Raw genomic sequence first — 72,089 nt, 5'->3', positions numbered from 1 at the left:
CGCATTTTTATTACCTTTGTTATAAGTAAACAAAAATGTATGAGCTTTCTTATTGTTAAATCTGTATGATATTTGTAATATTTTACGAACTATTTGATACAATAAAATAGCGATTGGTTAAAATCATATTAGAGAAGTGTTATAGTTCATAATTTAGATATAAGAAAAGGTTATGCACCATAAATTTGGAAACGAATACTTACGGAGCTAATTATTTTCAATTCAATAACACAGTGATAATTTTCCAGGCAGCTGGAACATTCATCTTTTCTTAGAAAAATTCAAATTGACCTCTTTTTCCTCAATAAAGGCCTCCGCTCATCGTGTTATTAAGTTAAGAACGCGATTTAATATACTCGTTAGTAGTTTTCTTTATTTACTATTACAAATAACAAACACACACACACACACACACACACACACACACTAAAATCGCGCGCGCGCGTGTATTTGGTTGACTATATCTGATGCCTAACAATTGGCATTTGAATATAAATTGGAACATGGCTTGAATACGATTTTTATCTCTGATTTAGCTAATCGTCTTTCGTTTCTGTTACTCAATACCAGTGAAGTGTGAATTTACGTTAAACCTAGTGCATGTTTGGTCACTTATTACACAAAAGTCCCTAACTAGTGCTAAAACATCGAATACAGTAATTTCTGTCTCGTAGCTGGAACATTCTTCGCGTAACTTCCGAAAATATTTCTGCAAACAAATATTCTGCGTCAGCAGTCAGGCATGATTGATAGTTGTAGCTACACAGTTATTTTCCTTATTGAATTTCTCTGTACAAATAACAGGTGATTGAACATTGCTAAAGTTTTTTTAAACATTGACCAGAATATTTTTATGAAACAAATTATCCCATCGCACTCCCGATGGATGCTGGTCGCTAAAACTGCAAATAGACCACAAAAAGGAAAGGCATTCTCTATAACAACGGAACTTTTATAGATTGTTATTAAAGTTGTTTATTGAACAATAAAAAGACGTTTCATACAGAACTGGGGATTGAGTAAAACAGTTATGGTTGTTAATAAAATAAACACTCGTTGAATATTTTTTAGTGTATTCTTGTTGCTGAACTACTGTACAAGAATAACCACTATTTATATTGTAGTAAGAGCCAGAAGCCTGTATGCCCTGTATAAACGCCTAAAACTGGTTATTCTTAAGATCGATAGAGATTTTGCTAGAGACTAGCTTTAAATGGGCCAAGCAAAAAATATTTTTCTTTTATATTTTTAATACTTTTAAATTTTTCGACATCCACTAAAACAAGCGTGGCTCTTGACAGTTTTCTTTCTTAGGCACAGCACCATTGCCTGATTAGTACCTTAAACAGTACTTTATATTTAGTTCTGCCTAGTATCCTCGCCCTTGGAACCCTTTATCACCCTTAGATTTCCGTCGTTATCTTCAGTTTCGACCGACCCTGACGTGGAACCTGGTAGTATCAAAATCTCTACCACATGTCACCACAAGGAATTTTCTTTACTGATGTACAAGATTATGAAGAAGATTGTCAAAGACCCCCAAGCTCAACAGTACGTCTAAATTCCCCCTTCCTCATTCGTATGTATGTAGGGTGGATATCCATTACCATCAGGATTCATCCCAGTACTGGAACTCCATTTGAGGGGTTGCGGGGGTGCAGGATTACTGACAGTCCTGTAGCTTCAGTCTTTCCCGTAAGGAAGAACCTCCGAGTTGTCGAAGGACTCGTTCCTTTTAAGGAGCCGATACCACCCGAGGACTCCTAAGGACAGAATAATCTTCTCATTCAGGACTAATGGAACCAGGAACATATCTAGAGCTGGAAGACAAAAACCCCAAAATTGCTACATTCTGAATCATCCATTGTAAAGCACTTTGATTGTGTCTACTTACAAACTTTACTCTCATGCCTTAAAGAAAATACTATAGGCAATATAGGGAGAGAAAAGTCTGAGAGGAAAAGGTGACCGATGCCTTCCAAAGTCACTATACATCTGAATGTTTGAATTTTATACAGTATTTATCCGAGAGCTAGTTAAAAGTGTACGTTAAACCTTCCTATTTCATCATAAAAAATTACTAAGGAATTCCCTTTAATATAGGAATCTATCAGTGCAAGGTTTGTTAGGGTAAAAATTTAAATAGAACTCTCTCAGCCATCCCTTTCAATGCTCTTAAAAACTACGGCGGTTGACGATTAGTTGTATTCTTAGGAGAAATCCCTCTATATATGTGCTTGAAAACTAATTTGTGACTGAATTTTGGGTTTAGCTCGAGTTCACCTTCCTTTTATTGCAGAGTCTGTTCGTATTTTCGTCTGAATAAACCCAAAGAACCTCTGCCGTGTCTATTACATCGTAGTGCACTCAATTGTGTACCTAATAGGACAATGAGACTACAACTTCACCTATTTATAGGTGTCTCTGATGTCGAAACGATGTAAATATTTCGTTTTGAGCTGCTTCGTTGTCGACTTTCTTTGGATATACTCAAACGAATATGACTCTAAATTCCAGGAGTCAAGTATGAGACAACGTTAGATACCAGACGCTGCAATAAAAGGAGGGTAAACTGGAGCTAAACTCAAAATTCAATTGAATCAATCCTTTTCACTATAGCTACGTTACTTGTATGTTGTGATGTTATAGAGAAAAGATTTCCTGGGCTGTTACGTGTTGAATTCCAAATTAAAATTAATATCCATAGTTATGAATACTGGAATTTTGGATACCTTATTTTTCTTGCTTAAGATTTATAAATGTTCTGATTTTTACTATGATATTGAGTTATTTAAAAAAGGTTTATTTTCCTTCATGCTTGTAAAACAGTGCATAATATTTTTGGTGACGTATTAAAATTTATGTAAGTATTAAGAAAGTAATGAGGTAATTTGTATAATTCCCTTTGCAAAGATGAATGGTCTGAAAATGTATTAAATATGCAATAAGATATTAGTTAAAGTGTGCAGTAAATGATGAGAAAAGTAATGTAATAAGAATTTGCGTTGCATCTCCTTGTAATGCAGTAAGCTAAATAACTTCCATAATATTTGAAATAACGGAAGTTTAAAACTACATTTTTGAAATTTAGAAACCAGAATATATCATATTGTTATAAAACGGAGACACATTAAAAAATTATTTTTATCATCCAAGCATATAGAGTATGGCGACATTATACGAGCAGCTTTCAATGCAAATAGAGTTCCAGCTCACATTATAATAAGGATTTGCATTTACTACTCAGCAACGTCATAAGGAAAGCAAAGTAAACTAACGTGACAAAGACATTATTTTTAATATCTTCTCTTAATAATGAACAGTAGAAGGGCTATGTCAATTGTTTTTTGTTTCTTGTTCAAAATATGAATCTTCAAAATTACATCAGAGAAATATTTTTAGAGTATACAGCCTTTGAAGTAACTTGATTAACCGGCTAAAGCAACGCTATTTATTTACATACGAACTATGATGTACTAGCACTGTAAAGCATTGGAAATAAAATTCTGTTTCGAAACTATTTCAATACATAATTCACAGAAAAAGACATTCCAAATCAATCATGCAAGCAATAGTTATATCCGTCCTGATAGTTTTGAGTTCAAAGGTAAACTAGTTTAGTGATTGGATTAATTTGAAGTTTCTTGGCTGGGTAAAAGTTAATCTCAGTTTAAAACTCGTTAGGTCAGACCGATATAGGTTTGCAATATCAGTGGAAACCTTAAACGCGTTTTATAGATTTCTGCAAGTATAATTTCATTAACCCTTAAACCGAAATAGGACACTTTTGACTCGCCAGGGAAATAGCGGTATGTCAGACCGCCCCGATGTTTTCGCCAGAGAAATACCGGTCTGTCAGACCGCTAGTATTTGTTTTTTTTTTTACATTGGAAAAGCCTTTAAAGTTAAATCTTATCATTAAAATGCAAAGCTTAGATAATTAAAGAATGTTATAACTTATTATCATCAAGGGTATTTTTGTTGGATTTGAACAAAGGAATAATGAAAAATGACACTTTTTCACATTAAGTTTGGTTTATTGAACATGGTATACGTAATAAAAAGTAGCTTAAATAAGAGTAATCAGCACGAAAAACTTAATATTCCTGGATGAATGATGAACACATCATTTCTACCTTGCACAATTTAGGCACACTTTGCGGGAGCATTCCAAACAAATGGCGTTCTCACATTCAATGCATTTGTATTGGGTTTTTCCTCTTCTTTTCATAAGGGCATATGCTGCAGGTTTTCCTCTTTTGTAGGCGATCGTCACGCACTTCTCCTCGCTCCTGTTCTTGTCCAAGAACAGAAAGAATGGTCTTTTTCAGGTCTGCTCTCAAGTTAGGCATTTCTAGTCGTCTTCTAATATGAGGCTCTACTAGTTCAAAAGCCAGCTGCTTTATAAACTGAAATCTTGTCAAAACTGGACTTCCCCGATAGCAAAGAAACAATATGAACGCGTTAACACTGGCAATATTAATTATGGCATAAAATACTGCCATTGGCCAACGACGAGTCTTTTCGATTACTCCCATAGATAGATGTCTTCATATCTAGGGTATCAACGCCACCCTTAGTCTTATTGTAGTATCCTACAATTTCAGGCTTATTTATTTCAGAATTTGTCTCAATATCGTGGTGCATCGAGGAAATAAGAAGTACGGCCTTATTTTTCCTTCGGCACAACAGAAAGTAACGTTGTGTTATTGTGGAAAGCATACAGCGAAGATCCCACACGTCTTTGCCTGTGAGGTAAAAATTCTGGAGGAATCTCTTTTTTGTTTTTTTTAATAGTGCCAACAAATGTTAATCCCCTTAGTTTCAATTGGTCAACTAGCTCGATGGAAGTGAACCAATTGTCAGCAGTAACATTACGACGATTGGTTCTTTCTATATGCTTTGTTAATTTTATGACAGTCTGCGTACTCTTCAGTAGTTGTTGTTCATCTCTGGTGATACCAACACTGTAACAGTTTTTATACCAGTGTAAATAAAAGCATTACAGAGATACGAACTACCTGAATCGGCCATACAAAAGATTTTTATGCCATATTTTTGCTGGTTTTTTTGGCATATACTGTTTTGAAACGGCATTTGCCCCTAAAAAGGCACAAGCATCTCATCCACAGTTACATTTGCTTTTGGACAAAACAACCCCCTGCCATTTGAGATTAGTTGATTGAATAAATCAGATATTGCTGCTGCCTTATCTTCTGCCTTGCGCTGTTCTCTTGTCGTGGAGTCGTCAAATCGTAGACAAGATATTAAAATCTCAAACCTTTTACAACGACATTGTAGCTAAAAATATTGGGTCGCCCAGTAGGATCTTTGTTGAACAGAGATCTCATATCTTCATGTCCCAGATTTAAATAATTGAGGTATAAAGAAACAACCCTAAAAGAGCTCTTACCTCTACTTGATCACACGGATTGTAATTATACTTTGATGTGTGGTCACTTATTCTTCCTCTAAGCTCCGTCAGCTTTCTATTGGTTTCCTTCACTATAGTATCTATCATACTATCTGTGAAGATCAATTTCCAAACGTCCTTTTTGGTTGGATTTTCGCCCACAGCTTTAGCCTCAGCAGTAAAGACCAGACAGCCCCCTAATAATATTGTGAGCTGGCGTTCGCCGATTTCTTGGAGGCTCAACAGTGCTCCACTCATATCCGTTTTTTTCCATGTAAAACTTGTGGCTGCGAATCTAGGTAGTTATCTACAGTGACAACACCTACCGCATCCTCCAGCATTATATCTTCATCATCACTGGAGTCATTGTAGTCACAATTGGAGCTGTCGCTGTCTGATGGAACATAGTTGGGATCTTGATCCGAATCGTCAGCTTCTGAACTAACATCAGAAAGGTTATCATCATCGTTCAAGAGTCTCTGATCCTGGTATCGAAGTCCACATCACTTGCTAAAATCCTTTGGTCACAACTTGATGAAGGTTGTTGATCCATATTGAATGAACCAGACCTTTTTCCACTACTTCCACTATTTCACTATTTCCACACCCACTATACAAGTCAATTTACAAGTATTTACAAATGTTCACTCTATTAATACATGTCAAGTAAAGATAAACAAAGAAATAAGAAAAGTTCAAAATGTATTTTGAGCTCATTCCAGAAATATCAGTATGTAAGACCGCTAAAAACGGGCAGCGCGTAAGAGAAATACCGGTATAAGAGACCGCCAGACTTTTAAAAGACACAACTAACTGGCTTCACAACTGGACTGGAACTGAGCGGGGAAGAGTGTTGATCGACCGAAAAAAGAGTGGGGGGAAGGTAACACAGGCGCGTACGCCTCAAGGTCAAGTAGTACTACCAACATTCACAAGTCAAAATACCCTAGCGGTCTCCAAGACCGGTATTTCGATTTAAGGGTTTAAAACCATCAGTCAGTTTAATTTCACTTTTGATAAACGTATTAATATTATAAATGAGAACGTTTTTGAGGAATGATATTTAGGACTCCACGATGTATCAGATTCGATGACACAACATCTATTAATTGGACAGATTTATACGAGATTTGACATGTGTTTTGCTTATATATACGAATTATACATACAAATATTATCTTAATACTAATTCTAAAATACTTAATCCAGAATCTTGTATTTTGCACGAACAAAATACAAGATTCGGGATTAAATATTTTACAAGTAGTATCAAGAATATATTTGTATGGTATTATCTACTAACTTAATTAATGATGAGTTCTAATGATGAGTTCAATGATGAGATGCAACTTTAACAAGGAAATCACACCATTATTTTCCATAATCAAAATTAGTTTTCTTTGATATTATGGGACAGCATACTTACAGCAGCAGCAGGATCAAAAAAGGAGAAATTTGGCAACATCTATGTGATCACAATTTAAGGGATCAAATAACTATATATACATATATATACTATATATATATATATATATATATATATATATATATATATATATATATATATGTGATTTGAAAGAAGGTGAAGCTATTAAAAGTAATTACTTTCATAAAAAATTGTTTTAATATAAAAAAAATTATCACTTATATAACATATATTATATATATGTATAATACATATTATATTACATATATATATATATCCCACGAGAACTGAGCGGGATGGACTTTTTCCATTTTATTTTATTAATTCTAATCGTTAATGATAATTTTTTTGATATTAAAACTATTTTTTATGAAAGTAATTACTTTTAATAGCTTCATCTTCTTTCAAATCACAGTATATTGCAAACACATCTTTTATTGAAAAAATAAACAACAAATTACTTATCATGTACAAATAATGATTTAATATATCCTCTTTTTATTACCTGTGTTTTATTCAAATGTATTGATATGTATTTGTAATCAATTCGAATTATTTTTTTAATTCTGATAAAAATTTATAAATAAGAATATTTAGGTGGCGATAAGAAAACGTTACTTTTATTTCAACGTAAGATTAAGAGAACACGAATTGTTTATGTTACATGTTATATGTTATATGCGTTGAATGCTTTAGTACCACGGTGAATGGATTGGTCGCACATGTCTTGTCTCTCAGTACGTAACAGACCTCCACAGTTTTGTAAATGTTATTTAACAGCAGTAAATATTAAAATTTACATAAACAAAAAAAACTGTTATAAAGATGTAGAGGTTTTATTTTCCAAATCTCCAGAATAAATATGAACTTTATTGGTTGTTTAGAATATAAAGTCCAAAACAAATCCAAAGCTAGTAGCGAAGAATCTAACTTAAATAGATGGTCAAATATAGATTTTATAAACAAATACGATTTCGTAATGATGGGAAGGTGTTTGAATCGTAAACTAATCTAATCTATTTCGTGTTTTATTCACAGTAAGTATTGTATATATAATAAGTTTAATACACAAATTAAAATATTATTATTCTAATAAAGTGAGATTGAATTCCCAAGACGAAGTTAAACTTAAAACCCTTTAAGCTCAAAATGTATTGACAGAACGTAACCAGATAACATGAGACCAAACATCGAGACTGATTTGTGTTTGCCAATGTTCATCTCCACAACGCGTATGCCAATAAATCTCAAGTACTTCTCAATACGAATCAAACACATGTCACAAATGGGTACATCAGGTCTGTTATAACATCTCTCGAATAACTTAGTAATATCATGTCCAAACCATCTTCTCTATTTACTGAGTTGATATCACTTTGACATAAATCGTACATTTCACACTACACATAAGATAAAAACAAATTTAATTGATAATTGAATTATTAAACTGATTGCAATGTATTAAATAATACTAATATTATTTTAGCAAACATGGTTTATTTTTCATTAATGTGGTAGTCTTTCATTAATGGTTCAAACGACCTTAATATAGTTTAAATTAAGCGCTTTATAATGATCTGTTTCGTTTTGTTACTTTCTGTACCTAATAGGTGACAAATAACCCCATATAACAAATATTCTCTTCTCTAGTTGGTATCCTAAGATTCTCATAATACGAAAAAGGTTCGTACCAAAAATACTATAATATATATTTCATTCAAATATACAGTACCAAATGTATATGTCATAAAAAAAAAAAAAAAATGTTAAATGTTATGTGTAAATGTATGTTGTGTAATTCATAAAAAAGTGTTTTCCCTTTCCATAACAATAAATTGCTTTGTAAATCGATTGTGAAATTTAATTAAATCAGAGAATCTTGATTTTGTAATAATATCATAAAACAGTTTGGAATGCTGATCAGCATCCACTCGACATTCGTCTTTATTACAAATATTTTAAGAATATCATAAAATAGTACAAAACACAAAATGAAATAATAATATACTTTCTATTCAATGTAGTTAAGTACGGTATTAAGCTGTATCTGCTAAGTTAGTTCTGGAAGAGCTAGCGTCTGTGGTATTTGATAAATGGTCCTGAAAATTTTACCCTCAGAAAGTTTTATAAAACCTAATTATAGAACTTGAATGAAAAATAACTTCATTTCAATTCCTTCAAAGAATAGAATTATTAAAATAAACAGCTAAGATCCAAAAGTATAGTTTAAAGTTTTTAATGTATAACATACTTTAAAATACTCGTGTTGCCATCTGTGAATGCTTTGATAGCCAGTTTAATCAAAAATCACTAGTATAATACAGTTTAGCATATTCATTTTTGAATATTCAATTTCATGCAAACTGGATAATTTGTTTCAATATTCATGATCCACCAGACACAATATTTTATGTGAGACACTTCACCTTTCTTTTACGTTAAGAATGGGTGCATTCCACATTGACATTAATAGCAACTTATGTGAACATCGAATATCTATTTTAGGGTTTTTAACTAATTGAATAAAATGTCCTTAATTAATGTATGTTATAAAAAACTGGCCAGAGAATTTAAAAAAATTGTACAAGTTGACGATATTTGAGGCATTCATATTATCGTTAGTCTATTTAATACTGCAATGGTATAATTATTACCCATTGATGTGTTGGAATGTCTAGAATTGTTTTTATGAAACGAAGATGAAAATTAAGTTTTCAGTTGTCTATTGAAGTTGGATGATTTACAATTACGAGACTTCTAAATATTTTTAAAAATGTAAGGAGAAAGGTTTAAAGCATAACTCATAAAGCACGTTTATACTTAAAAATATATGCCCTTAAAAATATAGAGCATTTCTGGCTCCGTTGGAATGAAGGTAGTATTCACATGAGGGTGCCCATCAAAATGCTACATGAAGGTTTATTATTGGTTCAGATGTTTGATTCACACCGCGGTGATGAGAGAATAATACTCAATGTTGGTATATTAATTTAATCCCAACCGTTTCAGTCATTTAGACAGTCAATAATCTTGAAACCCTACCGGACAAAAACTCATATGCCCAAATAAATGTATTTATAAAAACGTAGACCTCATACAGTTAAAATTAATCCGAAAAATATAGTTTTTACATTTCAATCTTAACAAAAGAGTGTTCGCCAGATGGCTGCAATGTTTAGCTTATAACATGGTGCTAAAGCTTCAGTATAATATTCTTATAAAGTAACTCGTGCCTAAAAAATTCCTTAATTTGAGATATAAACGCTTTTACTCCTTTATTTTATTTAATAAATAAATAATGACTGATTTATTGAATAATAGATAATTGAAATTATTAAGTTAACTGAAATTACCTTAAGTGATTTTGAGTTTAGACTAGGCAGACATGTTCAAACTTGATTGGACACGTCAATGTTTATAACTGGGCGGTAATGAAAGCAGGCGTTAAGCTGTAAATTAATTATCGTCGTTCAAGAGCTCAGTGGTTAGGACCAGTGAAAGTTTTTAATATAGTATCATAAAATATTATTAAAATATTGGATGTTCAATTGTAAATATGCCAATAAAGTAAAGTAAATAAGCCAACCAATACTAATTTTATTATTTAAATTTATATTAGCCTACTGGATATTTATAACAAAATATTAAAATGTGTTAAAAAATCTTAATTCTTTCTAAGTGTGTGATTGTAAAATTAAGTTTTTAAATTTTGTCATAAAATATTGAGTTGATTTGTTAATTTAAATATATTTCACTAGTAAAAGAGTAACTGAACATAAAATCATATTACATTAATATACGAAATAAAAATTTAATAATGCTGATTAAAATTCCGTTATTTTTATTACGACAATAGAATTTGAAAAAAAATCAAAAAGGAAATAGATCTGTGACTGAATTGCATAAACTGAAACGGCACAAACATTTATTTCATTGCATGCATGAACTTACAAGCAATGCGAAAAAGACTAAGTTGTTATAAGATAAAAACTATTCAAATTTATACAAAATAAACCGTAGGAGATGGTAATAATGATTTGGTTGTACGTATCTCGGTAAATTAGCTTCCTTGAGGTAAGGTGTGGACATCGTCCTTTAAAGGGATTATCACAAGTGTTCAGTCCTTGTACGTGAATATTCAGAATACATTAATACATCAATCAGACCCTGTAGCATGTTTGTTAGCTCTAGACACTGTAGTGAGGTTTATTGATTGGACAGGTTGAGTTCCAGTGACTATCTTACTTGTTATAGTTCTGAATAATTATTTAGAGGAAAACAGTGGTAAAATTGATAATATTAAATAGTACATACAGCAGTAGCTCATAGTAATTGCAGTTTCTATTTTTTGGGGTTTTCTCTGGTAATTATGTAGTCCTCTTGATATAAAATTCTTTCATGTTCAAATTGGTTAAAAGTGTTCCGTAAACTGGTCAGAATCCGTTATAAGCCTCCAACGCTTACACTTTTTTCAATGAACTTAGAACGTTATAAAACGATGTAGTCAATCAATCAATCAATCATTTTTTATTGCAATAGACATGTATAAACATGTATAGCAAACGTCACTATAATAACTAAAATTTTGTCCACTCTCCCAAACATCAAGATCACACTCATACATACAAATCCGCATTCACTCATCGCACTGTGTAGTTAAAGGAAGAAGACAATTTTTTTTAATTCTTTCCGATTAGATAAAGACTATACATTTTTCCGTGAAAGAGCATAACACACAGACTGACAGGCAAAACCGTAATTCGATTTGAAGAAGGTCTTCAAAAATAAAGTAGAAAACCTTGTTATGAGATCAGTTTGTTTATTTAAATGACCCAATACAACTGAGTATCAAGGATCTGACAGAACGTGTTTATTATAATCCTTACTGATATGACTATAATGTTTCGTTGATTTGTAGAAAATTAGGCAATTTAATTGATGATCTATAACTTAAAATGAACATTTATCATGCTTAATAATCGTGAAAAGTTTTTTCAGGTAGTGTTCAGAATACAGAACACTGAGGTTTACTGGCAATAGTTGGTGCATGTCTTGACTAACCTGACTACTGACTAAATTCATTATAAATTTGCTGCATTTTTGTATTTTTAACCTCAATCTGAAAAGAAGTTAAAATTAGACCAAGAAAAACTTACGTACCAAATTTCAAGTATCTAAGACCTTTCTATAAAATTTATCAGACAGACGGACAGGCAGACAGACAACAAACATGATTTTATGTAGGACTTCTCTAATCTTTAATAACCAATCATCCCTTATGTTTCCCTTTTAATTTATTAAGTCCAATATACCACCTATTTCTATGCTAAAGTTACATATGCAGTAATATGGCTTTTGCTTGTTTCTTTTTTAAACTTCTAATAAAAAGGTTTAGAGTCATACAAATCGTTTATATCCTATCGAAATAATTCATAGCTTTTGGCTTGTAAAGCGGGACTTCAATTGGCTTTAATAGGTTTTTATAATGTTTTCATTATGTTTAAGAAATAAATATAATGAAAATAGTCCCAGAATTGAAAAAATGTAGAATTTGTTAAAAGTTGTATACGATTAAAGTCAAAGTGCTTTACGATTTACTGCTAACAAATTAAGGGGCGTTATTAATTAATTACAATTGACTAAAATACAATACAAGAATATATTTAAAAGTTAGTTCATTTAAAATGTTACTAACTACTGCAATTGTTGTATTACTATTAATGACCATAGCAGTTAAACATTGGAATGTTATTCCTTTATTTTTGTTATAATATTGACTCTATAATTTATCCAATAATACATTTTTCTCAGTTACCGATATATTACATCTGTTCATACAACTAAAGTGGCGCTCCATATTTTGGACCCTGAAAAATAAGCTGCAACATTATAAAAATAGGCTATGTTATTGAACATTTATATTTGTATGTCCTTTTCACGTCGTAAACTACCATTAATTATTCTTAAATGATACTTGTATTTTATAAGATTACTGTTTCACATTTCCTCATATAGGCTTTTATTAATATGGAAACTATACCAGCCTGTAAAAGATATATTTCTCTTAGTTATAACATTACAGTCGATAATACATTACGAAAATAATAAGTAGTCAGTCATATTATATATATTTCCAAGATAATACTGACAAGGTACAGCTTGTAAAATGTTAAATGAAGAGGGCCTTACATAAAGAACTTTTCAGACAAGTGAAAAGTTTAAGTGGAATATGCGATGGAGTTATTGAACATCACGACCTCTGGCGGGAAACATAGAAACCACATTTTCGCTCGAGAACGCTCAATGTGTACTCTGTTGAAACCCTTATATCTTACATATATAAATCAATTCACTCATATCCTTGAAGAGGGAAGGATTCCGACTTTTGCACTCTAAAGTTACCATGTGGTAGAAGTAACTGCAAACCTCTAACTCATCTGACTATCCAAACCACTGAAGTGGATTGTTGCTATAAGAAACTGTGAAACAGTGACACAAAACGCCTGCTATAAAGTAGAATACTGTACGTTTCACAGCTAAGATCGTATACAGTCTAGGAGTCGCTGCAGGCGCCAAGCCGGCACTACTTAACTGTTTGGTTGCTTTCTGTCTTCTTTTGTTACTTTACTGTTGTGAATATTCTGTTGACTAATTTGTTAGAAGTACTGTTGTGTAAATGAATTTATTATAATGAAATCGATTACCACTACTGTAGGCCGTGTTTCTGGTGTAATATTTAAGCGAGTTTGTAAATAGTTTTTGAATTAATTGATTTAGTTTATTCGCTTTATAGAAAACTTTATGAATGTTCTAATTCAGTGACTGGAACAAAGAAGGTTACTTACAACTTACATATCAATAACATCATAAGTGATGATACCATGTTTCAAACTTAATACAATATTTGGATGAATAATCCAGATCTGAAAAAATATCATTTTACGTGCATTTGGTTTGATATCGAAAGACTAGCAGTATTTATTACGTGTTGAGAATATATAAAACTCATGACGTTTAGTTATATAAAAAATATAATAACTTTCTATAACAATTAGCAAATTTTTCAAGTAGATACGATTTTTTCCTGTTTTAATAATGCCATTTCAATAAGACAGAAGCTTGGTATTGTAATAATATGAATAAGACATTCTGTAATACATTTTGACTAATGATTCAGATTTCATTAATGTCTCTAAATTATGTTAATGGGAAATAAAGAGAAATGATAAGTAATAAGAGCTATCGGAATTATCGATTTCGTCTCAATTAAAAACATTTTGTTGTTTATTCCAAGCCTTAGGGAAGGTAATTATTTATGAAAATGAATCAGAATGTTGGAGTTCTTCAAAGGGCAATTTATTATTCACTCTGAGGGTGCTAGGGTTAAATATAACCTATTACGAATTTATAATTTTCTTTATTGAAATAGAGCTTTTTAGCGTTCTTTCGTTAAAAACATTTTTTCATGAATAAATTCGGTGAAAATGCATCAGATTAAATGTTAAAATTTCATTGGTATTGTGATTATCAATTTGAATCAAAGTAAAATGTTGCGTAAAAAATATGTTTTCTTTAACGTTAACGCAAGGACTTCGAGAAGTGGCATGTTATATCCTATTAAAAGAAGCTATGCAACTGTAGTAATTTTGGTCTAAACTCCTCATTTTTATTCAATTTTACACTGCCTAAGAAGAGGAATTTTAGAAGAAAGGGATTTTTGGAAAGGGGGTGAGTGCGCTACTACTACACCACAGGGAACTTACTTTTTACGATTCAATTATCTTGTATTTGCTGTTTCTTTCACATATGTGTTTAAATAACCTAACTAACATATAATGCAAAAACCAAATGCATATAAAGAAACTTTGATTTTTATTAATTTAATTTGTATAAATGGAAAAAGCCAAATTTAATTTAAATAAACATTGTATCAAAAAGTAAGTGCTCCACGGTGTAGTGGTAGCGCACTCATCTGGCAAGTGAAAGATCTGGGTTCGAGTCCCGGCGGAGAAATTACGAGTACTTTCTGTGATTAATTGTTTATTGAAATTAAATAAGGCTATTGTCATTTATCTAGATTTAATAAATGTAAACATAAATATATTATGTATGTATGTATATATGATCACGTATTTTATAACGTTTAAAAACAATTACTTTTAACATCTTAGTAGTTTGGGATTCAACTGTTCCATTAATAAATACTGAATGTTGATTTCAAAATGCCACAAAGTTCTTTATCACTTCGACATACACTTCTGCTTTTATAATTTTGCTGAAAGATTTATCGTATTTTCTTTTATCGCTGTTTTCGCTGCTTGAGAAAACATCAAAAGGCTAAGCTAGGCTTTGTCGACAAAAAAAGTCTTTATTGAATTAGTTTAACACTTCCAGTCTGCTGCGGGATATTGACACAAGGGTTCGACGTGGAAGGTTGACGATTAATTCCTTCATCTCGTGTTTGACCAGAGCACATTTTGTTTAAGATATTTTTTTATGATTTTAAGACGTTGCTTGTACTAGGGCTTAAACTAAACATTATGCCATCATGATAGTAAATTATGCTATCGTATTGTCTATCATTTTAATATAAAAAAATACTTTCTTCTATTAAATTGCTGTTTGTTACAGTTTGTGGAAGTATAAGGAAGAACCCCATTGATTTTGCGAACAAAATGTAAAAGGTCAGTCCGTATGTCTGTAAAACAGCTCTTAGGTTACATTCTGTTACGTCCTTCGGTTTTGTATCGATTTAAGAAGTAGACTTGAAAAATGAATAATTAACAGGGACAGAGGGAATACCAATAAAATTCATTGCTAGAAATTTGTTTTTGGCGATGGAAGGATTGTGAAGGAAACAGGATTTTGCGGACATTTTTCATCGTTCAGAGTGTGTTACTGATTTTTGTACAACTGAAGGATGGCAAATGTCCGGAAACATCCTGGTTCCTTCTCAATACAACTCCATGTAAAAGTCGATAGGAGTGTAAACATGATATTTCTTGGTATTTTAGATATCATCTAAGTAGCTGAATGTTTTATTTTAAGGAACGTTTTGAACTCTACTAATTAACGGTGTTATTAAAAATGATACAACTTAAATCTGTCTTTCAATCTCTTATGCTACTGCTTCTTATAGAGCATTAAAATAAACCCGAGTTTAGTGATGAGATAATAAATAGTGCCGTGTAATATTGCAACAGTGCTGACAAATAGTAAAGTTCCCTCTAACAGCCTTTAGTGATCATAAGTAATTGTTTGATTAGTTACATATGCTTATGTTTCTGTTACCGTAAGGTGCAAACACTATTATGCCTAATCATGTCCAAACAGGTCTGTGCAGCATACACTATAACTATTCATCCATTACCATTATATTGAACTTGCATTGCATATGCAAGCAGTACAGCGTCCAATTATTGATGTATATTGATCGATTCATTATAAAATACGTTAGCATTTTATTATTGGTTGTGCTATTGACTAAATGATTGTTGAAAAACTCTTACATTAATTTAATCTCACTTTGAGAATAGAACAATTATAAATGTTGGCATTCTTAATGCCTAAGAGCATTTTTACATATAATAAATATCCACTCTATTCCAGGATGTTTTATTATTCTTTTACATATCTACAACTTACGATGTTTAATTTTTGGCTTGTATTTAAAAAACACCCAAGTGTATTTAGGTTTTATAGTCACCATATTGAGTTTACTTTTAGAGAGTTATGAAAACTTTTTATTCCAATTCCTTTAGACAATCAACATCTATCTGTTACCAGAATTATACTCGTGCTTCAAGTTATTTGTAAGCTTACAATTTGTTTGGGTTTAACGTACCAAATACTGTAACGCCTTGTGGTTGGAAGAATGATTGACGTTCTATATAACGAATTTTATCAGAGGACATTATATATGAGAGTCCTTGTGGCAAAAAGATTGGAGCTCGATGACAAAAATGTATAAACAATTTCTCTGTAAGACAAGAAGTATGAAATAAAAAGTGGTTTAACGCACACCTTTAAATGCTTCTAACGCTTTTAAATGCTTTTTAAATGCCTTTATTTGAACCAATACGTATAAGAGCGATCTACGGTAAAAACATCAATTTGAAGTAGTTTCTGAAGCCCTTCGAGCAATAAGTCATTTACATTCTTTACTACAATCTAAAGATCCAAATGATCCATGCATCTGTGCTGAAATTGGCATGGCCATTCTCGTGTCTAAAGGGACGGGGCTCAAGGGACATTATTGTTTTCCGTAAAACTACCCAGCAATATTTTATGGATTTAGACCAGGATTGTCGTATGCGTTACATGAAATACATTTTATCAAGGGTACCTCTTTTGGATCAAAGAGTATGTAGCTGAAAATAAAATGTGGAATCTTTGGGAGTCAAGAACGTGAAGGTCTAGGGTAAAACAACACATATATTTTAGAAAATCACATGTTATTAAATGTAGAAAAAACAAAGTATATGATATTTAGTTTAAGAAAAGAGGTTAATTTTAGTAATCCAGTAATTTATAAATGTATTAAGGGGACTGTTACCGCCTATCTTAGTCCATATAAACTTAATGCAGGTTTTCTAAAATAATGAGTCATGATAGAGCTTTGTGAATTTTTATGTCTTTAAAAGCACACCTTTTTATTGTTCGTGACCAACCAAAATTACAATTTATCATCTTTTAGTATTAAAAAAATAATTTAAAAAGTTCACCTTTTTAAAAACTAAAAAAAAATCACAAAATATATTTTATTTCTAAGATAATACTTTTTATTTTGTAAAACCCTTTGGTCAGGACCTAGATTATAGTACAAAGTACAAGTGGTAAAAATTTGAGAGGTCTGAGGTCATAAATGGCTGAGAAAACTTTGCATCTAAATAGAAAAAAACCAACTTACGGGAATCGAAGAAAATGTCTTAACTACAATAGCCTAGTAGTTTCCTGAGCTGTAGGATGGATTATCTGGGTCTTCACTTGTGTAAACATGTCTTCAAGGCGTTTATTTTCAAAGCTCTCTTGTTCCTTAGTTTCTTTTTCTAGTTCTTGAACTTTCTTGTCCGCTTCCTTCACTCGCACTATTTCTAGGGCGCTTCATCGCTTTTACAAAATTTTTTCCCTGGACGTAGGTTTAATGCTTCCAAAAAACTTGTAATTTACTACAAAAGCCGTCACTAAAGCTACCAAAACTGCAGAGTAAACACCAAATTTAAGGGTAGGCAGAGTTACAAAAGTTCTTTTTGGTATTAGGGACCAAATAACACACTATTCAATGACTCATTTTGGGTTTTGAGTTTTCCCTTTCAAACATCGCTCCAACAGTTTGGTTTCTGAAAGGTTTTTTGAATATGGATTTTATAAGACTCATAACACACTCAGGGATGTGAAAATGTTTATCATGGTCATACATTTCATTGGTCAGTAAACTCAGGTTATATTTACACCCATGTCTCATTGTCTTTAGGGCATAGCTGATGAGTAAGTTTATCATTTGATGACATCGTGTGAAAGTACACTGCCCATATTGCCTTTCTCATCTCTTCAAACACTCTGCACATTTCGCCTTATAGCAGGCCATAATAGGTCTGCAGTTTTTGAATATTAGGCTCACTTAGCCAACCCTGCCCACCTAATCCCTTACCATCCTCAAGTTTTACTTTACCCGAGACAGATTTTAATTTTAAAAGCCGCTTTCCTCCCCCATCCTCTTTTGACAGTAGTAGTAACAATAATAGTAAACCTGAAATAAAGATGCTAGACAGTATAGCCAACATAAAAAGTTAAATACAGCAAAACAATGAAATATATGAAAGTGTTAGCTAGTGGAACATGACTGATGTTTCAGTTAGTGTCGAAAAATGACATTGCAAGGGTTTTTAATAATATATTTTTCTTTACCAACTTATAATAATCATAGGAAAAAACTAATTACTGCAATGAAATCAGTACATTCCAAAGAAAAATAAGGAAAAATAAAAAAAAAACATATTATTTTATTAATTTTTTGGGTAACAGTCCCCCTTAAGTGTCTATGTGAAAAACAAAATTTGTCATGAAGCATGTAAGGAAGTTTGGGAGAGTTAACACTATAAAATATCTTGGAATGTTGTTGGATCAAGAATTGAAATGGAAAGTACATATATCATCACAAAAAATAAACTTAGCAATACAATTTAGGTATTTCTTTTTTCTAAAAGGGATATGTGATAAAAATACTTTTAAAATGCTTTATTATTCGTTAGTTCACAGCAGAATAGAGTATGGTTTTTGGACTTTTGGTGCGGTACCTATGATTCAAATAATTTATTCAATTAACATGATATAAAAGTTCTTTATACGCCTGATTTCAAATAAGAGATAAATATGAAACAACACGTCCAATATTTAGTTCTCTTAATATTTTACCTCTAAATAAATTTGTTTATATATACAGGTTTTAAAGCTATTTTATAACAGAAGTGGACACACACAACAATACAATAATTACAAATGCATATTAAGAAATCCAAATCAAGCATTGTTACTGAAACCATATACTACTTTTTTATAAAAACTTTCAACTTTTTTAGCTCCAAGAATTTATCATAAAATCCCCCCATCTTAAAACAATCAAAAGGTAAGAATACCTTCTTAAAACGTCTGAAACATTGGCTTTTGAAAATTTGAGGATGTAAATTTTCTTTGAAATATTCAAATGTAGTATTTAGTTATTTTTCTGAATAAGTTGAATTTTTTATTTAACTGTTAATTAGATTATTTTATATATTGCTGTATATAAGTTGTATCAGCTATCTCTAATTTATAAACTTTTTAGACTCATGAAATCTTTTGTTTTAGCACTAGAAGATTACTTTTTATTATATGTCTAATGTCTCTGAGAGCTGATATTTATTTTTGTTATATCTATTTTAGCAATGGAGCCTCTAAACAGGTTCTAAATTTTCACTTTTGATTTAATATAAATACTCGAATGTAATATGTAATAATTTCTATGGTACTTATTAATATTTTGTTGTTGTTGTTTAGTTCCTGTAGATTAAATGTAAATGTGACCAGGATTTGTTTTTGTAGTCATTCTGGCGTGATGATCTATTATTCTTAGTGCTAGTTAGTGCTCTCTTTTATTGTTTTCATTTTTGTAATTTTTTTATAAGAATCTTTTTACTGTACAAGTATTTATTTTGTAAAAAAATTATGTACAAAAGAAGTGAAAATAAATTATTTTTATTCTTAAATCTCTGAACTTTTAAAAACTGAATGATATACGAATTTGTAGTGAAATGGAGCCCAGTACATTCTAATGTAAATCCTATGATACAATTGGATACTATTCAATAAGCTACGAATAGGCTATAAAATGTTCATTGATTTCGTAAAACGTTCAAATAGAAATGTAATCAAGCAATAGTTGAAGTTTCCCTAATCTCGAAATCTTCAAGAGGGCCCATACACGAAAAGGCGTGTGCTCCCAGAGACCGTGAGCCAACACAAACATGGGCACTCAGAGGCCAGTAAGGTCTAGACACGTAATTTAATATTCAGTGGCAAGAGCTTCTATATAGCAGTCAAATGTTTTGGGAGAATTTACAAGAGGTCAATTGTTTTAAAGGGAGGGAGCTCATAGGAATATAAAAATCTCATAGACCAGTGATTCTCAGAGATTCGGATCTATATTTTCTACAGTTTGGGATATATTCTAGATTCCGGGAGCTTCTACAAGTAAAATATTCGAAAACTAAAAACCTCCCTGTAATGGAAATTCCTGAGGTTCCTGAAGGTTTGTAGTTCATGTAAGCTAGTTCTGTATGTAGCGCAGGTTGTTGCCTCATCTGTATGTTCTTTCTCCAACCTTTAGCCTCTTGATGGCAAACATACATGAACTTGTGTTGATGAGGACGTAAAAATGAGGCTGAGGATCTTTAAATAGTTTGTTAGCTTTAATAACGTTTTGCCTATACGTTTTGTTAGTATAGTATTTTACCTCTACAATTGTCACAAAAGAACATTTAACGTTTATTAATGGAAATTATTTGATATGTAATACCAAAAAATTTACTAATCAAGATTTATTTTTATAAAATTGTAATATTTTCTTTAATTAAAATATCAACATTCCATCAATAGTGGTTGGGTTAATAGTGTATTTAACCAGCATTCAATTTTACTTTTTTCAATTTTTACTGGTAATTCAATGAAAGCAGATTTGTTTTTTTACTCGTTTTCAAGATTAAATTAGTTTGTTTTCGTGAATTATCATATAACAACATTGAATTACCATACTCAATCAGGCCAAATTTGAATATTCATATAATGCGGTAACAGCGAAGAAAACGTTCTCTTGCAAGCTGTTAGACGCCAACTATTCTTGTTCTATTCCTCTAGACTATTTCTTCTAGCTCACATATCCTTTCTGTTAGATATACTTTATGATTAATAAAATATAAGCATATTTTATTTGGTAATTATTTTTAAAAGAGCTCTGATATTTCATGATAAACGAGCCTTACATTGAAGGGTACATTTTAAAAATGTCATTGGTAGAATATTGTGTGCTTTAAAACTTTAATGGTAAAGATTCGTCTAAATATTTATAAGTATGAAAAATAATACTAATTAGAAATGATGGGTTTTATATTAAAATATTTATAAAAGCAAAAGAGTTATTCATAATGTTAATATTTATGTAGCGTCTATTGTATTTTCAGTGTCAAATCTTGTAGAGACATATATGTACTTTTTGTCAAGTCTTTCGCTAAGTAACAATATAAATACTAATGGAAAAAAACTGAATACAAATATTTTTCCAACATTTTGACAAATATAGATCCTACGATTTCTAAAAATATGACCTTGGAAGAATAGATTCAACACACTTCCAAAAAAAACTTCCAAACCGAGCTTGATGTGTTATAAAACAGAACTGCAAAAATAAAATAAAGTTATGTGAAGTTAAACAATAAGGTGATTGTTTTTGTTCTTCCCCAACAAAGCGTTTATACATGGAGCCTCTGCCCCATTACTCGTGGTTTGTACTAACCTCAATGTTATAACTTTTCCTTGAATTTCAAATTTACTCTCTTCGGTTCTGTAAGTCTGTATACCACAACTATCAGTTTTTTACATACGCTACATATTCTGCAGTACCCCTTGTATCCTGATTTCATTGTTCAGGTGAAAATTTGAATACTACCTAAATATGGTTATGAGATCTTATAGTCCATTTATGGAACTAAGGAAAAAATTATATTTGGCCAATCTTGTGTTATGTAAGGCCTTGTCCAATTCTAAAAGCAATGGAAGGCATGCCCTATAGTATATCTCTGACATATGTGGCGACACATAAACTGTCCGGTGTGTTGCCCAAAATACTCTTAACTTCTAATGTAGAATACTGTATATTACTTTTGACGAAATAAACTGTCACCGTGAGGAAATGGAAAATAAATTTGAGCAATAGTAAGGAAAAAGAAAATTCTAACAGGAAAGTCGATAGGAATTACATTGTTCATGACGAGATGCGTTGAATTGATTATTTTATGTTAATCACAAAACAAGGAACACTCCCGCATTGTGAGTTTAAAGAATACGGTGCTTATGAATCTTTGTGCGAGAACAAAAGTACAGATTCTGGTACAATAAAATATAAGAAAACAAGCATTTACTCGCGGTTTCCGCACGAAATTTCGTAGCTTTTCCATTTATACAAGCACATTTGATATGAGTTAATTATATATCCTACGCCAATGTTGAGTTTGCCTTGTTGCCATAATAAAAAAAAATAGGTAACAAATTTTATATTTATATAGCTATTGTAAATTACTACATTGTTCTTAGTATGTTTTGTTCCTTAAATGACTTTGTCTTGATGCCCGACCAAAACAATATACATCAAAATCACGGAAGTCAATTTCTGTGAAAAGTGAAGTAAGATGGATTTTATATCATTATATCTGTCTTTAAATTTCTAGTAAATGTTAGATAGTAACATTGCCTTTTAGGTATAATAGTGAAATTTGATAAAAATGTACAGTTAAACGTACGTTAACAATGAAAGTACGCTTTTTCCTTATAAACTGAAAAATATTGTAATTATTTTAGAACGATTAGAGCTGGAATTATTACTTTATTTCAAAAACACAGTCAAGCAAACTTTCATCTAAAATAGTTCTTAACGACTGTTTCAAAGGGAATTTTCGTTGTCAAATTGTGACGATTGTATGTTTTAGGACATTTGTAAGGTAGATGGGTACTTAAAGAATCGTTAAAATGTAAAAAGTCATGAAAGAATGGTCGTTCTTTACACATTCTTATGCACTATAATTTTAAACAAATTGAAAATAATAAACATTGTTTTTACGGAACAGTCGATTCAATTTGACAGGCTCATTCAATTATTATTACACAAGTTTAGAGACCAAGATATTTCGCTACGTTAAAGACTAGTGGGGAGTAGTCCGGAGGGGTTTTTTGTATAAGAATAGATCTAAACTCATCCCAGAAACCTTAAGACTACCCATGTAAATTATATTCTGTTTTTAAACCGTCAGATATGGTACTTTTGGACTAGATAAACTTTTTTTCTTAAAAACATTATATTATATAATTATGTACATTCATAATTAATCATCTACTATTATCAACTTAACTGTTCAACGTTTTTTAATGTGAGATGAAAGTATGTACTAGATGATGAATTAAGAGATTTGGCCAAAATCATTTTGTTAATTATCCTGTACTTACTAAATCCCTGTTTATAGTTTACGGCTTTTCTCTTGGATGTATACTTTTCTAAAATGGAAACTACCAGATATATATTAATCAAATATTAGATTATATTTTTCAAGAACGTGTTTTTTGTTTTTTAAACAAAATATATTTCATAAAAATAAAAGTAAAAACAAAATTGAATTTCGACTTCAACATAATTTATAACATACTGTGTAATATACATGATTTTCATACAAGCATCACTTTGTTTAAACCAGACTTCAGTGGTGAAGTTACGGGTAAGTATAAATATTTAAATACATAACAGGAGTAGTTTGTAAAAATTTTTTCAAAAATTATCTAATGAAGAATGCACGGAATATTTTATAAGGTAAAACAACGAACCAAAGTCAACCTCTCTGGTTAAAAACATTACCTTTTTAACTCAACATTCAACCTAACAGTCCACACCGAGTCTGGAGTGGGTTATACTTTTTCAGTTTCAAAAGTTTACATAAATTATTGATTCGAGTAGTTGATTTAGTATGGTAACTATACCGAGCTCTTCTGCAATCCATGAATTATTAATTTAGTTTTAAGACTAATTTACTAAAATAATAACCACGGCATCGCGCGTAATTTACTAAATTAAAGTCATTATAATACTTCGCAAAATGACTTATTATGTAATATCGTGGGATCACATGAAATTTTCCAAACGTAAAAGGCATACACCTGGTAGATATTATTTAAGTTTTCATGATTAAGGGTATTGGAATTTAAACCTGACTCTTGTTTTATGTTTTGTACGTATATAAGCATTTCTGGTTTAAATAATTATATTTTCAACGTCACAGCTGAATCTGTTTTGTTACCACAATGAAGTAGATAAAAATACACAAGTGTGGAACCTACTATCCATGGCCTTAAGTATTTGACACCAGAAGAAGGATGTAATTCAGTCATATAAATGAATTTATTTAATTTAAGGCAATATTGCCAAGACGGATGTTATGCGACTGATTATATCGTAAAACACATGTTCAAAAATTAACATACAATCATGGTGATCGCTTGTATACTACAAGGTGGCTTCGGCTTGGTTGAATTTTAATTGAAATGGGGCACAGGAACGCCGCCGGTCTGCAAAAGAAATTGGTCACATGAAGACTTGCATGCCGCGGACACTTGGACAGGTTGTGCTTGTTTAATGGTCTGCACGCGGTCAAGATGGTCGACACATTAGTCTAGCCACTAACTGACACTGTCTGTGTCCTAAATATTCAAAGTTAAGACAAATATAATCTAATCGATGTGCACAATCACTTGATCTGGTCGTCTCAGAGCGTCTTGGCTACAAGTACTTTGCGGCAACAGCTTGTCTCACAGTGACTGGGCTACAAGTAAATTTGTGCTTGTATTATGACTGAGGAACGCGTGAACCCCATGCGATTGAATTAGATGATACTAGATCTATACTGCTCGTCCTTTAAAGTAACAGTCTTACGCAGATTGTTAAATAGAAAGCATTACTTTTCACTCCATTATTTAAAGTAGGAATGTTGGGCAACTGTGAGTTAAGGCCAAGAAAAAAGGCTCATGCTATGAAATTTTTGTTATATTATGTTTATATATTTATTGTTTATATTTCTATAGATTTTGAATTGTGTAAGAAATTTATATTATACTGTATGTTAGCCACAACAAGTTCAATGGTGGTTCATGTCACTCCATGTGATTCGGCTTAGCGTTGACACATTAACATTATATTGGTCTTATTGTTGGTATGATGGTATACACGAAAAAATAGTGTGAATTTTCATCAATGAAAGATTGGATTTTAGCGAGCTATTGCATTACACTACACTCCACTCCCCGCCTCACGGGAGCTTTTAATATTACAAAAACTTGTATAAAAAATTTAAATGTATCATGTGGATATCTAGATACAGGTCAACTGTAAACTCATCTCACATATATACAAAAATGAGTTCTATAACGGTTCAAGTATAACCGTGGAATTTGATCAAGTTCACTTGGAAGGGTCACAGGATTTCTTTTTTGTAAGCCGGGAGGAAGTAAAAATGTATTTTCTGTGTAGCGTCTGTCTGTCTACTTGACCGCAGGATCTCGAGCATGACATGGGCTTTAGACTTTAAATTTTTCAAAGAACCTAGCGAAGCCTGTTAAGCGATACTTGGTGTGACTCCTACATTGTTAAAATAATGAATACATCCGTTTGAAGGCAAAATCAGTAGCAATTTGAAAAAAATAACTGGGTAATGAAGGTAATAAGATTTTTACTTAGGTTTTAAATTGTAAAATCCAAAAGATGTGACTTTTTATGTTTAAGAAGGAAAATGGAATCCTGATGGAGAGTGCACAGAAAAAAGGAACACCACAATTTAAAGTAAATAATTATAAATGCGTTCATCATTTAATAGCGGTAGATATGAAATATTGGTAATAATGTTGCTTTACATGCTGTGAAATGACTAATTCCTCACAATGGCTAGACACATCTAGGTTTTGTGTGTTAGAAAGACTGCTTAAATAATAAAAATGTTAAGATATTTTACCTTGTTGGAAAGAGTCATTTAAGTAATCACAGTCAAAGTAGATGCTATCACTTGTATTGACATTTTAATGATAATTACGACTCTTTGAGCGACATGGTCTGCAATGTCAACTTGCCTTGTCAGTATTCGTTATACTCTACGTACCTTTTAGTCCTTCCACAAATTGTTTGTTTGTAATGTACATAATACTAGAGTTTACAAAAGCATACTAAAGTAGCGTGAATATACTTAAAGGTTGCTAAATATTAATATATGTATATATAGAAAACAAAGTTTTCTATCACTTATTTGATATAATGATATAATGAAGTTTATTCCACAGTAATTCAAGTTTACAAAACATGGCAATAATGGAATAATACTAACCACTGTTACCAGTAATCGTGGCTAGTTAACAAATTTTCAGTACATAATAAATATAACATATTTGAGTTCAGTTCAGTATACTGTATAATTAAGGTTGACGTGCAGCTTTGCAGTGTTTGTGGCGTGTCTTGATGTGGGGGAGGCGAACAGTAGATAATACAAGATAAGATAAGCCAGTTAGAATCTTTTACAATGAACCTAGACTTAGCTTGTTTGCAATGGATACACCGTTTAAAACTATGATTACAAAGTTATTTGATTTTTATATATACAAGTACACAGTTTAATATTCATTACAAATACAAAGGCAAACAGATACAATACTTAAATAATACTATAATACTTAATTAATCATACATATAATTTTAACAAATATTTTCCTGTAAACAAGTAAGTTCTTTTTTATCTAAAAGCCATAATTTCAGTTTTTTAAAAAAAAAGGTTTATATTTTCTATTTCTTTAATTTCAGTAGGCAACTTGTTGAAATACTTCGGTCCCAGATATAAGAATGATTGTTTTATTATAAACTTGTTTACTTTTGGTAACATGAATAGTCTGAGTTTATTACTACGCATATTATAGTGGCTCCTTGAGAACCCTCTGTTGCCACTTCTGCAATAAAAAAGTCGTAATGTCTTAAAAGTGAACAAATGTGGTATAGGGAGGATGTTAAGGTTTTGGTACAGAGGAAATGAAGATTCTAATGTGGACTTTTTTAGAATAATGCGTAGAAACATATTCTGTGTTCTTCAAGTGTGGAAGTACTTCTAATTACTTAAAGAAAAACTTAACTACTGCCATATTGAAAATAAGACATCTCGAGAGTTTACTTTCTCATTGATAGTAACAGTAAGGTTAACTTTCATATAAATTAATTTGTTATTATAATTAATTTAGTGAGCTAAGTAAATGTTCTTGAAATTACAATTGGTCATAAATACTGTAATTTTTCAAATGTATTTCGATTTATTATGAATAAATTGTACGGTATAGGCTGATTATGCAATACGATACCGATGTATATGTAATACGCTACATATGGGTATTTGGTATTCGTCAATAATCTCCTGTATGTTATCAGTTGCTTAGCGATATGGTATCTATAGGTGTACAGTATGATGTCGATAGTGTTCAGGTCGGTATCGATGGGTGTACAGTATGGTATCGATGTGTTATTACATCTCAGCGAGTGCGGGTATTAGTTGAATATTGATAAACTGAGCAATATCGTGTTCCCATATAGTGGGAAACGTTTAGTAAATGTACATTTTAGATTTTCCCTGTTGGGCGAACAGGGTGAATTAAATTAAAGGATCATACAGTATGAAGGATCATACGTTATCTGTCCGCTGCTTTTGAAAAAGACGATTTTGCTTCATAAATCAGTAAAAATGATTGTAAAATTGATTTACTTTTCATTTTTATATTAAAATTTCTGTTATTGAAAATCGGAATAATTTTTTCACATAAAAAACGTCAATAATATTGAGTGCTATTTTAAAATTCAAATTTCGTTTCTTGTATGATGGTACAATTTGCATTGAGCGGTTGGTGAGTATATTTTGATTCACCTCAGGAATATTTATTAAAACAGCTTTCTATATCACTAATATCGTATACGAACAACAAAATTACACATTATTTTTATCAGGTAGCAATAATTGTAGGGTTTCCTATAGGGGTGATCCATCGGGTCGGTCAGTCTATGACTACTGTATACAATATTGATTGGTATAAATTTTACGGAAAACACAATAGTTCAATCTGTAACCATTAGCTAGTGATTAAGTCATTTTTTTATTAATTTGACATTATATATAATTATAGGATAGACAAAACTGTAAACAACTTGTCTACAACTGGTGTCTAATGTTTTCTTCGGTTATGATAAAGCGTAAGATTAAACGTTAACCACATCCTTATATTAAAAATTCAATAAGAACATGACGATAAAACGCTATAACTTGTAAGATAGATCACAGTACAGAGCAGATTATTGATAACCATAACAAAATATAAGGACTAACGTTTTAGCCGATTCTTCTCAATCCTACACTCACCATCCTGGTTATTGTCTGTCTAGATGTTACTTACTCCACTAACATCTTGCATAGAAATTTCCACCTTATTCTCTCCTTACCTGTTTTACGTGGAAGTCGTGTTTCTGCATTAGGGCTGTGTTGTTTAATTGTGTTTTTGTTGTTCTGTTCTCGGTGTTGTAAATCAGATACATCTTTAATTCAGTGGCGTGGAATGTTTCGTTTTAAATTGAGAATAAACACATTTTGTTGATTTGTTAATTTAAGAGCATGGTTAACTTTGATCTCTGAGGGGTTTACACCTTTAGAAGAGAACAGGTGGCAGTTCTCGTACATTTCAACATTTACACCCTAAGCATAGTAATATACACAGAATATATATATATATATACATATATATATATATATATATATATATATATATATATATATATATATATATATATATAGTAGGATTTAATAATTTTAAATTATCGCTAATTATCCTACTGTTGGTAATATTTTGATTGCAACTTTTAGGTTTTGTGGGATTGTCTTATTTTACAATATTTATAAAAATATTTGAATATTGAGGTTAGCTCCAGTTCAGCGTCTGAAATCTGGAGTCATGTTCGTTTGAAGAGATACAAAGAAAGTCATATTTGATTTTATTTGAAGAGTAGCACAAATCAGGGTAACGCAATAAATTTCTAAACTTTTCCGGTCAGTGCAAATTCATCTATAGTATCGTGTCACAATTCAATAATACTGAAAAACATTTATATCCCAACTGTAAATAAACATTTGTATACGTTAAAAAGAAATTCAATATAGTTTTTAGATTGCGTAAACCCTTGTGCGTAAGAACACAAGGGTTACTAGAATAAATATGTTTTGCCGGATTAAAATCTGACATTAATCTGAACAAGGGAGGAAGTGGTAATGTACGCCAGATTCCCTCCCGAGTCCCGTGAGTAAGCAATACCCCGAGGAATGTTAATCTTAAGACAACAGAGAATGTTCTTGACAGCTAACTATAATAATCACTGTACCAACAGCACAATTAAACACTTGGTAAACTTACCGGCACCACCGTTTGGTGGTTGGCCTATATTTTGTTTCCGTACTTATCTGTTAGAAATGCATAATGCCCACGCATAATTGTATAGCTGTATCTCTTATTTTAAAGTGTAATATGATTATATAAGCATTATTTTTAAAATATCATATTTATTTAATTTTAAGTTCAATTAATTAAATTGTTCAATAAATATTTCAATTGGCATTGAACTACGGAAATGCCATTTAGATTATATATTTTATAGCCTAATATAATAATAGCCTTGGAAACATAAAGGGTGGTATATTTTGCTACATAAAGAAGCGGGCCATTATAACAACAAAACTATAGTATTAATAAAAGAATGTTGACAATATTACACTTAAAACTAAGCATTGCGTAGGTAAATTTAGTCATAGCAGCCTCTCGTTATTTTTGAAATTTGACTTTATTAATTCTTGAGGTGAGATAATTTTCACCATTTCAAAAATACGACTGCCATATTGTTTAACATATTTAAATTTAAAAAGAACTTTTAAAAAATATAGGCAATCTTTGTAAAGATTATAGATACTGAAAATACAAAAATTAAATAATACATATGAAAACTTTCAGCTTTATAGTTATTGCAGGGCTTAAGAAACGATGTGAATAAGTGTTGGCTCTTTTATAAAATTGCAATTTGAATTTTCTAAAATACTCTCTTAGTACGCATCTAGATCATATGAAGTACAACTGCGGATAGTTTCATAAAAATCTTTAGTTTATAAGAAAATGTGGCAATATCCTAATTTAATTGCACTACACATTGAATCACAAAAAGTACTTTCCCTGCCGGGACTCGAATCCGGATCTCTCACTTGCCGGGTCTTATTATTACACCAGAGAGGCTTTACTGTTTATGATTAGGTAATATAATAATTTGAGAAGCTCGATTGTAGATGAGTATATATTCAGAAAGTATTTGTTTTTGTTCGGCAATTAAAAACTTTTTACTAGAACGCGATTTAACTTTTTATGATTATTATAAAATGCAAAAACTCTTAAAAGTATATATTATATATAAGTATATGTATAAGTTTTTTAATTAGAAGTTAGATATAAGAGATCATATATTTGGTAAATTGTTAGGATTTCGACATCTTCAGTTAAATGGTTTCTTTCTATAACTTCGTTATGTTAAGAAAACTCTTAAAGTTACCCAGAATTGCTTAAAAGACGTAGTGCGCTCAACTGTGCACCTGATAACACAATGAGAATACCTCTTTATCTATTTAGATTTTTTTATCTAAATATTATCAGCTTGTGTTCACGAATGGCAAATGAAGGGTTGCATGTGGTTGCCAGGGGATAAGGACAGAGAAGGGCCTCAATACGTGACAACCTTGTAAACCAGCGGCAAATTACATTTCTCTATCCTATCCAAAGAGCCTGAAGTTATTGAAAATATTCTAGATCAATGATTTAACAAATTTGTTGAGGAAGTTGAGTTAAACGTAACATAAATTCATACCCAAAAAAAAAAATAAATAAAAAAAATAAAAACCTTATATGGCTTCTTTACAGAGGGAGTAAATGAAGATTAAATGTGTGCTTTTCTTATTGAAATAATTCCTTCTAAACAGTTGAAATGTTAATGTATCATTAAAAGTTACTTAAAAGTTCTTCAGAGCACAAATTAAATTAAATATTTTCAGGGCTACTTTAACTTTGTAAATATTTACAGTTAAAAAATTTATTTTTACTTGAATAGGCTTATAAATTAATACATAAGTATAAGTGTAAACATCTCAGAATTTTGGAGCAATATTTTATTTACTGATTACGAAATAAAGGAAAAAATATTAGATTCACAAATTATGATAAATACTGCCATACTGAAGCCCTTAACTTAAAAGAATTGGTAATAGCTAGAATTAGCAGTATTTCAGTATATTATGATATTATATGTTATTTCATATTGCTACTATGTAATTGGACGTATTATTAAAAAATTAGCGTAGTCACCTTATCGGATTATTTCGGGGCATCAAACAATTCCCATGACCAAAATTGTTTTAAAGAACTACAAAATTCTAAAACTATTTAACTTATTTAATGTTTTTAATAAACCCATTGGAAAAATTTATATTTTTACAATATGTGAAGCTGTGGATAGCTGCTATTGTTCTAAAGGTTTAAACATGGTTCTACATTATTGTCTGTTATAATGTAAGAATTATTGAAAGGATTATAATAAATACAATTTTATTCATAAATTTATTTAGATAAAAAATTTATAGAGGCAACAATTTTCAAAAGAAGATGCAATCATATTCATGATTATTCATAATTATAAAATAATATTTTAATTAATCTTGTTAAAAGAATGTACCTATGAAAGCTAAAGCCTTTTTTGGAGCACTAACCTTAATGCTAACAGGTAACATCGCTTTGTTGCAATGTAGTGGTTAGCATGGTTTACTGTGTTTAGGTACATAAATAAGTAAATCTGACTTTACCTGATATTTTCTTTAAGAATATGCTCTTTTTTGAATTTAAAAGTTACACAGCTCGTATAAATATTCTCTCTCTTTCATTTCTCATCCACCGTTGCAGTGGAAAATAGGATTAGCTTGTTCCATTTCTTCAAAACTGAAGATAAGTGCAATATAATCATCGTAAAGTTGTGACTGAAGAAGGTGGTAGGAAGATTTTAGCAAACATAGGAACGGCGATTTATTGATTAAAAACAATAAGGTTTAACAAAAGATGATATGTTTCAAATTGTATAAAATATGTTTTTCTAAATTCAATAACTCTTGTCAAAGTCTGTTTGTAATAATATTACAAGTATTATTTTTAATTTTAATTTTTTTTATTATTTATGTCTCATATTCTTCATTTCAAGACGAAGGGAGTGTTTTACTGGAATTTTGTAATTAAGTGACTACATATTTTACTAGTCAGGAATAATAGAGGTTTCAAAATTAAAAAAGCAAATCGTTTTCATTAAACATTCTCCATAACCACCATCTCCCATATTCACAGCACAAAATCTTTATTATGTGGTTTATAAAACTTCAAATACAGAAAGTACTGAATAAAAAAAAAAAAAAAAACTCGAAATTCTGTTTAATGCCCACGATCTAAGACAATGGATTTGTATAAAGTTTTATTATAAATCTGTTAGGAAATGTTTCATCATTGAACACCTAAACCATGGTATCTTTACAATATTACATGCTATCTGCTAGTATCTATGTATGAAATATTTAATTTATTTTATTTGGAATCACTACATTTTATTTTTTACAAATTTGATCAACTAGTAACCATTTATTAGGTGCTTAAAATTGCCTAATGTCTCCATTTTTCTAAAAATGTGTCCGATCTTTTCAAATTGTATAATTTTAATGTTTGATAAAATGCAACTAAAGCAATTATGAGAATGATAATATATTGCTTAGATGGAATTTATAACTTTGGAATTAAGTAGCTATGAATATATTTTTAACTCAAAACCATATTATACATGTTTTCAGTTTTTTAGTATTTCAATATTCAGTTTTCCAAATTATAATAATGAAATTTTCACGATGTTTGGTAAAGTTTTTAAAATAATATAACCTATTAGGTATGTTACATTTGCTACACGCTTTGTCTTTATAAAAGGTTCGCTTAGGACAATAAATATGGTTTTAGTTAAAATAAGATGGTTTTTATACCTAAATAAACATTCATTTAGAACCAAAGAGCCGCCCAAAGAACCAGATATCAACATTTTTATAGAACGTTCCAGCTAGAAAGTTCTAATCAAACCCTTTTATTCTGCGTATTATATACATTGTATATTGCATAGAGGATTTAAATAAATGATTCACGTTTCAGGAAGTTTTTTATGGTTATGGTTTCTGATGTATTTATTACGAAACTAACAGAACATTGAGCGAATAATCATAACTCAACTTGTGGTCATAAAATAAAAATGAGGTTAATGAAGTTATTATTTTAAATATTGTTTGAAAACGTTGTAACCGCATCGATACTTCTGCCTACCCATGCTTACAGCCAGTCACTCCAGGTTATACGGTGAGCGCGATCAACTGTTATGTACCACAGGCGATTATATAAACATGAGGTTAATGTTACTGATTGAACACGCTGTAACCGCGTCGACACTTCTGCGTACCCCTGCTTACAACCAGTCACTCCAGGTTACACGGTGAGCGCGGTCAACTGTTATGTACCACAGGCGATTATATAAACATGAGGTTAATGTTACTGATTGAACACTTGGTTTAACCGCGTCGACATTTCTACGTACCCGCGGTTACAGGCCGTCACTCCAGGTTATACGGTGAGCGCGGTCAACTGTTATGTACCACAGGCGATTATATAAACATGAGGTTAATGTTACTGATTGAACACTTGGTTTAACCGCGTCGACATTTCTACGTACCCGCGGTTACAGGCCGTCACTTACGGTTAAACGGTGAGCGCGGTCAACTGTTATATATAACAAATACGATTATATAAACTGAGTTAGATTCAAATACGAGAAGACTTTGCAGGGATCTCATATTTTTCTACCGAACTTGCCTTCTTCAAGAAACTTGCTATATATCACACACCAAGTTGTATTGCAGTGTCATACTAAACTTTATTTGATTAATAACCAAATAAAAAGTAAATAGTATTTGGCAATTACTTTTATTAGTTTTCAACGAAAAGTCGATATAAAAAGTAGTCTTAGGCGTGTATTAAAAACTTAAACGTAAAGGTGAAATGTTGAATTTCACAATTTGGAACAAGTACGCATTTTGAATTATATATACGTTATATATAACATATTTTATAAAATAGCATGTAATGTTTATACATTTTTACTACACTATGGACGTATATTATATGTACAACTTAATATATTCAAATAGTAAAACCACAATAAAAATGTTTTACCGCACAAATAAATTATTATTTGAGAGCTTAACTTTCTCAAAATGCGTTGGAAGCAATTAACCTGTTTTTATGCTGTTGTAATGATACTTTGCAATAACTGAAAATTAAGAATGTGGGCAATAATCACAAAAAATGTTCTATATTAAATTACATATAAGGGATTTAACTTTATCATAATAAAACCAATAATGTATACGCAGACAGAACTGAAAACATGAAAATGTTAATTTTTAGTTAGGAGAATTACCGTAAACTTCTTTAGGCATTTTGATCTTTCTATCCCAAATAACAAAGAATGATTTTAAATACTTTCGTATTTTTTCTAAAATATAATAAATTAAATCTTTCTAATTGTCAGTGTTTGTTTTAAATAAAACAATATAAACACTAATAATATAAAAACCACTGAAAATTATGGGTCTGCATTTGGGCGTATAACTGTTTAATACATTTAAATAACTGTTGTTCTCAAGTGGCCATATGCAATAAAACCTTTCAAGGATTTGTGTAAATAGCTGATTATTTTTCATGCAATCCAATCTTATTATTATGTACTTCAGCTTTAGTTTCAAAGATTTATTTCAGGAAGTACGAAAATATAAATATAAAATACTACAAAGAATGTCCTCTTCATGATGTGTGGAACCTATAGATTTTATATAGAGTTATATATACATATTATTTACTGTATATAGCTCTATATTTTGTATTTTTCGTTTAAAGAATGTGTTGTGTGTTAATTTAATGGAATATTTCACAGATTTACTTGGTATAGTCAAAATACATTCATTCTAAAATAAATTAGTTTAATGGAAAAAATATTATATTCATTAGTTTTAAAAGGGTTTTATTCTCGATCGAAAAATATATACAGTCAATTAGTCCGTGTATATTCCAATAAAATTATATGTTAAAATTAATTTTAAAAGAGTTTTTAAAATATATAAATAATGACTTAAGTTCCTGAAGAAAACATTAAACTATTAAATTAAAGATTTTCCGTATAATATACATCTCTAATGCATAATTTATGAAATAATAAAACATTTTAATTGTATTATTTAAATATTAACTGAGTAAACGTCGAATTTAAAAAAAAACAAGTAAAAAACATATGTAATTACAATAATAAGTATAAAACCGAAAATGTTAGAAAGTGTACATTCTTGTGTACTCAAGAAAGTAAAAACGTTGTTGCTTGGAGTAAGAGGTACTGAGAGCTTTCCAAATCATTTGTTACTTCCAAGACCATCAGATGACTAACGAGAACATTTTATACCTTGGATGATTGATGATGTTGAGGGAGATAATGCAAGTCAAACTGCCCTCGACTGACATTTATTACTTTCAACATTTCATTTCTTACATCGTAAGAGTTTTAAATTAGTTGAATTTAAGTTTCAATAATAATCATCGATTAGTGCAAGAAAACTGCTAGTGCAGAGTCTGATCTTACTTGTATTGTGTCACTTTGCAACAAATATGAGGGTTCTCGTTGACAAACTTTACAATCCATGCAATATGGCACAAGAATATTGTAGGTGATTTTATAAATAATATATTTTTCTGGCTATCAATCACAAGAAGTGTTCTCACGACCCAGCTGGTCTGTGAGCAGAACAAAGATGGCCGATGAAGTTGTAGGAACAGTCGCAGTTTGTTGACATGTGAGATTACTGTACTATCTTTATATCCTTTTCAAGTGACTGGAATATTGAACACATATTGTATTCAGCAAAATATACAGGGGATGGACCACTTTATAGGTAGAGGTTAAATTGTTAAATCTTTTGCTATCAGGTGACTAGCTGTAGGTATGGCTACCGCTAAATAACAATTGCGAATCATCAATTGGTGATAATGCTCCTTAAAGCAGTCACATTGCTGGATTGATTTCTGAGTGATCTATCCTTAAAACGAAACCGCCTACCTTGTTGGTCACTTGGTAAAAAATACTTCTGTTTATATAGCGCAGAAACTATGGCTATCGGTTGGTTTGATCAAGTCACACCTATAAAACGAGTGTTTTTAAAATCCATCATATATTGTAACAAAACATGGTTATATTACTTGCAGGTACCTGTACAGAAGTTATTTGGACCTCATAATAATAAATGATGAAATTAGTTGTTACATTTAAGAAACTATTCTTAAATCGTTATACTGTTTGCCTACCTAGATTAAATATTTAAAATATATAAAATCAAACACGTATCCATATTTTATGTCAACACAAACAAGGGTAATATTAATATATTATTGAATTAATAATAATTTCATTCGTAAGAATCGTAACATAAAAGCATTCTAGAATTTGCTGCTTGAAAATAACCCTATCAATGTTCATATGATTTTATTTGACGAAAAATATATTTATGTAAATTTTAAAATTGTAAATTGGACGTAGAAATATTATTCCGGAATAGTTATATTTTCTATAATTTATATTTTATCGTACTGAATCTACTTTAAACTGCATCCAATAGAGTATGTTGTTCTCTGTAACGGTAGAACTATTCTGAAGAGGTAAGATGCAGATAGAATCTTGTAGTCAGGCTTGGCTCACTGTCAATCATGATATTCAAATCTGACATGAGATTGAGAGGTTCATCAAAATGATTCTGCGGGCCATCTATATTTGAGCAGGAATACTTGTATAATATTGAAAGAATATAGTATATGACATAAAATGAGCTAGTGAATTTTATGTTAAAGTTATTTATAATTCAAAATATAGATAAGGGCCAAATATTTTTGCTTAAAAAGGCACTACCATCTCTTAAAACCCTATTCAAAGAAAACTAAAAACTGAATGCAAATTGGAAATAAAAATGTGCTCACACAATTTAATTATTAATATGCAGTGTTCCTTTCCAGAACTTTACTAAAACATAATTCGGATTATCCTTACTTGATTTTAATATTGCACTGGAGAAACCTACACTTAGAGTTTTGGGTTTGATTTATCTCTGGTCTAATTAGAATTTCTAGCAATAGCTTAAAGACTCATTTGGGCAATTGTTTTATCTGAGCCTTCTGATAAAAAGTTTCCAGATTTTACAATTTGTCTCACTTCATTTCATCTGGATTGGTGTTTTTTGTTTATTCAAACACTATCTAAATTTCAAAGCATACTGTAACAATTACATTGTGACTGATTTATCCATCAAAGAATAGTTTATTCATGTAGAAAATTTTGTCCTTGATAAGATTCCCAAAATTGATGCAGCACATAAACGATGTGTATTTAAAGATGATATGAAATCCTGACCTCACACATAAGGGTGTTTTTCTAAACACTAAATAATCTTGATTAATTTATATGTGTTTTTATTTGTAACAAATAACATACTAAAAATATTTTTAAGGATATTTGTTTTTATTCTTTGAAGGAAACATATTTTCTAAAAATGTTCTAAAACTATTTATTTAAGATTCCTATTAAATTTGTAATGTCTACATCTCATTTCATGCTAAAATACATAAACTGGATGTATTTCAACGACGATTTTAGTCAAAAGTAACTGAACCTGTAGATGCTCTATTCGTTACATGATTCAATTGTATTCAGTAGGCTATAGAAGTATGTCTTTTCATTTTGATTTTCTAAGTACTTTAATAAGTAGTAAAAAAGGGAATGGGTTTTCACTATTCCATCTAATATAGATTTAGATTCATAAGTTACACAAAAAAATGCTTATAGCTACGTAAACATTTTCTATAAGAAAAAAAAATTTTATTGTGTTTAAATCCATATATATTCTTAAAAATTAAATAAATAAATCTAATATCTCGTGACGCAATACACGGATACACTGAAATGAATATAATTTTTCTTTTAATTATTTATCTAAATTCGTTGCAAAACAATACAAGTGTGAACCAATTAGAAAACTCTCATGTCCATAGAATGTTATAAAGTTGCATTTGGAAACCTTTACCTATTTATTAGTACAGAACAGTTTGTGTTTGTACAAAGCATAGCAATGTATGATCAATAAAACATTGTTGTATTCACTGTTGTTTCCTCGTCAGTTAGAGAGTTGTCTGAAGCAGAATGATTGGTCTGGACTTGTAACATGTTCACAGTTCCGCTTGTTAGACAGTTCTTTGCAGTGTTTTGACTAAAAACATGCGGAATGGTTTTATTACAAACCAATTAATTTTAATCAAAAGCATTCGTTACAGAGATAGTAAAAGTAACTTTATTATAAAATATTTATTTTTATGAAAGTACATACCAAATGTGACAAGTTAATGATTATTTTATTATCCCATTATACTAATCCAATTAGTAAAATATCTTTTTATGTAGCCACAAGATTAAAAAGACGCAGACGTTTACTGACAAATTTTTGATTTTTTAATATAAACAATAATAAAGATGGAAAATATTTATATTAGATAGCGGTGTAAAAAGATTTTATATCACGTAATTATTTACTTCGTTTTATGTTACACAGCATGAATGACAAATTCTAAATTTTGTTTATAAGTAAAGGATATCTTATTTTATCAGGTGAGATTAGAGTTAAGAAGTCCTCTCAAACACTTACCTGGTTACCAAGAGATTACGACTTCCTAGGAGGATTTATTCCATTTATTTCTTGCTTTTGGGAACAGTATAAAACCGATTTCTACCTTATATGTAGGTATAACATTGGGTTTCAATGTAAAAGAAAATTTCGAGATATTGAGGTAAAAATATTGTTCGCTAGGTCTAGTTTACCACGGACGATGACAGTTGAAAGGCGATGAGGTGGAGCTCCCTTCATTTTAAAAGGTTTTTAAAACCTGAAAATGAGGGAATGTTGTCTCCCTTACCAGCTTTCATTGGAAGAGTTTGCAACAGGGACAGGTTCTTCCAAGGTGAAATGACGGAGATATTGTGCCTACTACCCCTACTGATGGCATCACGGTAGGAGGTGGCTCTACTACCAACTTTAACTTTCCTAATCGTCCTTTTAGTCTGAAAGCAGAGCAAAGGTCCTTTTTGTACTAAGTTGAATATGAATTTTCTTAGATTTTTCTTCTAAGTAAACAAAAAAACTATAATCAGAACTCTAAATAAATTTTAGACACCCTATTTTGAACACCATATATTATTATAACTTACACAGTGCGTAATACAGGTCCTGCAATAGAGCATTATCAAGATGACGTTAAGGAGAAACTTCTAAACAAGCGTACAGCAGAGAAAACCCATAAAGCTCGCTGCTTATCTTCAGCCAACCGCATATATGCTGGGTTGCCTAACTGTCCACCCGCTAAACAAACAGTTGGCTTTTTATGTTTAGAACTCAAATGATTTTATTAAGCCTTCTTGGTTCTCATTTAATTATTAGATCTCTTGTTATTAAGGTTCTATAAATAATGAACTTAAAAGATCCATGAAAAATTTCATTTCTCTCAGAACAAAATGAAGGTAAATAATAGATTATTTGTTATTTTTTATATGAAACGTTTACATATATTTTATATTTATATTTACAGTCAAAACTCGCATACACAAGTTCACAATTTAATATTATATTGATAAAACGTGCCCTACATGTAAATGCATTAGCTGTACACCAATAGTACGTAGTCTTTGAATTATACTGTTTCCCTTACAATTAGGGTTAAAATGGACTTTAGAATACCTGTTATTCTATCAAAAGTGTATATTTATATGTATAAAAAAAGCTTTAGATTTTCTATTTAAGTTGTGAAAATTTTAACTTTATGAAATAGCAGGAATGTTTAGAATTTGTAAGTTTTAAATATTATAGTGATGATAAAGTTCTGTATTTGTTCTTAATCAAGTTGATTTTGTAATTACATTCATTTTATTTCGAACAATTCAGTAAACATTTAAAATAATACAGTAAACAATGTAATATATCCTTGTCTACCAGCATGAGCCGTATCTCTTAAATTTCATGACTAATTTGACTGAGCATAAGCGAAGCCACTCTCATCAGTTGCTGATGAACGAAATCTGAATTCCGTCTGTCGTACAATAAGAGTTAAAGAAATTAACCTAGATAGTTGAAATTTAATTTAAAACTACGTATGCATCGCTAGTGAAAATTAATCATTGGCAAATTTTCAATGAGGATCACACCCATTTTGGTTGAAATAGCGTTGAAACCCATAGAAGAACTGTTTTTTTTTATGTCCCTATAGTCTAGAACGATGGCATTTTATACAAAAATGCCTAATCAATTACATTAAAACAAAACCACTACCATTAAATAATATTTGTCATCGTTCTGTCTCTCAAAAATCGACTCTAGTTCATTGTTCTTAAGCTATGGGGCGAACGGGTATTCTGGTGTGGTTGAAGGTTTTTTTAATTAAAAGCAATGATTAATTTTAACCAGGAGAGTTTTCGTTTGTGAAGTATAGGGTTGTAGTAAGGTACAAGGATATACTAGAAGAATGGCTAAGGGTTGAAGACGTATTGAATTCAGATCTTTTCGAAGACGAATATATCACACGTCTTATCACCTTTTCCTTACAACAAGGAAAGGCAAGCCGAAGATAACATCTATTAATGTATTTATTTTGGAATATACAGAAATAATGTGAATGTTTCTGAGCTTAGAAATTTATAATGTCTTACTTATAAGGAAAACATAGAAAACTAAATTAATTATTTAGTTTTCTTCCTCCCTTATCTAGATGAATAAACTTAACACTTTGAAGAGTTCGTGAGAACAACGAGATGTAAAACTTTCCAATACAAAGTTTCCTTATGAAACAAGTTTCACTCACTCTGGCTCGATGTGGTTGTGTTAGCATACGTGTTGGGGTTGGAGGAAAACGTAAACTGAAAGAGATGTCTAATTTTAAACTTTCATCGAATGGCTTACTTATAATAACTAGCATCGAATATTTCATTTATGTTGCTCGGAACTATATTTTCAGCCATGTAATGCTGGCAGCATCCATTTAAAAAATAATTAAAAACATATTAAAATATTTGCTCTTTTTAGTTAGCTATATTTAGAGTTTGTTAGGCCTTCATATACGAAATATTACAAAAGCAAATGGAACGCGATACGTCATATGTACTCCTGTGCTATTTCAAAAGGATCAAGATTTTTTTGTTCTAAACTTATTTCTAACAAGGCTTTACCAATGTGAATGGTTACATTGGTAAAGATATAGATCATCGTTAATCAGGCAATAAATCCATACAGAGTAGTTACACATTGGTTATTTGGTTTCTTATTATTGTTACATTTCCTCTTAATTGCGTTATAATCCATGATGAGTTATTGTTATAATATTTAAATTTTGAGATTATTTAAATAAATGGAGGTATTTTAACTTAATGTTTATAACAAATTAACCAATATATAAAAAAAAATTATCACAACCCTATTAAAAAAATACAGACACTAATTACGGAACGGAATATTACGTATTCAGTGATATGATGGAGAAAGTCTATCTCGTATTTAATGATAGAGTAGTGTTAACATCATTACTGAGAGATTCTTTTCTAATATAATTTAATCCAGTCTGTGTTATAAATATTTTACCTGAAATTAAACGTATAAAGTAATTTGGTATCATCAATTGTTAGGTGTTCTTAATAGAGTGTTCTGGATACTAAAGATTATCTTAATCTATCCAAATATTTACTTAAATTTTACTTTTGGCTTTTATTAAAGGATTCCGCAATTTATTCACAGTTCAATTTCATGTCTGCCTGAAGTCAATTTTGTGGGATTTTACAAATTTTTGTGACTATAAACCATGCAGAAGTAGGCAACGCCACGTATCGCCTAGCAGGCTTCACTGGTTACATGCAAAGATGTCCTGCAGGCAAACAACCATACAAAAAATATTTCTTACGGAATACAAAAGAGAAGTTGTCCTAACCTAATGAGTGATTGGCTTCAATTGTGCTTAGCCAAATCTCATGGATGTACATGCAACATTGATTTTTGCTTATGTAAATTTTAATTATTATGAAAAATTTTAAAATCATCAAACAAACTTTTTTCTGCATATATCTTGTGGATATTTAGGCCACATGTGCAATCATATAACGTTAAGTATCATATGAGTTTACATAGATTGTTTACAAATGCATTTTATTCCATGATTTTATTGCCGGGATCATGGTTACCAAAGACAGAAATGTAAAAACGTACGCTAATGCCCAGCCAATCACGGATAGACATGATTTATCATAATCAAATTTGATATTAGTTATTTCAAAGTTAAAATTCATGCATGTATGCGCAGACAGAACTGAATATATAAAAATGTAAATTTTTGGTTAGGAGAATTACTGTCAACTTTTTTAGGCATTTTGATCTTTCAATCCCAAATAACAAAGAATGATTTTAAATACTTTAGTGTTTTTTTTTTTTCAAAAATATACAAAAATTAAATCTTTCTTAAGACTTCCTGAAGAAAACATTAAACTATTTCAAGATTTTCCGTATAATACATATCTCTAACGCATAATTTATGAAATAATAAAATATTTTAATTGTATTATTTAAATATTAACTGAGGAAACGTCGAATTAAAAGAAAACAAATAAAAACATATGTAATTACAATAATAAGTAGAAAACAGAAAATGTAAGAAAGTGTATATTCTTGTTTACTCAAGAAAGTAAAAAACGTTGTTGCTTGGAGTAAGAGGTACTGAGAGCTTTCCAAATCATTTGTTCCCACCAAGACCATTAGATGACTAACGAGAACATTTTATACCTTGGATGATTGATGATGTTGAGGGAGATAATACCTGCCCTCGACTGATAATCATTACAGTCCACATTTCATTTCTTACATCGTAAGAGTTTTAAGTTGAATTTAAGTTTCCATAATAATCATCAATTAGTGCAAGAAATCTGCTAGTGCAGAGTCTGATCTTACTTGTATTGTGTCACTTTGCAAGAAATATGAGGGTTCTCGTTGACAAACTTTACAATCCATGCAATATGGCACAATAATATTGTAGCTGATTTTATAAGTGATATATTTTTTTCTGGCTATCAATCAAAAGAAGGGTTCTCACGACCCAGCAAGTTGTAGGAACAGTCGCAGTTTGTTGACATGTGAGATTACTGCACTATTAACTGATTTATATCCTTTTTCAAGTGACTGGAATATTGAACCCATATTGTATTCAGCAAAATATACAGGGGATGGACCACTTTATAGGTAGAGGTTAAATTCTTAAATCTTTTCCTATCAGGTGACTAGCTGTAGGTATGGCTACCGCTAAATAACAATTGCGAATCATCAATTGGTGATAATGCTCCTTAAAGCAGTCACATTGCTGGATTGATTTCTGAGTGATCTATCCTTAAAACGAAACCGCCTACCTTGTTGGTCACTTGGTAAAAATACTTCTGTTTATAATAGCACAGAAACTATGGATATCGGTTGGTTTGATCAAGTCACACCTATAAAACGAGTGTTTTTGAAGTAATATTATATCAAAACATGGTTATATTACTTGCAGGTACCTGTACAGAAGTTATTTGGACCTCATAATAATAAATGATGAAATTAGTTGTTACATTTAAGAAACTATTCTATTTTTAGATTAAATATTAAAAATATATAAAATCAAACACGTATCCATATTTTATGTCAACACAAACAAGGGTAATATTAATATATTATTGAATTAATAATAATTTCATTCGTAAGAATCGTAATATAAAAGCATTCTAGAATTTGCTGCTTGAAAATAACCCTATCAATGTTCATATGATTTTATTTGACAAATAATATATTTATGTAAATTTTAAAATTGTAAATTGGACGTAGAAATATTATTCCGGAATAGATAGATTTTCTATAATTGATATTTTATCGTATTGAATCTCCTTTACTGTATCCAATAGAATACGTTGTTCTTAGTAACGGTAGAGTTATTCTTAAGGAGTAAGATGCAGATAGAATTTTATAGTCAGGCATGGCTCACTGCCAATCGTGATAGTCAAATCTGACATGGGATTGAGAGCTTCATCAAAATGATTCTGCAGGTTACCTAGATCCGAGGAGGAATATAATACTGAAAGAATGGAGTATATGACATAAAATGAGCTAGTGAATTTGATGGGAAAGTTATTTATAATTCAAAATATAGATTAGGGCCAAAGATTTTTGCTTAAAAAGGCACTACTATTGCTTAAAATCCTATTTAAAGAAAACTAAAAACTTAATGCAAATTGGAGATAACATTTGTTCACACTACTTAATTATTAATTAGTATGCAGTGTTACTTTAAGAACCTTTTCTAGAACATAATTTGGATTATCCTTAATTGATTTTAATATTACACTAGCGAAATCTACACGCTTAAACGCTTAAAATTTCAAAACATACTATAAGAATTATATTTTGGTTGATTTAACCATCAACGAATGTTTTGTTTAGGTTATTCATTGAGTGCATTTTGTGAACTCTTGATAAGTTTCCCACAGCCGACAGCACATTAACAACTAAAATAAACTCAATATTGCAATAGCATATGAAATGGAGCAGTAGACAATTGCCCTTTTAAGACTGATTTTTACCCTTAAAAGTACATGATAAACAAAGTTTAGTTATTTTATATTTAGCTTGATATTTTAATCTTACAGTTATCTTGAACGGTTTTTACTAATATATTCCTATTGTACTTGTCTGTTTCAATTATCAATGCAATAGAAATTGTTGCATACCTTTCCCGATTGGCCTTATCCAGAAACAAAAAATGAAGCCAGCTTTAAAACTAATATTATCTGTTTAAGCATTCTTAAAACATTTTTGGCCCGTCTCTATCTTCTCTTTATAAATATTTATCACGAAATCAATTTCCCCTACTATATAATTTATTCCTTGGAACATTTAAGTGATGTAAGTTATTTTTTATTATTTGGTCAGTATAAGAATCCATCAAATAGGTAAAAGTAACACGTATTTTATTGTAAGCTTTTCCTCAAACTGTTTTTGTTTATTAAAAAAGTAAATAACAATTCCTAGTTGCAATCTCAGAAATCTAATTTTAACTTACACTCGTTTTTATCTGAATATAATGTATTATAATTAACATAAACAAGTAATCATTAATAACCGAAGGGATACAGCACTTTTAGTTTGTTCTTAAACTTTAAGCTTGAAATAATCTTTCATTATTTGGATAGGCCACAGGATATGATGGGAATAAAATTAGAGAAGCATCTTCTATCCATTTCAGTGGTACTGATAGACTGGTTTAGGCACCTCTAACCTACCTCCATCGAGAGTTTTCATTACTTTGAGGTCAAGTTTAATATTACTTACGATGATTACATCTTTTTCATGGGTTTCCTGATCTATAGGCCACAGATAATGGCCATTAGCATTTTACACGCACGTTTCTTAAATCTTCAAGTAATTTAGGTATACTACGGTAGTGTTTAGTTTTTATCTTGACATAGAGATAGGTATTCTCTGACTCCAGTATACAATATTGATTGGTATAGATTTTACGGAAAACAAAATATTTCAATCTGTAACCATTAGCTAGTGATGAAGTCATTTGTTATTAATTTAACATTAGATATAATTATAGGATAGACAAGACTGTAAGCAACTTTTCGACAAATGGCGTTTAATGTCTTCTTCAGTTATGATAAAACGCAAGATTAAAATTTAACCACATCCTTATATTAAAAGCTCAATAAGAACATGGCGATAAAACTTGTAAGATAGATTACAGTACAGAAAAGATGATTGATAACCGTAAGGAAATATAAGGACTAATGTTTTCAGCCGATTCTTCTTAATCCTACTCTCACCATCCTAGTTATTGTCTGTCTAGATGTTACTCCACTAACATCTTGCATAGAAATTTCCACCTTATTCTCTCCTTACCTGTTTTACGTGGAAGTCGTGTTTCTGCAGTAAGGCTGTGTTGTTTAATTGTGTTTTGTTGTTCAGCTCTAGGTGTCAAATATCAGATACATCTTTAATTCAGTGGCGTGGAATGTTTCGTTTTGAAATAGAGAATAAACACATTTTGTTAATTTGTTAATTTAAGAGCATGCTTAACTTTGATCTCTGAGGGGTGACACCTTTAGAAGAGAACAGGTGGCAGTTCTCGTACATTTCAACATTTACACCCTAGGTATATATAGACAGATTATACTAATATATAGTAAGATTTAATAATTTTGATTTTTTATAGCTATATATCCCACTGTTGGTTAATAGTTTGATTATAACTGTAGGTTTTGTCCGATTGTCTCATTGTACAATATTTCTAAACATATTTGAACTTTGAGTTTAGTTCCAGTTCGACTTACTTTTATTGCAGCGTCTGGAATCTGGAGTCATGTTCGTTTGATGAGAACCAGATTGTTTGAAGAAGTCTTATTTTATTTTATTTGAAGAGTAGCACAAATCAGGGTAATGAAATGAATTAATAAGCTTTTCCGATCATAGCAAATTCAACTCTAGTTCATGTCACAACGGAAAAATACTGAAAAACACTTATATCCGAACTTTATTTAAAAATCTTTTACGTTAAAAAGAAGTCCAATGTCATCTTCTGAATGCGCAAGAACACAAGATTTACTAGGATATATCTTTGGCCGGATAAAAATCTGACATTATCTGAACAAGGGAGGAAGCTGTAATGATCGACAGATTCCCTCCCGAGTCCCGTGAGTAAGCAATACCCTGAGGAATGTTAATCTTAAGACAACAATGCGGCGTCTGTCGTTATACAACCTCAAGAGAATGTTCTAGACAGCTAAATGTGGTAATCGGTATACCACCAGCTAAATTTACCAGCGTCACCGCTTTGGATATTTTTGTAGTGACCTTACATTCTGTGTCCGTCTGTTAATTGTAAAGTTTGTATATATATTTATATTTAAAAATATTTGTAAAATGTAGCAAGCACACGCATATTTGCATAACCGTAATCTTTTATTAAAAAATTTACTATATTGTAATCTTAATAAAAGAGAACATCCCTTTTTTTAAATTGAACTACGAAAATGTCAGTTTGGTTATATATTTAAATTATAACCCGGGAAATATAAGAGAGGATATAAAGGGATGTATGTTTGGCTACATAAGGAAGCGGGTCGGTAAAGTAATAACCTGTAGTATCAATGAATGGATATCGTGAAAATTATACTTAAAAGTATGTATAAAGTAGGTAACATTATTCGTAACAGCCTCAGTGTTGTTTTAAATATTACTCTGTTAAAAGAAATTGGTCTCTCATGCATGAAAACAAAATAATTCATTAATCTCACCAGTTTGTGTATTTAAAACCAAATTGGGTGCGGGAATCTTTATTTTTAAAACTTCCAGTCTAGTTTATACTAGTTTTTCTGTGTTTATGGCAATCAGCTTGCTAATAATAGCAAACAAAAAATACAAATCCAATAATAATTATGGCCTTAACTAATAATTATCAAGCACAACAGGGAGAAGATGTACGTAATACATCATATTCTGGATAAGTCCTTCGATAAGAGATGTAACAATTATGAGATGCACTCGATGGTTCCATTAAAATGATGTATGCATTATGGATGGATTGGGTGTTTGCAGTTTTTGCCACCGCATGCGCGTGAAAATTCAGAGGCAATAAATGAAAGAGAAATTAGAAGAAGGAAAGTGTTGCCAGGTTTATGAATGAGATTCACCTTCCGACTGGGCAGCATCTCATTTCTTCACGAAGGCATGATCGCCTTTTTGGACAATGAGCCTAATTTCTGGTCTCGTATATCTCTGAATAGTTGTTGGAGTTGTTACATCTATAAGTAATCTACTCTGAAGGTTTTTCATTGTTTTGTGCTAGCTATGGACAGTTTTATCATGTTAAAATGTTAGACTAATGTGATAAGTTTCCTGAGGTCACTTGTTCGTAACAGTTTGTAACACTGATGAAACTGCGAACTGCTAATCACATATCGATTTTTGCGATGGTTTTCGATTGATTGTTACACCGTTTTCAGAGCCTATAAGAGTGTTTCCCGTCAATACAGTTGTGTATCTTAGTGTTATCAAAGGTTTTAATATGTCAGTGTCTTTTAGTCAGTAAAAGTATCAGTTGAATATTTATTAGGGGTAATATTTATTGGGAATTAAGTTTTAGTAAGTTTCTTTTTTCCTCTGATAAATCACTGATGAAATATTTCACCGATGAATCACTTATTTATTAAGCTCAAGAGTAAATGAACAATTGAGTAAGTAAGAAAAGATGGGTTTACAGCATAATTGTATTTATTACTTGATGACTGCCAGAAATAGCAGAAAACCTATGGCCTGCTTCGTTATATATAGGCTACTGCAGTCATTATATATTAACAAACGTACACAAAACAAATGACGCTACGAAACCATGTTTTCTGATACTGTCTGCAACTTCAATGTCTTCTACTAATCAGAACCAGAACGTAAACATTCTTTGATTTGAAAGCTGTCAGAAAACTCATTTCCGGCCGATGTCAAGAAATAACAACTTACGCCCTGAAGAGTTAGGTTTTGGTAGAGTATTATTGAGTTGGATGTGAATTTAAAAAGCTGGACAATTTTTAGTAAGAATAAAAGTACTGTATTTATTCAATTTAGTGCTTTCATACCTTGCTATATTTAAGCACATAACTAATTACTGTGACTTAAACACAAGAATAGGTTTTAACTGATTGATCAAATTTAACTTGCACCGATTGAACTGTTTCAATGTTTTGGTAACGAAGATATAACATTATTTTTCAAATTGAGAATGGTTCTAAAACATCACGTATTTGTTTGTTCAACCGTTTTCAGAACAGTTTGAGGTAGAGTAATAGTCTAATTACTTTAATTTTGAATAATCATTTAGTAGTTACACATTTGACTAATCCTGGTCACCTTTAATTTTGAGTATTCTATTACCTGTGATGTATGGTCTGTGGCAGTCGATACAAAATATAAATGTAATCATCGACTATAAATAAAATGTTGTTTTATTAATTAGATTTCGTATAGACAAACACTAGTACAAGGAAATTAATTAAGAACTATGAGTCTGAACAGTTTTATTTTAGATTTTATCTTATATTTGGAACTGTACGATGTTCTACAACAACCAAATTAAACAACAATGAAAGTTGATAACAATAACATGGAAAGTTTAAATGGGATTAGTTTCCAGTGGAACGCGCCCGAGGATAAAGAATCTCATGACTCACAACTTAATCTCTCTTTTGCCTAAAGCGGAGACACAGCTCCTGTCGTAATATGCAGGGAGTAGAGGGCAGAAAAAGGTTAAAATTAAAAATTATACTGTCCACAATCATAGAAAAATAAGGCAGCATTATTACAGACTAGCGGTTACCCGCGGCTTCGCCCGCAATTTCGTCGGCTTTGCACGTGTTTGAGCACTTTTGGTTCGAGTAAATTATATTTCCGACGCCGAAGTCGAATTTGCATTGTTGCCACTCTCAAGAAAATATGTCGAAAAGGGCATATGTATTGCCATTGTAATGTATTCCGGTCTTAGCATTGTTACTCCATAGTTTATTTGACCTTATTTCTCGATCAAGGAAATACATATACACAAACAGGTCTTAGAAGCATAATTCTGCCAAAAGACAACTACGATGCGTTTCCCAAGAGTCTAGATTTATAGTAAAAGTTAGATAGTAACTGTGCCTTCATATCTGCATTAAAGTATTGACCATGTACTGCATAATTACTATTTACTAAAATATACATTTAAAACTATATTATTACTAAAACATTCCCTATTCTTATCTGGATATTTTCTTACTCATGGTTTCAACGGAGGTTACACGAAACATTGAAATAAGAAGTGTCGTTACTATCACTTTTACTTTATGCTTTCAAGACTACATACATGTATAAGTACAAAATAAAAAATAGTGGTTAAATTAATTAAATATATAGTTTTGCTGTGATAAAACAATGTTTACACAGAACTGTTGATTAAATTTAACAGACTCTTTGGATTAATAATATTAATTAGCCGTAAAGCGATTTTCGGGATCAAGAGGGTTCTTGGTAACCAGTCGGGCCTAGCCCAGAGAGATTTTATAAACAAGAACAGACCTATATGTTAACCAGGGAACCTAAGAATGTCCATGTACACTTTTCGGTGTAGTCGCTTGTAAAATTTATTTGTTTATAGTTTATTACTGAGTAGTATTAAAAAAAAGGAACCGTATCCTCTTCTTCAGATGACAAAAAACTTTAACCCTTATAGTTCTTTACGCCCTACTCGTCCCTTGTATAGAAATAGAAACATTGTATTCTATTTCTTTAACATTAGCAATGGCAAATTTCCGAAAACGAGGTAAGGTAAAGTCGCAGTGATCAGTAATATTTCAAAATGTTAATTGAAATAGCTTCAAACAATACAAAGACAAACAACGCAGATTCTATTAACAATCCTTTTTATATTAAAACAAAAATTAATATTTAAAACATATTCCATGTCAATGAACTCAGAGAGAGAGATGTACTCGTTTATAGTAAGCAAAGGACTTTTTACTGAACAATCGAGCAAAATCCTTTAAAATCTGTTTTCTGCAACAGAGTGCGCTCTATTAAAAGCCCTCTAGTAACTCTATAAAGGGCCTAATATATTTTTTTTATGAATAAAATTATCATATTAATTCAGTTTTGTTTAATTTAATCAAAGTAAACTGTGGTTAAAGCAAATCCAATTTATATGTTGTATAGATGCACTTAGCAAATGAATTCATGTATTACGTTTTGGTTTCTAAGTATTATTAATAATTTACAACTGTACTAGTCTTGTTATGTACATATGCAACTGTCTTTAAAGCCAAATTTGTTCAAACTTAAGCAGCGCAGAATTATAAACACCAATTAGTTTAAACACACTTAAGACTAAACTATATGTGTTTTTAATCAAAAAGTGAAATTTTAACTTCATCTCCAAATATTTATTTTATTATTGGCTAAAATAAATATTTATTGAATACTATGCATTCTAAACAAATATAATTTAGTCTTTAGACATCAGTATTTCATTTAGACCATGCTGATTATGGAATTTTTAGGGTTGTATTAACTATTGTGCGTCTACTCGTGGTAAACCTTGGTTTAAGTTGACGTTTCTCCTAACTAAGTTTAAATAATTTTGCCGATGATATGGCAGTTTGTGATCACTGGATAATATTGAACTCTGAATATATGTTACAAGAAAACTCTAATAATTGGTTGAGAGAAAAATAATGTAGACTTAAAATATTTGTAATTTATTGCGAATTGATTCATAACCTCCAAAAATATTCAACATGAAATTACCTTCCTGTAACAGTACGGAACAGTTTCTTGTCGGTGGCCAGCTGCATGGCAAGGTTGACAACATTGTAAAGTGGTACACAATTTTCCTAGTGAATGAAAATTATTACCTGTTGCATACCTGGTGGTATTACTGGATTGTTCGTTAAGTTATACTTTTAATGTACCATTTATGTCATTCAAGGAGGATTTTGTTGCTGATGAATATATATTGCTACCCATTATTAATATTGACGTGAAATCGTTAATGAACATTGAAATTATGTAGTTCTTGCAGTTATATTTACTGCAATATATACAATAAAAGGTATTCTATTTGGATCTATGTGTATTAGTATACATAAACAATCTTTTTCTATTGTGGCACTTGCCAATGGTGCAGTTTAGCGGGTACGGCGGATATCGCAAGATAACCAGATCAAGCAACGTCGAGCGTGGCCGCTGCTTGGATAGGTGAACCGCTGAGCGATCCTGTCCTTGCAAGCGGCCCGCCTGCCCGGCCATTGGTGGTGGTTCGGAAGTCACCTTTAAGCCGTTGGTCCCCAGGTTAAGTGTTAGAGAGGGCTTCTTAGCCCTAACTCCGCCTGGTAAAATAAGACATTCTTTAATTTTTTTCACTTGCGTATATTGTATAACCTAAATTTTTGTTATACAATATACGCAAGTGCCACTGTAGAAAAAGTTTTTTTATGTATACTAATAAACAAAGATCCAAATAGAAAACGTTTATAGTATAGCAGTATTGGTTGAAAGAGAAACCTGTTTTTAAGTCACCTATAACAACATGATCACAGCAGTAAAACTACTAAGTAAAAAACATTGAATTTAATTAATTGGCTGAAAATGATGTTATTAAAAAAGTCTTATTTTAACTATCTGCTAAGTTCAGAAAACTTGTTTATCACCTGCATAATAAGTTTTCTAAGGCCCAGATAATTAAAACTAGTGTTAAAAACCATATCTAAACATTTGGATCTACCTGTCGAGAAAGCATTAGGAAGAAGAGATCTAAACAAATCTCCAGAAACGTCCGTTATCACAAAAGGCTTTTGGTGACCAAAATGAGATCTATTCGTTCTCTAATTGTTAAACAATTAGCAGCTTGTGTTTAAGAGTAGGAAATGAAGGGTTGAATGTCGTTGACAAGGGGAAAAGTGTAGATAAGGGCTGCAATATGTGACAACCTAGTAACTAACAGTAAATTACATTTCTCTATCCTACCCTCTTCCACTGAAAGCCTGGAGGTATTGACAAATTTTCCGGGTGGCTGATTCAACAAATTAGTCGAGAAAGTTAAATTAAACCTTCTAACATAAATTAATTTTCCAGTTTGGGATAATTAACAATTTGATATATCTTCCTCCCAGAAGGAGGAAACGTACATCATGTGTGTGCTTCTCATATTGAAATAACACTATTGTGACAGTTTAAATTGTATTGCATCATTAACAACAAATGCTGAGCCATTTCAAAATTACAGATAATATAAATTTAATGAAAGTAAATAGGTTCAGGCATACAGATTGTTTATAGTTATGTAAAGTTTTACAAACATTGTAAAGGCTCTGAATGGGCTTCTAATGTAATACAAAAGTATAATTTTAAAAAGCCTAGCACTTCAATCTATCATTTATTAATTCCGATTATGAAAAAGACAGAAAATGTACTTCAACAATTAAGATGAAATAACTAACTGTTATTTAACTAAATGTATATGGTTTGGTAATACTTCTATTCAGTTGCAATCACTGAAAGATTTCAATAGTAATCGTATCATATAGTTCTATCCCATTGGTTTTATTCTCAAAACCGTTGATGGCCACTACAAAAATACCAACCGTTAAAATATCAAAGGATTTAATGATGAAAGTTTTTTAAATAATCAGTTAATTCTAAACGTAAAATCTTTTAGTTCTTGAATACTAAAAATTTTCCATAAAAATCAATGTTTCTCTGGGTACTGTGATGAGTAAATATGAAGTTGCGAAGAAGGAGATGTTTCCAATCAAAATTTTAAACACTCTTATAGAAAAACTTATAGAACTTATATAAAAAAATGTGTATAAAAAGTAAATTTTTCAAAAGTGTTTAGAAACTGTTCTTACAACGTTCGGTAACATTTTCAAAATAATATATGGTTTATTACGTGGTTTAATATAAATATGGTTTATTTTATTAACATATTTTCATGAAAAATAATTTAAAGCGATTTAAAATGAGATTTGTTTTATATATGTATAAACATGTATTCAAATCCAAAGTGCCCGATTAACCTAAATTTCAAATCAAAGCGTTATATTGTGTTTATTAAATAAATTAGATTATATATCAGGTAGAAAATTACGAAAAGGATGCAAGTTTCAAGAAATGTTATTTTACGGTTTAGGTATATTTGTTTTGAAACCAACAGAACTTTGAGCAAATGTACATACATGTTTATAAAAGTTTGGACAGGAATGAAACATGATGTTAATGTTGTTGTTGAACAACTCGTCGACACTTTGTGTACCCGTGGTTACAGGCCGTCACCCCAGGTTATACGGTGAGCGCGGTCAGCTGTTATACACCACAGGCGATTATATAAACTGAGTCAGATTTAAATACGAGACGATTTTGCAGGGGTCTGACCAATCGTTTCTACACCAAAATTGTATTAATAACAAAACGTATGATATATCACACAAGCGTGTTGGATTGTAGTATCATATAAAGCCTAATTTTATTAATAAGAAAATAAAATAGAAATTGGATTTGTAAAAAAATTTGAATACCAAATTGGTGTATACTGATTTTAGGAAAGTTATTGAAAATACAAAATTAAAGGTGAGACGTTTAAGTTTACTGTTGGAAGAAGTATGTGAATACGTTAATTAGTATAAACACAGTAAGTGGACGCTAAAGATTTTTTCACCAAACTCTTAACAGGGTTTTATAAGGACAACTTAATACAGGCAACGAAATCTGTAAAATGAAATATGCAAACTGCAATATAGTTTATTACTTAAATAGGACGTACGTCGTACACCAGGACAGTCCTGAAAACATTAGGTCTGAATGCTTAGTTACAATCATTATTGTAAACTTCTTTATCTATTCTGTATTCAAGGAACAAATAATACATAGCGATTTTAAACATTTTCGTATTCCTTTGTCAATAAGTCTATATTTAAAAATTTTATCAATGAATAACAATGAATTACGTTAAAACTAATGAAAACCAAAGTTTGACTAGGGTAAAGGAGTTTTGTAAATAGCTCAATTGTGGGTCATAAAATTAATTTGTTTTGCATTAATAGAATTGATTTAAAATGGTGAAATATCAATCATTACTTATTTTATCTTAGAAAATATCGTTTTATAACGTTCATATATATGATATACTTCACATATTTCTTTCTAATGGATGATTTAATGAACTTTCTTAAATTATCATTTACATATTTAGATAAAACATGGATTAAAGGAAAATAATTTAAAACATATGTAGTAACAAAAATATGTAGAATAGGAGCAATGTAAGAAAGTATTCTTTTTTTGTCAAGATAAAAAAAACGTTGTTACTTGGAGTACGAGCTACTGATATCGTTCCAAGTCATTTGTTAACACGATGCTATCAAATGACTAACGAGAACATTTTATACCTTGGAGGATTGATGATTTTGAGCAAGATAATGTTAGTCACAAAAACTCTAGACTGACTTTTATCACCGTCAACGTTTCATTTGTTACTACTGAGGCCATCAGATGACTAATGAGTACTTTTAGATGTTTGAAATTTTGAGGGAGATAATGGAGGTAATATAGCTCAGGACTAACTTTTATTGTCCCCAACATTTCATTTGCTACCATAATAATATTACATTAGTTGGATGATAAATGATGTTGAAGGAGATAATAGGCGTCAAACTGACGTGGACTGAATTTTATTATCGTCAACGTTTCATTTCTTCCAACCAAGACCGTAATAAGAGTTACGAGAATATTTTACACCATGAATTATTAATGACGTCGAATGAGATAATGTAAGTCTAACCGCTTTGAAGTGCATTTTACTGCCGCAAGAGTTTCATTTGTTACAGCCTATGATTTTTAGGTTGACTACCTGAGGTAAAATAATTATTGATTGGTGCAAGAGAAACTGCCAGCGAGTAAAGCGAAATAAAGCGTAATCTTATTTAGTTTGTACCATTTTGCAGCAAATATGAGTGTTCTCATTAAATCTTTTACAATCCCTGCAATGCAGTACACGACTATTGCACTATATTTACAAGGTATGCATAACGTTATGACTATATTCCGAATTCTTGTATTCATTTGTTATCAACACTGCCGCTGTGGATAGAAGGTGACGACATTCTTTATCGTGAAAAAACAGGTCAGGAAATTGTTTAAGTACAGCTTAACACGATAGTCAAATTAACGTAAACAGTGCATTAAAATTTATTATCAAATCGGCTCACTTTGAACAAAATTCTTCACACACGGGTACTTTTTCAATTCTAAGCAGCCTTGGATTGATCTCAAATGTTTGAATGCTAGTTAGAAAATATTTCGTCTACTCAGTTTATTTTGAAAGCCAAATTCTATGCGAACGAAACAAAAATATTTAGAAAAAAATAAGAATTCCAGATTAATGTTTATATCTTTATAACTATATATATATATATATATATGTATATATTGTATAAATGAATCTGACGCCAAAGCATGTTGTAAAGCAATTAATAGTTTGAAACACCGAGAGCAAAAGAGAATTGGTCCCCTAACGAGTGAGTCGGACAGTTCAGGAAACTCCTTAATCCACCTCTGTTACCTGTAAACGTTAGTTATGCTAGTCCATACATTTCCGACGAGTCTCTCGTAATTAACTTCGTAAGTAATTTTTAATTGTATGAGTTGAAAATAGTACCGACAGAGGCTAAACATAATAGGGCACTCGGTTCAGCTAGGGTGCCAACTGAGGTTTTTAAGAACTCTCATTTCAATCTTGAAAACAACTTTTAGAAATGCAAACAAAAAAAAAGGGCAAGGAACTCTCTGTGGCTTCTTTTTGGCCGTAAACATCGTACTCGCGACTAGCTCCAGGGGTGTCAGTCATAATAGCGGACTGCCACCGCGCAGTTATTCTGCGCATGCCACGGTCAAGTTTCTTTCCATGCTACACGGGAAAAAATCTTAGTTATTTATTTTTAAATTTGACGTTTAAATGGTTTAGTTATCTCGATTACGCAAAGGGCGTTCAAAGTCTGAACATTCTTTTTCGGATTCTTTGTACTTTCAAACGTTTCTGGGCTATTATAATGTGGTATTTGTAATAATAAATATTTACTTTTTCTTTGGCCAGTAAGTTTCGTTATTCATTTCATTTTGACAACAGCAGAGTGAACGAAAATAACATTGCAATATTTTCTTGTGACCAGTCTTGTTCTGTAATTGTTCAAAGTAATTTCGCTGACCGCTATCCAGTTGCTGATGAATGAAATCCGATTTATTTTTGACTGCATACACGATAGGTGTATTACTAGTTGACCTATAGAGTTGAAATTCAATGTAAAACTCTAGCTCTACATCGCCATTGAAAAAGATAACTATCGGTCCATTTCTGGCTCCAAAAAAGTGACTCCGATCTCCTGTTTTCACATGTTTAGTTTGAGGTTAACGAAAAATCTTGCATGCCTTAAAATTCGTTTTAGTAAGAAACAATAATTGTTTTTAACCAGAATACTGTTTGTTTATTGCCAAAATTTTTATTTCGAGGAAGTGCGCAGCGGGTAACAGCTAGCATCGTAAATATTTTAAATCCACACAAATAATGGTAGCTTGTCAGAGCCAAGAAACTTAAGAAAATATACAAAACCAACTTAATTAATTAATTCTTATAATTCTTAGCTAGATAAATAAACTAAGAATTCATGAGAACAACAATATTTGAAGATGTCTAATATAAAATTTAACTCACTTAAGGCTCGTTGTGGCATTTTGGTCAGTGTAGATATTGGGGTTGGCGTGAAGTTACACGTATACTGCAATGTATTTAATGTTTTCTTTTGAAACCAGATGAGTTTTGAATTTGAAAATGTAAACTGAAAAGAAGTTTTATTTCTAACTTTTATCGGTTGGTTTTCTTAATATGATCAGCAACGGGTGTTTCATTTGTGTTTGTCGGAGATATTCTTCCTTAAATGATTTTAAGAGTACGCTATTTGAATTTATATGAATCAATAAATTGCATCATTATTCAGTAACAAAGATTTGACTATAAGAAGAAGATTTTACAATATCCACATGAGTTGCGACTAGAAATTTATGAAATTGGTTAGTGAATTATAGTCTATAGTTTATTGTTCTATGTGGATGAATTGAAATAAATAAATATGTAAAAATTATGATAGATTCACCAAAAGTACTTCACTCAAACCCGGATGTCAGACATACCGGGATGAAGATGCTTCCATTACACATCAAGCTCACTTTTTATGGTGAAAAATTTTCATTTGAATATCATGAAATAGTAAAAACATAATATTTCTTATATTTTCTCGTTTCTATCTCGTTTAAATTGTTGAAAAGTCTTTACTTACTATTATTAAAAATGTAATACTTTTGTTTGGTTGTATATTATTTGGAACGGTTATTATTAATTGTATTATCATCCATATTTTTATTGGTATTATTAGTTTATTCTTACCAGTTTTAGGTTCTATGATCATTATGTTTTAATTTTAAGATTTATATAAATTTACTCTTGGAGAGTTTTAATGTAATATTTATAATAAAAAAAAAAAAAACAAATTCAAATCACAAGCATCTTATAAAACATTACTAATTACGGAACGGAATGTTATGCAATCATGAATATGATGGAGAAATCAATCTCGTTATTAATTATAGAGTAATTAGTAAGCAAACCGCCACAAAAGGAGTCTTAATTATATTTGTAATATATACGGTGTAAAGCAAAGTAGTCTTCGTCATTACTTTTGTGCTTTGTCTTAATTATTATAAGTTTATACCTTTGGAAAAGATGTGGTATGTTAAAAATAAAAGAAATATTACCTAAAGAACCTTCTGAAATGAACTTCCATTTCCTGTTAATTCATAAATTAAATATGAAAATGGGTATTTTGTTGTACTTGGATGTCAGCAACTCTTCAACTTAATATTGTTTCAAAGAAGCGTCAACAAAAACCCATGTCAACTAAACGTATTGACATTTAAATTCACATTAAGGATTAAAAGTTTGAACTATAATGAAAAGTAACTACAATATTTTAATTAACTAATTTTAATCTAAATAAATGTTTTTAACTAACTAAATGTTATGACTTATCATAATATCAACGTAATTTTTAAAACAAAACAGGGAATGCAAATTTACTGAAAAGAACTGAAACGTTTTGACGCAAAACGTTAGAAAACTACAAAACCGAAATGTATGTGTTTGAAAATAAAATTATATATATGTGTGTGTGCGCGCGCGCGCGCGCGCGTGTGTGTGTGTGTGTGTGTGTGTGTGTGCGCGCGCGCGTACGACTTGGTTATCCTCGACCTATTAAAACCAAATAATTCTATTTTTAGGATATAGTATCTAGAGATCTAAAATAATAATACGGGGAATAATAATATCTAATTTTCTTCATGAAATGCTGATAATAAGAGAAAATTTTTTTAATTCTGACCCTTTTCAAACATGTTCTGTGGTTAATTTATATCTTTAACCTAATTCCATCTCAAATTTTCATGATTCTCAGGGTCTAAAAGCAGACTAGTAAAAATGTAAAGTCCTCTAAGTAAAGTAAAAGGAGAAATCAGTTGTTCATTATTTGCGAAAAAGTTTTAAAGCAGAAAGAACAAGGCTAAGTTGTATGTAAACCTTGCTGAAACTGGCTTTCACAAGACTCTCGAATGCATTGAGTAATATTATTAACGTTTGATGGTCTTACTTTTTAATTTATATATTCTATCAAGCCTTTCTTTTCCATAAAATATCATATGGAACAGTGAATAGAACATTTACTGCTTACTTATTTTTTGAAAAATAGTGCTTTAAATTTGGAAGAAAGAAAAAAGAGGATTTTTATTATGAATACGATTAAGGAGATCAAAATGACAAAAATTGATGTTAATAGTAACTATGTACAAAATCTAAAGTTTTAATGATGTAACAATAACTCTTTAACATATAAATTTGATCTAATATTAGACATTAAAAAAATAAGTTTATCTATTTACACTATCTGTAGTATATAATATAAAAGAAATGAAAAGAATAATCTCGAATGAAACAAAATTGACTATCTAAATAGCTCATTCTTTCTCAAAATTTCGAAAAGAAACAGACACATGCAGAAATGATATTTTCCAAGCTTCTTGTACGATATACTTAGGAAAAGTCTGTTAATAGATAAGTATAGTAAATATGTGTGTTAGTACGTAGTAAAACTTCTAATATAAGTATGATACAAAACCATAACGAATACCAAAATTTAGGATAACATATATAACTAACACTCACAAGAAAAATAAAAAAATCTATTTTAAGGGTAAAAATATTCTGTTGAAATTATTAAAAGACTCTGAGTCCATTATCAACACGAAAATAAATGAGTTAATGGAAGCACCTCAGCCACCGTTCGAGATTGATTGGGCTGTCAGTGTTTATTACTGAGCGGTAATGAAAATGAGCGTAAAGATGTTAACCAATTACCGTCGCTGAAGGGTTCGTCGATGAGTGGTCAAAACCAATTTGTAGCTTTATTAGAAATCTGAAAGGTAACTGCGTAATTATTTTATCATTCATGCACTACTGTTTATTGAGTATTATTATGATTATATTTAAATTACATATTAATAAGGTATTTATTCTTTAATTTAGATACATTTAAGTTCATACTTGAAGTTTTTGTTGAACCTTCACATATAGTAAATGTCATTATAAGATAATTACCTCAGGATATTTGAAATGTAATTGGTTAAATTGATTAAATTCTCTTTTAATTGCAATGTGTTTTTTACCTTTCTAGACAGATTTATATTCTGTAGGAAATTGTGCAAAATATATACAGAACATCGTATCCAGTCTGCATCATACCGGTCATCATCACGTCCTTCTCTCTTACAGTTTAAACAGGTATTACTTTTCTTTAGACATCATAAATCTTTATCATTTTTAGCTTCCACGTCATCTTTTACTCTACGACTTTCCTCGAAGGAAATTCAATAACTTAACCGATCACTTCACTACAAATACAGGGTGTTCTAAAAATGTGTGATAATATTGAATGTGAGATTTATAGTAGTTTAAAATGAACAAAAAGTTGCTAAATCAATAATTATATATTTTATATATAACTAGGTCATTATAATTAATTAAACAGGATATTTAAAAACAAAGTTAGATGTTTGCTGTACATTCTAGAATACAAGGCTGGAGAATGACAGAATCTAAAAAGTGATTAGATGAACTCAAGTTGTATTGCTGTATATCCATAAAATACCTCATAAAATTTCAGTTAGTTTGTTCATCTACAGATGCTTGCACCTCACACAGAAAGCTCTCGTTGGCCGTGTACGGAGATAAGAAATTGTGTCACTTATACTGTATAAAGAAAGTGACATGAAAAACATGGAAATATAAACAGTTAAATGTACATATAAACAATTACATGAAAAAATTAAATTGAACAAAATAGCAACAATTTATTAACGTTATGTTAAAATCACTGCTTTCATTAAAAGTAACGAAATGTAGAAATAATCTCTGAACTGAGAGTCAATGTTACCAGTTAGTCATCACAACCAACCCGATTCGTAAACCGCGTATACATTCTAAACGATTACAATTTCAGTCCCGTACTTTCGCGGAATTAGTTAATGCTTTTTCTAAGTATGTACAAAAGCATCTACACCAGGTATCACATCCAGTCTAAATATAATGCTACCATACGAAGATTACGAAATGGCACTTGAAAATGTATTTGAATATTACAAAAATTACACGTAAAATACAACTATATCAGTATTTCTGCTTTGCATAAAACATTATTTTCCATTTCTTAAAAACGGATTCTTTTAAAAGGATTTTGTTTAGTGTCGCTAAGGGTGCAGTTTGTGACATGAATACTGAAACGCTTAATCCATGTCATAAGTTGAATATTCATAAAGAGTCTGCGATAATTCAAGTGTCAAATAACCTTGTTCTGTGTAAAAATGTTTTGCCGTCTGAATTGATTGTAAAATTCTTACTTAAAAGTTGATTAATGTTTTATATCAAATATATGTACATCCTTAGCATAGTTATAGCTCGTGCTTGAAAGCAGACAAGATACACTAATTTATTATCATTAACTATTCACTAGATATCGTTAATTTAACTTCAGTGTAGTTATGGAAAATAGAGATCCTTAAGGCCCTTGAAGTGAAAGAAATGCGATTTTACAAGTACAGTACAATAATGATATTACACAGTTAAAACACCATAAAGGGGACCGAAGACAATAGAAAGCTTTTTTAGCAACGGTTTTAACTATAGTACTATAGGATACTATACTTAATGGCTGTACTATAGGATATTGACAGCGTCTGAGTATCTTTGGAAGGCGGGCCTCAATGATTAATAGGTTTAAAAGCAGTGAGGGTTTTTCAAGTGGATAGTTTTCTAGTGAACATAGAATGTTCTGACATAAATTCATTTTATAACAGAGTGATAAATGTAGTCATCACCTGCTACAGTGAAATATGAATATATGCAATTGTTGCTATACAAAATATTGGATTTATAATTGGTATTAACTCATTACAAACTAATTATTGACTATTTAAATTCTTGTATAAAATGATTATATTAATCCTTTAACGTAGTTTAAATAATAAAACATATCATAACTACTATTATATTTTATGCATTAACTTTAATACATTTTCTCTGATTTCATGATTTTATGGAAATGCTCAACCATATCCCAATATTGGAATGGATTTCTAAATGTCTTTGAAAAAAACTCAGTTGATACTAGATTTTCGTCGAAACCATTTAATCTTCTAAAAGGTTTTATTCTGCTCAAAGCCCGCTTTGATCCTCACATGGTCATAAGATTAATATATCAATTCTGCACGATAATAACTTATAACAATAACTAATTATTAGTTTACCATGAACAATTTGCCATATAGAATTTAGTGGAAAACCTGTTCGGAGAGGTCATGGAAATCTCATGACACTAGATTTAAAACCAGTGTGGAAACTAGCGTGGTTACAATGAGGCGTAGGTAATTTTTATCGAATAATTGGGGTTTTATAATTTTAGAAATTGCCATGGCTTATGAAACCAAACATACATGTACCGTTACTTAACCTGTCTTTTCGCGTTTACTGATATATAATAACTTGTATTTAGTTATGAAAACTATGTGAAATATGTGTTTTACAAAACCCTTGTCCAAAATACTTAAAGGAGTTCTTTTTAAAATTTTTCTTGTCAAGTTTGTAACTTAAGAAAGAGCGTGCAAAGTTATTAATTTTTACAGGTGGTGCAAGGTAAATTGCCTGAAAACCTTTTTACAACCCCTAATAAAAAAATATTTCGAACATTATTAACTTTTATAGAAATACATGTCACTAAATTAGGAAATAATAATTATGTACTTTTTAATTCATAAAGCCAATTTTCAGTTTATAATTTTATAGCATTTTTAACCACATGAGGAATCGTTTCTAAGAAAGAAATCAATGATTAGCCGCGCTAGAAAATTGAAATAGTCCCAAACATAAAATTATAAATTTTATTTACTCAATCATCAGACAACTTGATAAAGAGACACTTTAGACTAACGCTTATTTATTTAAATGACGGACGGTTAGCAGTCTATTATAGTTACTTGTTGTATTAGGCATGAGGTGATTGAAGTGTTACTGAAGCTTGATTAAGGTATAGTGTTATTTAAAAATGAAACTTACAGTCTTTTAAAAATTATATGTTGAATATTTAATGAAAATATAATATGTATATGTGTCAGTTTTACCAATAAAGCCGGTTGTTGGATCTGATTTTGAAGGTTTGATATTGATGTAAGATATAAAATTAAAATATATGATAACAAACTATTTAAATTAAAATATATGTTTTTACTTATGCTAAATAGACGGTTCACTATTTAAAAATCATCAAATATGATCTGAGTATTTATGTTTGGTTATATTATAATATATTGTTACATGTTTATCAATCATCAGATGTTTATAATATTTTTTATCAGTAATTTAAAATATAAATGACAAGCATTATTTACTATCGTGAAGTCTCTTATGTTTATTAGCTAACTTTAATATGACAATTGTTTACGTAGATAATAATAATAATAATATCTTTATTTACGTAGATATTATAATATTGTGTGGCATGCATCATATCGATTTAAGATATATAAGTAAAATTAACAAAACAATAAATTAACAAACAAGTACCTTTAATAATATAAAATTCAATTGTATAATACTTAGAATTACTGTAAACAAAGAATGTAAAAAGTTTACAAGGTAAAAAGCTAAAGTGCTACCCATAACGGCACCCCAACCCAACAGAATTGATTAATTCTCATCATCCGCAAACTCACCAACAGAGTGATGATTCTTGTTGAACGTCTCATTTCGACCTCCATCAAAATTTGAGTGGCTGACTATAAATTCTTTCATTGGTTATTAATTAAAACAAAAGGAAGATATCAATTAAGTTAGTACTAAACGAAATTATTTTTATAGGTGATTTATTATGCTGTGTTTTGTTGAATTGCAGTGTGTGATTTATTTCTCCTACCGTTAGTTACATTTGTATATTTATTTATTTATTGTGTTATAACTAATTATATCACTTGTGTAGTCTATTTGTATGTTAAGTTTTAGTTAATTAATTGGTCCTTTAATTTTAATTTGGAGGGATTATTATTTCATAAAATGCACCCACGCACACATTCCGGTTAAAGTTTTATGACTACTTAATACTAACCCTATGTGGCTTTGTATTAGTTTAGTCTAAAAATAATTAAGAAGAATTAAGAAATACCGATGTAAAATAGTTAATTTGTAATGTAATAGTTTACCCTATTACACTTTAACATTGACCTACTGTAAGTCAAATTGAAGCCAATAAGGTTAGGAAATAAGATTGAATTACAACAGTACCACGTGTGTACGGAGCCTTGATACCAAGCGAGACTCGCGAAGTGATATCACTAGAATCAACTACTACTTAAGTGAGTGTTACTATCGCTATCCAGTTGGCTTCCGGAGCAAACAAGCTCTTAGCCGATTACTTCCTGTATTGAGTTACACCATGCTCAGTACTTAAGTAACAAATACCAATTGATGCATATAGAACATTTCGATTGGAGTAAGTTTTTTTTACTGAACCATCTCTTTTCTACATATATAAAATGAGTCAGTCTGGTGTATATTACTTCAGAAATGGATTTAAACCGTATTAGCAAATATTCATATTTTAAACGCATCTACTTACTTTTTTCCTATATTTTAAGTAATGTTTTATGTTTTAATCATACGTTTAAAATTACTATAATATATATGAATCTATTATGAAATTGTAATTTCTTTATTTGGAAATAAATAAGGTTTTGAAATTGAAAAATTTGAAATTGCATCTACCTATTTCTTTGGCTGATATTAATTTTTACTAAAAACACAATTAATTATTCATAACTGATGTAAAACTATATTCTTATATTTCAGTGTGTAATTAATGTGTATCTAAGTGTAAAAAAGGAACAGAAATACTTAATTTGATTTTTATCAATCATACAAATTAGATATTAATTAGTGTGTGTTTATATTTCCTCCACACTGGTGGCAAGTGTGATTGGAGAACGAGAGGTTATAATCTGACAGAGTTTTCCACCCCACCGACGGTTTTCTCCATTCCAATTTATGATATTTATCCCACAAGATCTAAAATTCTCAGGGTTGAACATTTCAGTCACCGAACAAGATGTGAAACACATTGTCTTTGCCTTAACTGGATGGGCCAACAATATTATCTACATCACGCAAAGTTCAAGACTTTTCGACCAGGTCTTTAACTGAAATAAGTAAACTTAGTCGAAACGATCTAATTTACTTCCGACAAAAAGGGATCAGTAATGGAACCTAATCCTAAAGTATCTTTCCATGACAAATATAACACAAATCTGAACTTTACTAGGAATGACTTCTACGTAAACGTTTTGTCTTTCAGTTTTCCAAGTCCGCCGGACCAGACTGAAGATAATTTCCATTTAAATTTTTTAATGAATATTTTGCTTGTCTTTACCTAAAATTTATACAGTCAAGATAATTTGAGATGGCCCGTAAAAATAATTTCTTTCTTCTACAGCTTACCAAAAAGTACCATTAGACATACGAACAACAATTCATATGAATGACTAGAATTTTAGTTTCTAATAAAAAAAATATTAGTTTATTAAATAGGTGCTTGGTTTAAGTATGAAATATCGGCAGTACTCATAATTTGTGTTACTTATGCTAGGAGATTACAGCATGGGTTCTATTTGAACCATATGGATAAAAAGCAAATATACATAGATAACGGAAAATGAATAAGTCTTTAGAATTAAAATGTATTAAAAATCAATAACACGTTTTTATCTTTTTCATAAACGCTATGGATGTAATACAGTTAATGACTATAAAATTTATTTTTGCTGGACAGTTTCTTTTTAGACGACTTTATATTACAATGTGGATAGCAAATGTACACCGAAAACAAAAAGACTAATGAAGTATTAAAATTAAAATTTTTATTCCTCACAATATACTAGAACATCTATGATAAAAAAAACAAGCGTATGCAATATTTTTTAAAGAAGGTGTTTAGTCCAGTGGTCCTTCACAAAACCTTCAAATCTCTACTCTGCAATTCCTATATTTTAGCACGTCCTAACATTGAAGGAAACTTACTTATCTTACCATTAAAGACATGAGCTTTTACTTTTTAAATTTCTGAATACCAACTTTCGGATTTACTAGTAAGCTCCTCCTGTACATGCAGGAATTCAGAAGACATTGGTTTATCTTACAAGTTCAAATAGAGAAGCTGTTGCATGGCAAGGCATGCAAAATGAAGTGCACGGTGCCTTGTGTTATAATTTAAAAGTTTTAAGATATTATAATTTTGAAATTTTCACAGTATAGAAAACAAAGAAAAGTTTTATCGTAAGGTACCACGTTATATAACAAAATAATCCAGAGTATTTATGAAAATAAATATTAAAAGCAATTATTTTATCTTCACAACTGCAGTCAATAAAGGCTAATGCAAAAATTTCTACACTTCATAGGTTTAATCCGTTATTTTAAACTGTAAGAAGAATTAAATTTTGTTGTAAAACCAACGTATTTAGCAAAATAATGTAAGACTTACTTACTAAAAGACGTTGTGTGTTTGTGTATAATTTTTAATGGGAAGACATGCAAAATGATGCCTTGTGGTATCATTTAAAAGCTTAAGATATCATAATTTTGAATTTTTTACAATATAGAAAACAAAGAAAAGGTTTAAAGAAACTTACCACGTGATATAGCAAAATAATCCAGAGTTTATTTAAAAATAAATATTAAAAGACATTTTTTTACCTTCACAAATTCAGTAAATGTAGAAAGATGTAAGATTTACGTACTAAAACACTTTTTGTATTTGCGTATCATTTTAAATAAGAGTTTTTGACACACACACACATTGAAGAAGATAATAAATTCAAATCCTAGAAAATTATTGTTATATTTTCACATCATCAACAATGGAAAATGTCAGGAATGCTGTTGATTTTACAACAATGCAGGTGACAAATATTAAACTATATTGAGTGGTATGTTTCATCATTATTTAATATTACGTTACTGGAGATAAGCGAAAGATAAACTGTATATAATACTTCATTTATAAAAATATAGAACTAGTGCAGGAGTTACGATTTAAGTGTAAACATTGCACCTGACATTTATGTGCACACGCCAACTCTTCAACTCGCTCTGGGGACGTCAGTGGGTGCCGTAACTGTGTCGGTAACTGCTGCTACAACAGTGTTGTCAACTGCGGTGCTACAACAGTGTTTATTCCACTTTTAGAGAGAATAATGCACCTGACATTTATGTGCACACGCCAACTGTTCAACTCGCTCTGGGGACGTCAGTGGGTGCCGTAACTGTGTCGGTAACTGCTGCTACAACAGTGTTTATTCCATTTTTAGAGAGAATAATGCACCTGACATTTATGTGCACACGCCAACTCTTCAACTCGCTCTGGGGACGTCAGTGGGTGCCGTAACTGTGTCGGTAACTGCTGCTACAACAGTGTTTATTCCACTTTTAGAGAGAATAATGCAACTTTGTAAAGCTTTTATATTCGCTGGTACAACAATGGCGGTCTATGGGAGAGCTGAACTATTGTTTACTAAGAAGGTATAATAAAATGTTAAGGTATTACCATATTCTTGTCAAACTTAAGATTTTATTTCGTTTAGAACAAATGAGAAGAATAGTAAAGGAACTGTATGTTCCTTTACTAATAAAAACAAACAAGACATAAAACTAATAAGATATTTGGAAGAAATAGTTGTTGAATCATTTATGAAAGCAGGGCGGATTAATTAGAGTGTCTTTTTATTATTTTTATATTATATTTACTACAAAAAAATATAATAGAAAGTATAAATACTACAAGATAAAGGTTTTTCATACATTTATATGATGGCTGCAGAATTATTATTTATGTATATGACGGCCAGTTTAAAGCTGTAAGGCCAAGAAAAAAATGTAATTGGAAAAATGATCATATTTTTTTTAAACTAATTTTATACCGTGCCATTTTGACCTCTAGCAGAATTAGCGTGACTGACAATCAATATTTTCTTAGAACATTCCCCTACTGTTAATCAAACTTGGTGATGTGCTTATAAAGGGCAGATTGACTCTTGGATTTTAGAGCGATATTGGAATGAATGTAATGTTGTAACATACTGTCACGTTATAAGAATGGTCTAATGTAGCGATGAGATGATCTAACCTTACGAGCAATAATCTAACCTAGGCTTTGAACTTGATTGAAGAGTAGCGTTGATTGGACGCTGATCGTTGATTGAAGAATGTAGAAAGTCATTGTAAATTCATAACTTTCATGAATGCCTAATGTATTTCTGCTTTGTTCAATCAAAGTTCGACAACAACACTGAATTGTTTCTCAACTACTGTTTGGTTTGGGAACTAAAAATATTTCAGATTTTAAAATATAGAATATCCTGAAAGAGTGCTTTTAACAATCATTACAAAACCTGTTCGACTAATAAGTATTTTTTAATCATAGTAAAAGAGCAACAATTAATAATTCCATTTATGTATTTTTGCACTACCAGAGATTTATGTAAAGTCTATTCTTGCTGAGGTCACCGATTAGGCATCTCTCATTTTCAGTTAATTTTATATAAGATAAAAGGGATGTTTTTAAAAACAATAACGGGTATGGAATTGCGAAAAGTGTTGAACATGACTTACATGAAGAACTCAATCAAATTTTAGATCCAGTATGAACCAATGCAATATTGCTAGTCAATATACTGACTATTGTCAGTATAATGTTTGTAAACGCTAGTTTAAAATATGTTATAAAATCATCAGCATTATAGAGATTAGGTTTTTATATATTGTTAAATATTGTAAAGAAAATTTAATGACATTGATGTAATCCGTTCCAAAGAAAGTTGTTTTTATACAAATAAATAATTGACCAACAAAATAAATGTTTAGTAACATTGTCTTAAAATAACATGAATTCTACAAACTACTTTACTTAAACCCACACACAACAAAGTTTTCCCGGAAAAAAATTCTCCTTCAAACTAGTTTAAAGACTATTTTAGAAAACTTACTGTATATTTAGGAATAATGTAGGAATAATAGTATTTAGGAATAAATACTAACTTGTTCATGTTCAAAGTGAAAATACCTAATTTACTCTTGAGATGAAATATTGAGTATTAGATAATGAAATACTGTTAAATTTAGGATATTCTTTGAGGAACAATATACAAATTTTTTTTCCCATACGAAATACACCCTAACGGTAAAATAATTTACGATATTAATGTCAACTGAAAATGATGAAACAAATCATGAAATAAACACAAATAAGGTTAATTAAAAAAAAACTTAAAAACAAATAAGATATTTGGAAGAAATAGTTGTTGAATCATTTATGAAAGCAGGGCGGATTAATTAGAATTTTTCAATACCTATTTTTCAAAAATCATTGCTTAAATTTAATTAATTTTATTTATTTCTATGAGGTTAAATTATTCATAGAAACTCCAATTTCATGACATGTCATTAACAATTGTCAAAACTTTACTCAATTAATTAGTTCTTTCATTCAACTAAACTAATCGTTTTTAAATTGGACTTATGGGTAACCATGATGGTGGGAAGATAAATCCCTGAATAAACAAAATTGTGAACAACTGTATTTGACATATTAGCAAATGCAAATTGTGAATTGGTATCAAAACACTAATATGAAACCCAATTAATTTAATAAACAACTAATGTAAATGTATCATCTGGCAAGGAAATTTCGTAGAATTTAAATTTTGCTTTAAAATTCATTAATACATAGAGAAAAGTGAGTTTTATGACATTAATGGAATTGGTCTGAACGTTACTAAAGCCTGTCCCTTATTAAACTGACACAATTTCTGTATTAAAAATGGGAACATAAAATTTTTTTTCTGTGTGTCTGTCCAAAGGAAATGTTAAGAATTAAATCAGCTGTAGACGTAAAAGTTTGCATGCAAGTTTGCGAATCCTGCCACATGATGTAGCACTCTCCTACTGTGTTGAAATAGTATCAAAGAGACCGCGATAATAGTTCAGTCTGTAAAAAACTTTCAAATTAAAAAATTTTGAAACTATCAAAGTTCTAATGCTTGAGTACAAACTTGGTAGGCTATACAATTTGTGTATATTTTTATCGTTTAAGAAATAAAAAAATACTGAAAATGCTGGGAATAGAATCATTAATATTTTGATAATACTCACGCGTTAGAATAACTATAATTGTTAGGGAATTATCAAAGTAATACATATATTAAAATTACTTTATAAGTTTGACACAGAATAGGAATTGATAAAAACTTTTGATGCTTGTTTAAAGGTGATTTTTATTTTTTGGTACGTATAATAAAAATGTAAACGTATCTGCAATAAAACTGGAATAGAAATACCTCGACAGAATCCCAACCAAGCTAGTAATATGTAAGTGAGCTTCAAGTTGACTGCTTGATATTAGCTCAATTAAATGCTTCAGCTGTCAAAGGCATCCACTACATTACAGCATACAGTCGAGCGGAAGAGCTACAATTACAACAAACGCTAGGCAAACAGAGTTGCCGGGGAACTGTGCATTGTTGTAATAACGTGCTTTTTACGCTCGAGATAGCGAATATCATAAACAATGTAAATGGATATTTTCCAACTCTTTATGTGATATTAGTAATAAAGTTGTAGTGTTCAGTGTTATGCAGTATGTTATTATTAATAATATTTAAACTAATAACAAAATTATACAAGAGAAATAGAATATCAATATTTGTAATGGTGAAAATGAAATTGTAGGTCTAGGTATGATAACTATTTTGTTGGCACTCATTCACAGTCGAATAATGTTCCTGACTAGAATATTTTTCATCCCACTAATATTATAAATACGAAAGTTTAAATGTTTGGATATTTGGATGTTTGGAGGTTTGTCCTCGAATCACCCTGAAACTGCTAAAGAGATTGTGCTGAAATTTGGAACAGGTATAGCTTTTGGTCTGAATTAACATTTAGAGTGCTTTTTACCACCCATAACACATTCATTTCACCAAATAAAGTCGAATTCAAATTGAAAAATTAGTTTGTTTACATTCTAATGTTATGATAAGAACGAAACGTAATAACGTTTCATAATTCAAATTAAACTGGCACTAAACAGCTGTTGACAGCTATAATTCGACAAACTTTCTGAAACATCTGTTTATATTGCTAATTAAAATAAAAAGATAATGGCGGGCGACTTATTATGCCAAAACACCGGGGGTGAGTTTAAACGACCAGAACAGACCCATATTGACCGCAGCAACTTTTTAGTTGTACGATACACTTTCGTCATTGGGATAAAAAGGCTAACTCTTATTGTTACTGAAGCCATCGAAGAACTTCAATAAATTTTCATGGAATGTGAGAGGGAAG

Source organism: Homalodisca vitripennis, chromosome 5, assembly GCF_021130785.1.
Source record: "Homalodisca vitripennis isolate AUS2020 chromosome 5, UT_GWSS_2.1, whole genome shotgun sequence".
NCBI lineage: Eukaryota > Metazoa > Arthropoda > Insecta > Hemiptera > Cicadellidae > Homalodisca > Homalodisca vitripennis.
Note: the sequence above shows the minus strand (reverse complement) of the source record.